We start from the raw sequence: 72,089 nt of genomic DNA, 5'->3' as shown, positions 1-72,089 counted from the left end.
GAAAGAGCAAGTGAAGATAAGGGTTTGAAGAGGAAAGCTAGCGAGAGCTAGAGGAAGGTAGAGGATTCAAGGATTAGAGCTAAAGTGAAACCTTAGCTTGAGTTTGTGAAGAATTAAGGTAAGGGGGTTATAATTCAATCCTAATCTTTAGTTGTAGCTTCTTCCCTAATCTTTTGCTTATGTGCTTAATTGAATAAGTGGTTGATTTTAGTTTGGTTGTAGAAATTCGTGCTTAATTGTGGTGATATGATTATGTACATGAATTGAATGATAATTGTGTTGTTGTTGAATTTGCATGTCAAAATGGGTATATATGAATATGATACGTCTTTGAGTGAAATTGATGAAGAATGAAGTTGTGGTTGTTTAATTGTGGATGATTTCATGATTAGATGTTGTTGTTGTCGTTGTGAGATGTCGTTGTTGATGATTGAAACCTTGGGTAATCATAATCTTTGAGTTTGCTATGAATTGTGTTGTTCTTGAAGATTTTCATGAAAATGGGTCAAATGGTGATTTTTGTTGAAAGGGTGTTTTGGTTCAAGTTTTATATGGATTTGAGTGTCTTTTCATGTTTAGAAATGTTTAAACAAATCTTGGGATCAAATTTGGGCATTGGGAAGTCAAAATTGGGATTTTGGGGTGAAAAACGGGTTTTTCCCGAAGCAGAACTGTCACAACTTGCCACATCAAGTTGGAGACGAGCGGGAGGTGTTCCCTGTGTGTTTACTCGCCATGATTCACTCGCTGGGGCGAGCTACACAGTGACAGCATCCATTGGTGTAAACATGAAAGTTTTCGATAATTTTGTTAGATTTCCAGTGGCTTTGCTTTGACTTGAAAATGATTTTTGGTTTTTGAGTTATGATGAAAATACTCCAATGAGGTCTTGGTGAAACTTTGAGAAATTTCCACATAACTATTTCTAAGTCAACCCAAACCTTATGGATTGTTTCCAAACTTCAAACTTGCGTACTATGAGTTCAATTAAGGTTTTTTAGAGTATTTAACCTATGATGTGATGGATCTAACTTGGTTTTGTTTTGAAAATGAATAGGTTTTGCAAAATGATACCTTGAGACGAACTTTGTGAATTTTATGATTCCGTTGTAATTTGCCGGTGAAACGCACATGTATACCCTACTGCACTTATATGTGGTCTAGATGTATACATAGTGGAGGCATTGGGTCTTATTTACTTGGTCTTGACTTCCTTGTTTCAAATATTTTAAAGTGGTAAAATGAGAGACGAACTTTGTCGAAAATAATCTTTAAGTCCAATTCCTTGGCAAATCTTTGGTGGATAGTTTGATATGATTATATGAAGATATGTGAATGGTTGTTAGGTGTTGAAAATGATGTTTATCATAAGGCGTTGTATTTTCCACTTTACATGGTTTATGGGAAAGTGTATGGAATTGTTGGACTAAGTTGTGTAGTTGTTGTGGATTAATGTTTATGTGGCAATTGATGTTGATGATTGTTGATAAAACGGTGACGACTCTTACTTTAATTGTGATTTTTTGAATGTGTGGACACGAATACTTGATAATTCAACTGTTGTTGAATTAGTCAATGTAATTGGAGGTGTACTTTTACATTGTCATTGGTGATTGTTTATGTTGTAAGTTGCATTATTAGGTCGTTGTTGTAAGTCCATGCATCATAAACATAATGAGTCATATGAGAAATGTAAAAGGAGGTGTACTTTTACATAGTTGGTTGTAAGAGGAGGTGTACTCTTACTTAAGATGTTCTGTTGGCATCTAATGGTTGTTGATATGGTACCATATGCATTTATGTGTTGAGTTGACATGTGAATGATGATTGTTGGTGATAAGTGTGTATGATGAGTACATGCTTGATATATTTTGAATGGTTGTATGGGTATATGGAAGTTAATTGCTCTTGTGAATGATTTGAGACTTGATCTAATTATTTCATGTCCTACTGTTTATATTGATTATGATTGATGTAAAGCTAACCTCCAGTGGTTTTGACTGCCTATCTGTCTGTATGGATGGGTAGACGCTGTGCAGGAGTAGTTCGCTTTGGTGAGTGCTTGGATAGCGGGAGCTAATCTCCATTATCGTTTTGGAGTCATAGGTTTAGGCTCTGATTAGGTTGTCGGTGTCTTTATGCTTTTGTTGGATTTACTTTATTATTGAGGTTTACCCACTTGTCGGGATTTGGAGGATTTATATGATGATGTATCTTGGTATCATGGCATGTATATTTTGGTGATGTATGATTTGTATCTATTGCGACTGTTGAGATTTTATATATGCATGTTGTTATTTTGGATTTTGTTGAGACGTAGCGTCTCTTTCTTGAATATATGCTTTATTCGCGTGTTTTATTGCTTTAATAGAAATAGGGCATTACAGAAACCACCAATGCTATTTATGAACATAGGAACAGAGCTAACAACACGACATTATCCAAATTAGAAATAGGAATGAAATCAATATCGCCTATGGTCAATCTATAGGTCTCTGGGTCTGAGAAATGATGCGTAGAGAAATTCACCATCGCTTGTTTGATCTTTGCAACATCCTCCATCCACCTCTCCACCCTAAGAGCCAAGATGGAATTCCTCATACCTTTATTCTTCACACATGCGTGGAAATAACTTGTATTGATGTCCCTCTCTCAACCATTTTTGTCTCGATCTTTGGAACATCTGCGAGTCTTGGATCTTCAAAAGAGTCCACAAATAGGCCAAACACTGATTCCTATTAGCTACCTCCACAACAACAAGATCCCTCCCCTCAACCAAGATATTCGGATCCTTAATTTTATCTATCAACTCTGTAACACCCCGTTCTCCCAACAACGTAATATTAATATAATAAATCAGAGTAATCCACAAAACGAAGTGTCACACTGCTTTTCATAAATTCATAAGATAGAAAGTATTCCATTTATTCAACGACATGAAAATCTCTTTTACAATTGCGGCGGAAAAATTCTTTTTAAACATAATTCAACTTCAACAAGTACTTCAAGAAGTTCTTGGCACAAAGGCCTCAACGAAATAATATTGTCATCAACAACGAAAACAACATAATCTTTTATAAAATTGATACAAAACGAATGAAATAACAACAAAAGCGTATCCCATCCCATTACGTATCAGAGCCTACGACACTTGAGCCAGATAATCCTACTAATCATCAGTACCTGCAAGTTACCCATACGATGAGCAACATTTTCAAGCAGAAGGGGTGAGAATCACAATCAAATAATAATAATATATATACAATTCATCAATTTATTGAAAACATCAACATCAACATGTCTGAAACAAACAACAATTCATTATCCACAATGACACCAGCAACTCAACCGACACTGACAACTTTGACAATGCAACGACTACAACAACTAATGCAATATGCATGTGGTACCATTTTACGCGCGTTGAATGACAAGCATTCCAGGGCATGAGCCCTCAACAATTTGGATGGTTAAAGCATCCCAGGACATAAGCCCTCAACAGGTGAATGATAAACATTCCAGGGCATAAGCCCTCAATAGGTCATAAGTATGCAAATGGACTCACTTTGTGTATAAGTTTTTGGACTAACTTGAGATTAGTTATGCTAAGTTTTCTTAAAGTTTTCTGAAGACCCACTTAGACTATTTTTATCATAACTTAAAATCTACCAATATTTTCCACACCAAACCAGGGCCATTATAAAGCTAACTTAATTATCTACAACTTTCATGTTTACACCGAAAGCTAATTCAACAAGGAAACGAGTGAAAAAGACACAAGAACGCAACAATCGAAGTTCTGACAGCACACAACGAAAGCACAACAAGCAGTCACCAATGAGGGGCTGCCTTGCTGCGCCCAAGCGCTGGCCAGCTGCGCCCAAGCGTGGGAAGGCAGCAGCCAGGGACCTGCGATGCAGCTCTGTGCAGTCCCATTTTTTTCCAGTTTCACCGTTTCGTCCGTAAAAACCTAACCGTTACCCCGAATCTTATTCCATTTTCGCCTACGCGTTCTATTCGCCAAATCCTATTATATTTTACTGAAAAAAAATCATATTTTCAAATCTCCAAAACAGCTTATCCCATAATCACTTATTTCTTAAAAACACTTAAAATCACTTTTTCTCAGAATCTCAATTTTCATCAACCCAACCCCAAAACTGGTTCTATGGGTAACATATCAGTCAAAACAACATAGAAAACATGCATTCTCAACATAATTCATTTCATTATAGCAACCTAACATAACTTTCTAACCCTAAATCAAGAACATCACCATTTTCAATTAAATTACAGAAATCATACAATATTATTAGAGAAAGATCATCCCACCCTTACCTTAATTGAAGATTCTACAGCAAAAATGGGTTCTCCCTCTTCTCCTAGCCTCTTCTAAGTTTTCTCCTCTTTCTCTCCAAAAGCCAAAGTTTCAATGTGAAAACAAAAATGTTTTTGTCTGACTTCTATTACTGACTTTTCTATTCTTCTTCCAAAAGTGTAACTCCCTCTTCTAATTTCCCTTAACTCCTCCTAATTCACTTAATTCTAATTAAAACCCACTTAACTCCAAATAATTCTTATTCTTCCTATTTTAATAAATAATAACAATTATCATATAAATGAATACACCACACCACAAATCACATAAATCAAATAAAATAAAATAAAATAAAATACTTAAAATCAACCAACAAATAAATAAATAACAACTAGAGCGTTACAACTCTCCGCAACTTAAAGAATTTCGTCCTCGAAATATTACCTCAAGTAAACAAATCAGGATAAGACTCCATCATCTTACTCTCCAGTTCACAAGTTAAACTTTCACCAGTTACTCCTCCCCAATCAACTTTCACTAGAGGTATCTCCTTGCCTCTCAACTTCTTCACCTTACGATCTTCTATTCTCAACAGTAAAGTCTCCACCGTAAGGTTGTCTCTAACTTCCACATCATCTCTTGGAATAACATGCGAAGGATCCGCTACATACTTCCGAAGTTGCGACACATGAAACACGTCATGCAAATTCGAAAGATGTGGTGGTAAACCAACTCTATAAGCCACCGTTCCAACTCTCTCATATATCTGATAAGGACCAATAAACTTTGGAGTCAACTTCTTAGACTTCAATGCACGACCTACACCTATCATAGGGGTAACTCTCAAGAACACATGGTCTCCTTCTTGAAACTCATGGTCATTTCTCCGCTTGTCATGGTAACTCTTTTCTCGACTTTGCGACGCTTTCATCTGTTCTCTTATCAATTTGACATTTTCCGCAGTTTGCTGAACTAACTCTGGTCCCTACACTACTCTTTCTCCCAACTCAAACCAACTCAAAGGGGTTCTGTACCTCCGACCATACAAAGCTTCGAACGGTGCCATACCAATACTCGAATGGTAACTGTTGTTGTACGTGAACTCTATCAAAGGTAGATGACTATCCCAAGCTCCACCTTGCTCAAGTACACACACCCTCAAAAAATCCTCTAACGATTGAATCATTCTCTCCAACTGACCATCTGTTTGCGGATGATAAGCCGAACTCATCCTCAGTTTAGAACCCAACGCCTCTTGTAAACTCTTCCAAAACCTTGAAGTGAACCTCGGATCTCTATCCGACACAATGCTCGATGGAACACCATGCAACTTCACAATATTATGAATATAAATCTCCGCCATCGGTGCTACTGGATAACTAATATTGATAGGAATAAAGTGTGCTGACTTCGTCAACCTATCAACAACAACCCAAATGGCATCATGCCCTCTCGGAGTATTCGGTAAACTCGTTACAAAGTCCACGGATATGCTATCCCACTTCCACTCTGGTACATCTAACGGTGTCAACAATCCCGCAGGCTTTTGATGTTTAACTTTAGATTTCTGACAAGTCAAACAAGCATAAACAAATTGTGCAACATCACGCTTCAATCCAGACCACCAAAACAATTTCTTTAAGTCATGATACATCTTTGTAGCTCCCGGATGAATACTTAAGCTACTTCTGTGACTTTCCTCCAAAATCAACTTTTTCAACTCATCATTATCAGGAATGCAAACTCGGCCTCGGAATCTCAACACACCTTGATCATCCACTTGGAAATCACTATCTGCAGTCTGATTACTAGCAACCATCAAGTCTACAAACTTAACATCAACTTTCTGCGCTTCCTTGATATGGTTCAAGAAATCATTATTGATTTTCAACATACCCAATTTGACACTCTGAGGTGCCAACTCACAAACTAGACTCAAGTCTCTAAACTGCTCAAGCAACTCAAACTCTTTTATCATCAAAGCAGACATATGCAATGTCTTCCTACTCAATGCATCGGCAACCACATTGGCTTTACCTGGGTGATACTTCAAACTGAAATCATAGTCCTTCAACAACTCAAGCCACCTTCTCTGCCTCATATTCAATTCTTTTTGATCAAATAAATATTTCAAACTTTTATGATCACTAAACACCTCAAATCTGGAACCGTACAAGTAATGTCTCCAAATTTTCAACACAAAAACTACAGCAGCCAACTCCAAATCAATCTTAGGATAATTTCGCTCATGGATTCTTAACTGCCTCGAAGCATAAGCCACCACTTTACCATCTTGCATGAGCACACCTCCTAAACCCAACTTGGACGCATCACAATAAACAATAGAAGGTTCATCTGGTTTCGGTAAAATAAAAATTGGAGCTGTCGTCAATCGTTGCTTCAACTCATTGAAACTATTCTCACATTGAGTATCCCACACAAAAGCTTTACCTTTACAGGTCAACTGAGTCAATGGAAGTGCCAACTTCGAAAATCCTTCAATAAATCTGCGGTAATAACCTGCCCAACCCAGGAAACTTCTAATCTTTGTAACTGACTTTGGAGTCTCCCATTGCGATACTGCATCAACCTTCGACGGGTCTACTGCAATACCACTACCAAAAATAATATGGCCAAGAAAACTTACTTCACTTAACCAAAATTCACATTTGGACAACTTGGCATACAACTTCTTTTCTTTCAGCACTTGTAGTACAATCTTTAAATGTTCTGCATGCTCCTCTTCGGTCTTAGAATAAATTAGGATATCATCAATAAATACAACAACAAATTTATCCAGAAAAGCATGAAAAATCCTGTTCATATATTCCATAAACACACCAGGCGCACTAGTAACACCGAAAGGCATCACCTTATATTCATAGTGTCCATATCGTGTTCTAAAGGCCGTCTTCTGCATATCTTCATCCTTCACCTTAATCTGATGGTAACCTGACCTCAAATCAATCTTACTAAACACACGAGCACCCACTAATTGATCCATCAAGTCATCAAATCTCGGAAGTGGATACCTATTCTTTATCATCACCTTATTCAACTGACTGTAATCTATACACAACCTCATGCTACCATCCTTCTTTTTAACCAACAACACTGGCGCTCCCCAAGATGAAACACTCAGTCTTACAAACTTTTTATCAAGTAAGTCTTCCAACTATTTCTTCAACTCTGCCAACTCAACGGCTGACATACGATAAGGAGCCATCGACACAGGCTTCGTACCGAGAACAAGGTCAATTGAAAATTCGACCTCTCTTTCTGGTGGCACATCCGGAATCTCATCAGGAAAAACTTCTGGAAATTCGTTTACCACTTGTAGCTTATTAATCACTGCTTGATTCTCCATAGATAAAGATGCCATCAACGAAAACATCAAAATTCCATCACGTTCTAACTGCTTCAGCTGCTTAATAGACAAAACTCCACTCCATTTTCTCCTGCGGCAGAAGAAAAATACACCGACTTACTAAAACAATTCATGTGAACATGGTTGTACTCCAACCAGTTCATATTAGGGATTGCACAACAACAACGAACAACAATTAGGACAACATAATGACAGTACAAAAACTGTCACCTGACACAACGCGACTCAACTACTTGGCCGGATGGACCGACCTGCTCTGATACCAATTGTAACACCCCGTTCTCCCAACAACGTAATATTAATATAATAAATCAGAGTAATCCACAAAATGAAGTGTCACACTGCTTTTCATAAATTCATAACATAGAAAGTATTCCATTTATTCAACGACATGAAAATCTCTTTTACAATTGCGGCGGAATAATATTGTCATCAATGTTATACCCTAATTTTGGACCTAAAAATACTAGCTCAATTCTTCTTCTCTTGCATTTTAAGTCATTTAAAATTGTCTCTGATCAATTGCATCGTTCTCTGCACTTTATTTAAATGTTATTTGCAAAATTCATGAAAAAGGGCATTTTAGTCATTTCCTATGATAAAATTTCTTTCAATCTCTGAAAAAAAGTTTGAGTCTTTTCAACTGGTTTGAATAAGTCCTTATTTCAATTCTATGTTAAAATCCGTTTCAAAAATTACATTTGAAGTCATTTTGAGTCAGCTTAGCCCCTAGGGTGCATTTTAGTCTTTTCATGTGTTAAAACCCTGTGTAATTTCTAAAATTTGTCTCTGAGTCTTTTAATTTTGCTTGCATAAACTCTTGCTTTAATTCCATGTCAAAAACCATTTCAAAATTGCATTTGAGTCGTTTTGAGTCGTTTTAGCCCCTAGGGGCATTTTGGTCATTTCACACGAAATTTCGGCAGAGAGAGGTTACTTTAAAGTACCTCATTTAAGTAATTGGTTCGTTTTAGTCCGTTTTGTCATTTTTAATCGTTTCACTTTACGTTATTTTCAAATTACATTTTTTACCAATTTTATTTTAATTGCATTTTTAAGTCCTTTTGTCATTTTGCATTTTAGTCCTTTTATTTTAGTTAATTGCAGTTTGGTCCTAAGTTTGTTACAAGTCCAGTACACATGTCAGTCTCTCATTTGCCCAAGCGCCACATGGCATCATTTCATTGGTCCAGGCATTACTGCATCAGCTATAAAGCTGACACATCACAGTCAAAGGGTCAACACACCATTCACTTCTTGCCAACTCACCAGAAACACAATCACAATTTCTCTCTCCACCAAAACAGAATCAAAACCGAAAATCCTCAAGAACAAGGATGAAGATTCATCTTCATCCTTGAACCCTAATCCACCAAATTTCCCAAAAATCCTCATAATCCGTCACTGATTCACCAAGAATCATCCATCATCAACATCAATAGATTAAATTCAAGCATTCGAACTCAAATTTCACGAAAACCGAATCGAATCCATCAATCCATAAGAGGATTTGAACCGAATCAGCTTTGTGGAAGAGAAAGGATCCAGAACAATGAATTCAGATCGAGTTCAACACATACAAACTCGAAATCATTCAAAACAAATTGGGACAGAATCAAATCCGAAAACACAGAAACAAGATCGAAGGTGCTCAAAAGCTTTCCATCGTGTTCTCATTATCTCCAATCTAAACTCAAGGTAACGATTTCATCTCATAAATTGTTCATCATTTCTTGCAAAAAAATTTTCGAAACCCTAAGTGTAGATCTAGGGCACACAACTTTGATTTCAAAAAAACTAGTTTCGGATTTGGAAAGAGGAGAAGGAAAGAAACGTTTCCATGTAAAAAAATTTCGAATCTGAGCAATTTTGGGACTCGCCGGAATCTGCACTTCTCGCCGGAGAAGATGAAGTTCCCGGCGAGCCTTCAAACTTTCCGGCACCTTCTTTCCAGTTTCCGACGTGTTCCTTTCTAGAGAGAGAAGGAGAGCGTTCTAGAGAGAGAGGGATGTGGAAAATGAAAAAGAACCGGTTCCAGGCCTTATATAGGCCTGTGAACCGGTTCAACCCGCTCCAGGATCCATTTCCTGCAGGTTAGGCCCAGTTTCCATACCTGTATGCTTGTCTGCTGTGCACACCCCCCCTTTCCTGCGTTTCTTGCTAAAAATTGCTAGTTACACCCCCTGCCTTGCCTAAAACTATTGCAAAAATTCCATAATTTTTTTTAGATGTTCTTGATATTTTTCTTGACCTTTTTGTGATATCTTCATGTGTTAAAACTTGAGGAAAATATGTGTAGTATTTCTTGTTATTTTGTTTACGTTTTTGTTAAAACTTGTGAATTTCTTGTATTTTTTTTTTTTTGAGTATACAAGTCCTTTAAAAATTCCTAAAAAATTCCTAGGTGCTTTTGATCATTTTCTTGATATTTTTGTGATGTTGTTTTGTGTTAAATCTTGATTAAAAAATATGTGGTATTTTCTAGTTAATTGTTTACTATGTTTGTTAAAATTTGTGAAATTTTATATGTTCTTGTGTCTAAAAATTCTTTAAAAATTCTAAAAATTTTCATACACATTTCTTGATAGTTTTGTGGTATTTTTGTGATGATTTTTGCATATTAAAATTTGGAAATAATAATGTGTTGATCTTCTTGCTATTTTGTGATGTTTTGTATTAAAAATTTGTGAAAACTCGCTTGATTCTAGTTTCAATTTCTTGATAAGTGTTTGTGACCTATTCCACATGATTTTGTTAAATTTTAGCCACTGTTTGTATGTGTTTCTTGCTGCATGTGAATATATGTAATTAGTTTCTTGTTTTACAAGTCATGTAAATGTGTGTATGTGAAAATAAAGTGCTAAGTGTACCTAAAAATATGTCATGATCCTTAACTTGAATATGCCCTATAATTCTCACACTCATAATACAATGAAGTCTTTGAAAAATTGCTTGTGATAGGAGAATTATAGGTCATGTACTTATTGAGAGGTTATGGTGAATTTTTACTACATTTTGGCACTTTATTCTTGTCATTTTTACTACTCTTTGTTTAGTATCTCCTTGCCTATCTTTCTATCATTTTATGCCTTATTTTCACTAACCACTCTACTTCATGTTTCATACATCATGAGCATTTCATCCTCCATCTCACATTCTCATCCTTTTATTTCTTGCAATTTAATTTCATGCGAAAATTAGAATGTAAAACTTAGGAATTTTTGTAATATTTTTCTTATGTTTTTTTAATTCCTTGCAAGACCATAGAATGTATCTAGGCCAATGATGTAAAAGGACAATGGACTCTAATGATGTACACCGACACAAGCACCGACACATGCACACACATCACATAGATGTTTAGATGTATGTTTAGGATTGTATGTTTAGATGAATGCCTAGGATTTACACTTAGGAAAAATCAATTTTTCCAAAAAACTTGAACAACATCACTCAAATTATTTTCACAATAAACCTTGGGATCCAAATTCCCATTGTATTTTCTCTTTTAGTTTCTTAATCAAATTTCAATGAAAATTAATCATACTTAGAGTTCTTTTGCAAAATAACTAATTCAAACCTCACTTTTTTCCTCAATCTCATGCCTTTAAGGGCTCTCAATCTCCATTCTTCAAAACTCCAATTTTCAAACTTAAAATCAACCAACAAAAACAAAAACATTTTTTGGAAGAGAACTACGGTGGATTTGATCCCTTAAACGGGTACGTAGGCAAGGAATCAAAATTCCTTCAATTCAAATAAAATAAAATTTCAAACATCTTCTTCTCCCTCCAATTCTTCACTTAGCAAGCTCTTAGGTTTAAATCAACACTTTCAAGATAGCATTTAAAAATAAAGCGTGCGCGTAGAAAGTAAAGACGGTTCCTATAGGATACTATAGTCGTTATGGGTGCCTAACACCTTCCCGTAGCGAAAACAACTCCCGGACCTCGATTCTCAATGGTTTTGCTTATTTTTTCCCTTCCCAAGAAAAAATGAGATATCAAAGGTTAAAAAGGTTCAAACGTAATCAATGTTTGACACCCGAAAACCAAGATAAAACAGCTGGCGACTTCACTGGGGAGATTCGAGAGTTACGCCTAGTCTTTATTTCCACGCTTGCGTTTTCGCTTTTACTTGCTTCTTTTTACTTTCTTATGTGAATAAATGCTTAAATTCTTGCAAACGTGTGGGGTGAGAATATCAAAAGTCCTACACCCGGGTTGAGTGAACTTAGGATTTAGGGGGGATATAATCGACAACTCATTCCGAGGGTTGCCTCGTGTATTGGATTATGCGATCAATCCCACATAGCTGAGGCATTTTGGGGGTGATGTTGTCGGCGCGTGTTGTCGCGTTTAGGCACTTTACTTCTAATTGTTCTATGACGCTATGAACCGTAGATAACCAAACCCATCCATGGCCATTTTCTAGGATGTAGTGCGGAGGCTAAACCGAGTGTTGTCTCGAATTTTAGTCGTCACGCGATACTACACTCAAGTTAGACCTTCTTATGTGTAATCATGGAGCGAGTGTTTGTCTTGTGGCGCCGTGATATACGTCGGAGAGGTTGTGACTTGGGAACCTTTTTAGAACCCGGTTACTATTATCCTAAAACCCTAGTTTCACCGGACACCGTGTCGACCCATGACTCCTCGACTTTGAACTTCAACCCACCATGTTTTCTCCGAACTTGAACATAAGCATGCATTCATGCATACATGCATAAACCTTTTCCATGCATTTATCGAAGGGCTTAGACAAATTGAATTTGTAAACATTGTAGGAATGGGGAAGACTAAGTCCTACAAGTTCAAGGAAGTGGATTTGGCTAGTTTGAGAGATTTGGCACTCAAGATCAAGGACCCGACTGGTTTCCGACACCGTTACGGGGCTTTACTTACTATTCTCCAGACTAATGTGGATGAGAAGCTTGTGCACACTCTGGTGCAATTCTATGATCAGGAGTATCGGTGCTTTACTTTTCCCGACTTTCAGTTGGTGCCTACTTTAGAGGCTTATCCTTGCTTGATGGGTCTATCTATTGCTAAGGGGGTACCCTTCGCGGGACTTGAGAATCCTCCTACTCCACTGGTTATTGCTAAAGATCTCTATCTCAAGACCACCAATGTCTCCAAGAACCTTGTCACTAAGGCTCACATCCGAGGGTTCACTTCGAAGTATCTGCTTGAGAAAGCCAACCTCAAAACCACTTGTCAAGACACTCTTGAGGCTATTCTTGCACTCCTCATCTATGGGCTTATTCTCTTTCCAAATCTTGATGACTTCGTGGACATGAATGCTATTATGATCTTCCACTCCAAGAATCCGGTTCCTACTTTGCTGGCTGACACATACCATGCTATTGACGATCGATCCGGCAAGGGTCGTGGATACATTCTTTGTTGTGTGCCTCTCCTCTATAGGTGGTTTATTTCTCACCTTCCGAAGTCTTTCCATGATAACCCAGAGGATTGGTCTATTTCACAGTGGATTATGGCTCTCACTCCTAATGAAGTGGTTTGGCTCACTCCAGCTTCTAGAGTCAAGGAAATCATCTTCGGTGGTGGAAAGTTTCTTAATGTACCTCTTCTTGGTACCCGGGGTGGAATCAACTATAACCCGGAGCTCGCCTTGCGACAATTTGGTTTCCCGATGAAAGAAAAACCCATCAATCTTGCTACATCTCCTTACTTCTTCCACTACTCCAATGCCCCCACAGGAATAAGAGAAGATTTCGTAGAAGCTTGGTTTAAACTTCGGAAGAAAGAGGTGAAGCATATGGGTGTAAGGTCCAGCGTTGCTCATGAGGCCTATACACAATGGGTGATAAACCAAGCTGAGAAGATTGGTATGCCTTACCCTTCTATGAGATATGTGTCTGCATCTATTCCTACCATGCCTTTGCCTCTACTTCCACCTACTCAGGAGATGTATCAGGAGCATCTAAGCTATGGAGAGTCGGGAGAAGCATCAGTGGAGGACTAGATACAATGAGGCTGAGAACTTGATTATGACTTTGGATGGAAAGGATGAGCAGAAGACTCATGAGGTTTTGACATTGAAGAAAGAGTTGGCTAAAGCTAGGAGAGAAATTGAAGAAAAGGATAAGTTGCTTATGAGGGATTCCAAGAGGGCTAGGGGTGCCCGTAACTTCTATGCCCGATACTGCAGCTATGAGTCTGAGTCTGAGGATGATGCTTCCACTTCTTATGCTTGAGGATTTCTGTTTCCTGTTGTTATTTCCAGTTGTTATTGCTGTTTTACATTTCGAAGTCTATCCCTTGGCTTAGTATTTCAAAGGGAATCATCTTGTAAGACTTTATGATGTTTGATTGTTTTGTTTTTGATGTTTCAATTGTTTAGTAATGTTTACAAATTTCTAATTTGTCTAAAACCCTTCGATAACACAAAAAGAGTCTTTTTGCATATGCATTAACACATCTCATGCATCATATGCATTCATTGGTCACAAAAGACTTCTCTCGTGCTCATTGCCTCCTGGTTTTTCCGCCGCAGTCTGAAAAGTGGCTCGTGCTCGTAAGGTTTACCAACCAGATAGAGTTCATCAAACAAGATTTTACAAGAGAAGAATCATGGCTAACTTTGAAGAAGAAAATGCTCATCTCCGTGCCGAATTGGCTGCTATGAAAGAAGACTTGGCTAAGGCTCATGACGCTATGTCCACTATGATGGCTGCACAAGAACAACCAGCCACATCTGTCCCAGCTTCTACTGAAGTGATTTCATCTATTCCACTATCTACTGTGATGTCTGATGCTCGGTTTGTTATGCCTAATGGACGTCCTTATGGACTCTCAGCTTTCTATGCTCCTAATACTGCGGCTGGTATCTCTGGTATTGGCAATCAGGGGCAGATTCCTATGACAACTTTTGCTGGTACAAGTACCTCTATGCCCCAAGTGACTACCGTTGGTACCGACCCTGTTGTACACACTGTGCAACAGGTAATTGATGTTGACACTCCGCGTGGACAAGACCCTATAATGGAAGCTATGAGAAGACAGTTAAGAGAGTTGGCTGGAGAACTCCGTGAGGTCAAGGCTAGCCGTAGGAACGGTGTTTCTGCTAAGGCTCGTGATCTATGCCTGGTGTCCCGATTTGATGTTCCTAAAAAATTCAAAGTGCCAGATTTTGACAAATACAATGGAACTTCTTGTCCACATAGCCATGTCATTCGGTACGTCCGAAAAATGGCCAACTATGCAGACAATGATGCTCTGATGATCCACTGCTTCCAGGATAGCTTGATGGAAGATGTGGCAGACTGGTACACGGGTTTAAGCAAAGATAACATCCATACTTTTGAAGAACTTGCTGCTGCTTTTGAAAGTCATTATGAGTTCAATACCCGCTTGAAGCCAAATAGGGACTCTCTTAAATCTTTGTCTCAGAAGTCAGATGAAACCTTCCGTGAATATGCTCAGAGATGGAGAGGGGCAGCTGCCCGTGTTTCTCCTCGGCTTGATGAAGAAGAGCTGACGCAGACATTCTTGAAAACTCTGAAGAAGGAATATAAGGAAAGAATGATAGTCTCTGCTCCAAACAACTTCTCCGACATGGTTACTATGGGAACTCGTCTAGAGGAGGCTGTCAGAGAGGGTATCATTGTTCTGGAGAAGGGTGAATCTTCAGCTAATGCACCAAAGAAGTACGGTAATGGCCACCATAAGAGGAAAGAATCCGAGGTAGGGATGGTATCCGGTAACCAATCTTCAGCTACTGTCGCTCCTATTAATGCTGCTCAGTTGCCTCTGCCCTACCAATACATGCAGTACTCTCAACATCCTTTCTTCCCACCATTCTACCAGCAATATCCTCTGCCACCAGGTCAACCACCAGTGCCCGTTAATGCCATTGCTCTACAAGTACAACAACAACCTCCTACTCAACAGCAACAGCAGCAACAACAGGGTCCTCGGCCCAAGACTTATTTTCCACCAATACCAATGCGGCATGCTGATCTGCTCCCTACTGTACTTGCTAAGGGACATTGTGTCACCAGACCAGGCAAGCCTCCGCCTACACCATTGCCTCCCAGGTTCCGACAGGATCTCACATGTGAATTCCATCAGGGCGCTCAAGGCCACGATGTTGAGGGTTGCTATGCCCTGAAGTATATTGTAAAAGACCTGATGGACAGAGGACGGTTGCCTTTTGAAAATAGTGTTCCTCATGTTCTTGACAATCCACTTCCAAATCATGCCGCAGTTAACATGATCGAGGCTTTTGAAAGAGTTCCTGTTCCTAGAGAGGCTCCCATGTTGAATGTCTGTAATGTTGTTACTCCTTTGGTACCGCTACATGTAATACTCTGCCAGGTTTCTTTGTTCAATCACAATCATGCTTCTTGTTCGGAATGTCTTCAAAATCCTATGGGTTGTTGTGTGGTGCAAGATGATATACAGAGCTTAATGGATAACAAGCACTTGATTGCCAGTGATGCATGTGTGATTGTGCCAGTGTTTCATGATTCTTCAGTTGAAATTACATCTCAGACAAAGAATGTTGATCCTTTAGTGATCAGGTTACTTGGTCCGGTATCTTATGCCTCTACAAAAGCAATCCCTTACAAGTACGATGCAACCATGATTGAGAATGGAGTGGAAGTGCCTCTGGTATCCCCAGCTACGGTTGATAATGTTGCCGGAGAAATTACAGCTCTGAGAAGCGGAAAAGTCCGTCCACCCTTGTTCCAGAAGAAGGTGGTCACACCTGTTGCTACAATAACTCCGCCAGTTGCTCCTCCTGTTGACACGAGCACCGGCCCATCAGGCCAGTCTATTGAAGAGTCTAATTTGGACGAAATTCTGAGGCTTATCAAAAAGAGCGATTATAAAATTGTTGACCAGCTGCCGCAAACTCCGTCAAAGATATCCATCTTGTCTCTGCTCTTGAGCTCAGAAGCTCACAGGAAAGTATTAATGAAGGTACTGGAACAGGCTTATATTGATCATGAGGTCTCCGTAGATCAGTTTGATGGAATAGTGGGTAACATTACTGCTTGCAACAACTTGGGGTTTGATGACGATGAACTCCCCGAAGCAGGGAAACACCACAACTTGGCTCTGCATATCTCAGTGCACTGCAAGTCTGACATGATATCCAATGTGTTGGTGGACACTGGATCGTCCTTAAACGTAATGCCTGAGTCTACACTGAGACAGTTGAGTCATCATGGAATTTCTCTACGAGGAAGTAGCTATTTGGTTAAGGCTTTCGACGGATCTCGCAAGGATGTTCTTGGGGGAGTAGACTTGCCAATTACCATTGGTCCTGAGACATTCCAGATCACTTTTCAGGTCATGGACATTAACGCTTCTTATAGTTGTCTCCTCGGAAGACCGTGGATTCACGATGCTGGGGCAGTAACTTCTACTCTACACCAGAAGCTCAAGTTTGTGAAGAATGGTAAGCTTGTCACGGTGCATGGTGAAGAAGCGTATCTGGTTAGCCAAGTGTCATCTTTCTCTTGTGTTGAGGCAGGGTCCGCTGAAGGGACGTCATTTCAAGGCTTGACTGTTGAGGGTGCAGAACCCCGAAGGGCTAGTGCTAGTATGGCTTCATTGAAAGATGCCCAGAAAGATGTTCAAGAAGGGCAAGCTGCTGGATGGGGCAAAGTGATTCAGATTTTGGAAAACAAGCGTAAAGAGGGCCTTGGATTCTCCCCGACCTCAGGCATTTCAACCGGAACTTTCTACAGTGCTGGGTTTATCAATGCTATTGCTGAAGATGCTGCTGAGAGTAGTTATGTGCCTACATTTGTTATACCAGGAGGCACTGTGAGAAATTGGGAGGCCATTGATGTTCCTTTAGTCATGCATGCTTCCATGTAATGTGTCTTGTTGCTCATGTTTTTTGTTTTCAAAATAACAATCCTTTCGCTCTGCCCAAGGCGAAAGTGATATCATTGTAAGGGCATGTTTGTTTCGGCATTGCCGTTATCAATAAAAAGTTGTCGTCTTTCTCACGACTCTTTATTTTTTTACTTTTTAGTGCCTTTTTCTTGGAAATAATGGTAATGCCAGAAAAAACCAAAACATCTGTATTTTCTTATTAATTTCAAAAATCTGCATGAAAAACATTTTTCTAAAATCATCCCAATCATATTATGCAGATTGAACCACAATAAACCCGTTGAACACAGTGACCCTATGGTTCCTCCAAATTTTGAATTCCCTGTATATGAAGCTGAAGATGAGGAAGATGATGAAGAGATACCGTATGAGATCACTCGACTGCTTGAGCAAGAAAGAAGAGCCATTCAGCCTCACCTGGAAGAGATTGAGCTTATCAACCTGGGTACTGAAGAAAACAAGCGAGAGATCAAGATCGGTGCTGCACTCGAGCCAGAGGTGAAAAAGAAGATTACTCAGCTTCTCCATGATTATCCAGATGTCTTTGCATGGTCCTATGAAGATATGCCGGGTCTAGACCCCAAGATTGTGGAACATCAGATACCGACAAGGCCTGAATGTCCTCCTGTCAAGCAGAAATTGAGAAGGTCTTGTCCAGACATGGCTCTTAAGATCAAGGCTGAAGTGCAAAAGCAAATTGATGCGGGTTTCCTCATGACAGCTGAATATCCAGAGTGGATTGCCAACATTGTACCGGTACCAAAGAAAGATGGGAAAGTTCGAATGTGTGTTGATTACAGAGATTTGAATAAAGCCAGTCCAAAAGATAACTTCCCATTACCTCATATTGACGTGCTCGTTGACAGTACTGCTCAATCCAAAATGTTCTCTTTCATGGATGGTTTCTCTGGTTACAACCAGATACGGATGTCACCTGAAGATAGAGAAAAGACGTCCTTCATCACTCCATGGGGAACGTTCTGTTATAAAGTGATGCCGTTTGGCTTGATAAATGCCGGTGCTACCTATCAAAGAGGTATGACTACTCTGTTTCATGATATGATTCACAAAGAAATCGAAGTATATGTTGATGATATGATTGTGAAATCAAGTGATGAAGAGCAGCATGTTGTGTATTTGAAAAAGATGTTTGAAAGATTAAGAAAGTACAAGCTGCGGTTGAATCCTAACAAGTGAACATTTGGTGTAAGGTCTGGAAAGTTGCTAGGCTTCATTGTCGGCCAAAGAGGCATTGAAGTGGATCCTGACAAAGTCCGAGCCATCAGAGAGATGCTGGCCCCTCAAACTGAAAAGCAAGTCAGAGGTTTCCTCGGACGTCTGAATTATATTTCAAGATTTATATCTCACATGACTACTACCTGTGGACCAATTTTCAAATCACTCAGAAAAAGTCAGCCTGTTGTATGGAATGATGAATGTCAAGAAGCTTTTGATAGCATTAAAGAATACCTGTTGGAACCACCTATCCTTGTCCCGCCAGTGGAAGGAAGGCCTTTGATTATGTATCTGTCAGTGTTAGATGATTCTGTGGGTTGTGTTCTCGGTCAACAAGACGAGACTGGAAAGAAAGAACATGTTATCTACTATCTGAGCAAGAAGTTCACCGACTCGGTATACAATGCTTGAAAAGACTTGTTGTGCTTTAGCTTGGGCTGCCAAACGCCTGCGTCATTATATGGTGAATCATACAACTTGGTTGATATCCCGAATGGATCCAATCAAGTATATCTTTGAGAAGCCTGCTGTTACTGGAAAGATTGCACGTTGGCAAATGTTGTTGTCTGAATATGATATTGTGTACAAAGCTCAGAAAGCAATCAAAGGAAGCATCCTTGCTGACCATCTTGCTTGTCAACCTCTTGATGATTACCAGCCAATTAAGTTTGATTTCCCTGATGAAGAGATTATGTATCTGAAAGCAAAAGACTGTGAAGAGCCACTGATCAATGAAGGGCCAGATCCCAATAGCAAGTGGGGATTAGTCTTTGATGGTGTTGTCAATGCTTACGACAAAGGGATTGGGGCCATCATTGTAACTCCGCAGGGGCACCACATTCCTTTCACTGCTCGAATTACATTTGAATGCACAAACAACATAGCTGAATATGTAGCATGCATCTTGGGCATCGAAGAAGCCATTGACCTGAGAATTAAGCACCTTGACATCTATGGAGATTTCGCACTTGTTATTAATCAGATAAAGGGTGAATGGGAGACTCATCATGAGAAACTGATCCCTTACCGTGACTATGCAAGACGTCTGTTGATGTACTTTACCAAGGTTGAGCTGCACCACATCCCTCGGGATGAAAACCAGATGGCTGACGCTCTTGCTACTTTGTCTTCTATGTTTCGTGTGAATCACTGGAATGATGTGCCCGTAATCAAAGTACAACGTCTTGATAGACCCGCTCATGTGTTTACTATTGAAAATATGCCAGATCAAGCTGATGAAAGTGTGAATGATAGAAAACCTTGGTATTACAACATCAAACAGTTCTTGCAGAGTCATGAATATCCACTTGGTGCTTCCAACAGGGATAAAAAGACTTTGAGACGATGGGCTAGCAAATTCCTTCTGGACGGAGAAATCCTATACAAGAGGAACTATGACATGGTCTTGTTGAGATGTGTTGATAAGCAAGAAACTGAGAAATTGATGCATGATGTACATGACGGTACTTTTGGGACCCATGCTTCGGGCCACACCATGTCAAGAAAACTGTTAAGAGCAGGCTACTACTGGATAACCATGGAGCGTGACTGCCACAAACATGCTAAGAGATGCCACAAATGTCAAATTTATGCTGATAAGATTCATGTGCCTCCACACGCTCTCAATGTTATATCTTCCCCATGGCCTTTCTCTATGTGGGGCATTGACATGATCGGAAGAATTGAACCAAAAGCTTCCAATGGACATCGTTTCATTCTAGTGGCAATTGACTATTTCACCAAGTGGGTTGAAGCTGCTTCCTATGCAAATGTAACCAAGCAAGTGGTAGTAAAGTTTATCAAGAATAACATCATCTGTCGATATGGTGTTCCCAACAAGATCATCACTGACAATGGTTCCAATCTGAACAATAGCATGATGCAAGCTTTATGTGAAGAATTCAAAATCGAACATCACAACTCTTCTCCTTATAGACCTCAGATGAATGGTGCAGTTGAGGCCGCTAACAAGAACATCAAGAAGATTGTTCAGAAGATGGTCACTACTTACAAAGACTGGCATGAGATGCTACCTTTTGCCTTGCATGGTTATCGCATTACGGTGCGCAGTTCAACCGGGGCAACTCCTTTTTCTTTGGTATATGGTATGGAAGCAGTTCTCCCTCTGGAAGTGGAGATTCCATCTCTCCGAGTAATCATGGAAGCAAAATTAACTGAGGCTGAATGGTGCCAAAGCCGGTACGATCAGTTGAACTTAATTGAAGAGAAGCGTATGGATGCTATGGCTCATGGACAGTTGTATCAAGTGCGAATGGAGAATGCGTTTGACAAGAAAGTCCGACCTCGTGAATTCAAGGAAGGCGAACTTGTATTGAAAAGAAGGATAAGCCAGCAACCCGACCCAAGGGGCAAGTGGACACCTAACTATGAAGGTCCTTATGTTGTCAAGAAGGCTTTCTCTGGTGGTGCTTTGATTCTTACACACATGGATGGTGTTGAACTTCCGAATCCTGTTAATGCCGATATAGTCAAGAAATACTTTGTCTAAAAAGAAAAGAACAGCGTGGTAGGTCGAAAACCCGAAAGGGCGGCCTAGGCAAAAATGCGCTTCCTGGTGGATCGAAAACCCGAAAGGGCGATCCAGGTAAAAGTTAGGGACAAAAAAAATGAATATGAAAGAGCTCGCTGAGATTGTACGCAACTCAGGGAAGAATGAGCGCCTCGATGAGCCGAAAATCCAAAAGGGCGGTTCATGCAAAAATGAGGTTGACAATAAAAGACAAGTAACTGTATCTGGCAAATCACCGTCACCCCTTGGGGGCATCTGCAACCGTCAATGGTCGTCTTCATCAGAAGCTTCTGTACGTGTGAATTCAAAATTTCTATGAAATGTAGCAGTCATCGTGTTCAATGTACCACCAACCAATAAAATTACCATTTTCCAAGCTTTGTAAATCTGTGGGGTTATGCCTTTGGCTGACTGTCACTCTTCTACATCAATTTGAGCCTGTGCTTTTATTTGAGATTCTATTTTTCTTTCTACTTTCAATGCTATATACGAAAAAATTTCTTTCTATTTGATAATGTCAATGTCTGAAACAAACATTTTTGAAAATTGAAAAAAAAAATTCTGTCTATTTTGAAAGCAAACCTGAGCAATAGGGTACATTTCAATGAAACATGCATGAATAAATGAGTGTCAATGTCTATTTCAATACATGTTTCGAGCAGGTCACTCCCCAGGATGATCTGTGGTCAATGGCAAGAATGAAAAAACAGAATGAAAAAATGAAAAATGCAAATGAAAAGCTCGCTAAGTCGAAAACCCGAAAGGGCAGCTTAGGCAAAAATGAGCACCCCGCTGATTGACAACCTATGAAGGCAATTCAGGCAAAAATGGGGCAATGAAAAGAATTTAATTCCCCGGTGAATCGAAAACTCGAAAGGGAGGTTCAGGCAAAAATGGGATTGAAAAATGAAAAGGAAAGAATGAAAGAATGAAAAGTATTGACCACAGATGCGAACATCCAATGTTTACCCAGCACTGACACGCCTAACAACGGCGACCTGTATCCAAGAATCTTCCAAGGGTCCCTCCTCTACGAGTTTTATTGCCCTCAGCCATGGTCTTGATACGTCTTTCAACGACGGTCTCTCCAAAGAGGATTCCCATGTGAATATGTTGTAGCACGAGCCACTACGTGCCCAATCTTCCGATGTTTTATCTGTCTCTGTGAAACTTCTCTGTCAAACTACGAACCAATCATGCATTTCAAGCATTCATACATGCATAATCATGCATCTTTATGTGCTCATACATTTAATAATCTTGTTATACCATACATACATGTTGCATATCCAATCTCAATTCCAATTTCAATTCAATTCAATTTCAACTGTCAAGTTCAATTCAATCTCAACCGTCAATCCAATCTCAATGTCAATTTAACTCAGTCTCAATTTCCAATTCAATTCAATTCAATCTCAATTTCCAATTTAATTCAATCCAATTCAATTTCAATCTCCAATTCAATCCAGTGTCAATTTCCAATTCAATTCAATTTCAATTTTCAATTCAACCCAATTTCAACTTTCCAATTCAATGTCTATGTCTCTGTGAAATTTTCAATTCAATTCAATTTCAACTCTCAATTCAATGTCTATGTCTATGTCTCTGATTAATTTCAATTTCCAATCACTCTTTCAATCTCAAACTTCCAATTCAATGTCTTTGTCAATGTTAATCCACTCTCAATTTGCTTTTGGGCCAACAAAAATGGTCATGTCTATTTTCAAGTCAAGTCAATATCAACTTACTCTCCATTTGTATCTTTCCAAATCAAATTTCCAATTCGTATCTTGTTATCAGTCAAGTGGCTAGTTCGATCCAAAGAACAGCTTGTACCTGCTTATATGCCTACATTTCTGGTCAAACAGCAAGTTCGATCCAAAGAACAGTTTGTACCCTGCTTATGTTTTGTTATCGGTCAAACGACAAGTTCGATCCAAAGAACAGTTTGCACCTACCTACATGTTGTGATAATTGATCAAGCCGCAAGTTCGATCCAAAGAACAGCTTGTATCATCCTTTTGTCTATGCCTCCAGGTCAAATGGTAAGTTCGATTTAAAGAACCGTTTGTACCTGCCTATCTGTTTACATTCTCAATCAAGCAACAAGTTCGATCCGAAGAACAGCTTGTATCTTCCTATATGTTTGTATCTTCAATCAAGCGACAAGTTCGATCCAAAGAACAGCTTGTATCTTTCTTTATGTCTATGTTTCCGGTCAAGTGCCAAGTTCGATCCAAAGAACAGCTTGTACCTGTCTTGCACTTCTATTCCCGGTCAAGTAGCAAGTTCGATCCAAAGAACAACTTGTACCCATCTCTTGTTTGTATTCCATGGTCAAGTGGCGAGTTTGATCCAAAGAGTAGCTTGTACCTATGTTTTGTCCCCTGCTTTGTCTACCCTGTCAATGTCTACCTAAATCCCCAGTGGTATGACATGCTCTGTTAGACTCCAGTTCGTTTGTCTTGCATTCATAATCAAAATGTTGCATGGCATTCATGTTTTGAAAATCTAAGAGCGTATTTCTATGTCCAAAAACAGTGCAAATGTTAATATTTAAGTATCTTCGTCCCGTCAAATCAAAGACTCCGTCTCTTGACTCTCCGGACAAAGAAACTTAAATAGGGGCAGCTGTTATACCCTAATTTTGGACCTAAAAATACTAGCTCAATTCTTCTTCTCTTGCATTTTAAGTCCTTTAAAATTGTCTCTGATCAATTGCATCGTTCTCTACACTTTATTTCAATGTTATTTGCAAAATTCATGAAAAAGGGCATTTTAGTCATTTCCTATGATAAAATTTCTTTCAATCTCTGAAAAATTGTTTGAGTCTTTTCAACTGGTTTGAATAAGTCCTTATTTCAATTCTATGTTAAAATCCGTTTCAAAAATTGCATTTGAAGTCATTTTGAGTCAGCTTAGCCCCTAGGGGGCATTTTAGTCTTTTCATGTGTTAAAACCCTGTGTAATTTCTAAAATTTGTCTCTGAGTCTTTTAATTTTGCTTGCATAAACTCTTGCTTTAATTCCATGTCAAAAACCATTTCAAAATTGCATTTGAGTCGTTTTGAGTCGTTTTAGCCCCTAGGGGTATTTTGGTCATTTCACACGAAATTTCGGCAGAGAGAGGTTACTTTAAAGTACCTCATTTAAGTAATTGGTTCGTTTTAGTCCGTTTTGTCATTTTTAATCGTTTCACTTTACGTTATTTTCAAATTACATTTTTTACCAATTTTATTTTAATTGCATTTTTAAGTCCTTTTGTGATTTTGCATTTTAGTCCTTTTATTTTAGTTAATTGCAGTTTGGTCCCAAGTTTGTTACAAGTCCAGTACACATGTCAGTCTCTCATTTGTCCAAGCGCCACATGGCATCATTTCATTGGTCCAGGCATTACTGCATCAGCTATAAAGCTGACACATCACAGTCAAAGGGTCAACACACCATTCACTTCTTGCCAACTCACCAGAAACACAATCACAATTTCTCTCTCCACCAAAACAGAATCAAAACCGAAAATCCTCAAGAACAAGGATGAAGATTCATCTTCATCCTTGAACCCTAATCCACCAAATTTCCCAAAAATCCTCATAATCCGTCACTGATTCACCAAGAATCATCCATCATCAACATCAATAGATTAAATTCAAGCATTCGAACTCAAGTTTCACGAAAACCGAATCGAATCCATCAATCCATAAGAGGATTTGAACCGAATCAGCTTCGTGGAAGAGAAAGGATCCAGAACAACGAATTCAGATCGAGTTCAACACATACAAACTCGAAATCATTCAAAACAAATTGGGACAGAATCAAATCCGAAAACACAGAAACAAGATCGAAGGTGCTCAAAAGCTTTCCATCGTGTTCTCATTATCTCCAATCTAAACTCAAGGTAACGATTTCATCTCATAAATTGTTCATCATTTCTTGCAAAAAAAATTTCGAAACCCTAAGTGTAGATCTAGGGCACACAACTTTGATTTCAAAAAAACTAGTTTCGGATTTGGAAAGAGGAGAAGGAAAGAAACGTTTCCATGTAAAAAAATTTCGAATCTGAGCAATTTTGGGACTCGCCGGAATCTGCACTTCTCGCCGGAGAAGATGAAGTTCCCGGCGAGCCTTCAAACTTTCCGGCACCTTCTTTCCAGTTTCCGACGTGTTCCTTTCTAGAGAGAGAAGGAGAGCGTTCTAGAGAGAGAGGGATGTGGAAAATGAAAAAGAACCGGTTCCAGGCCTTATATAGGCCTGTGAACCGGTTCAACCCGCTCCAGGATCCATTTCCTGCAGGTTAGGCCCAGTTTCCATACCTGTATGCTTGTCTGCTATGCACACCCCCCTTTCCTGCGTTTCTTGCTAAAAATTGCTAGTTACACCCCCTGCCTTGCCTAAAACTATTGCAAAAATTCCATAATTTTTTTTAGATGTTCTTGATATTTTTCTTGACCTTTTTGTGATATCTTCATGTGTTAAAACTTGAGGAAAATATGTGTAGTATTTCTTGTTATTTTGTTTACGTTTTTGTTAAAATTTGTGAATTTCTTTTATTTTATTTTTTTGAGTCTACAAGTCCTTTAAAAATTCCTAAAAAATTCCTAGGTGCTTTTTATCATTTTCTTGATATTTTTGTGATGTTGTTATGTGTTAAATCTTGATTAAAAAATATGTGGTATTTTCTAGTTAATTGTTTACTATGTTTGTTAAAATTTGTGAAATTTTATATGTTCTTGTGTCTAATAATTCTTTAAAAATTCTAAAAATTTTCATACACATTTCTTGATAGTTTTGTGGTATTTTTGTGATGAGTTTTGCATATTAAAAATTGGAAATAATAATGTGTTGATCTTCTTGCTATTTTGTGATGTTTTGTATTAAAAATTTGTGAAAACTCACTTGATTCTAGTTTCAATTTCTTGATAAGTGTTTGTGACCTATACCACATGATTTTGTTAAATTTTAGCCACTGTTTGTATGTGTTTCTTGCTGCATGTGAATATGTGTAATTAGTTTCTTGTTTTACAAGTCATGTAAATGTGTGTATGTGAAAATAAAGTGCTAAGTGTACCTAAAAATATGTCATGATCCTTAACTTGAATATGCCCTATAATTCTCACACTCATAATACAATGAAGTCTTTGAAAAATTGCTTGTGATAGGAGAATTATAGGTCATGTACTTATTGAGAGGTTATGGTGAATTTTTACTACATTTTGGCACTTTATTCTTGTCATTTTTACTACTCTTTGTTTAGTATCTCCTTGCCTATCTTTCTATCATTTTATGCCTTATTTTCACTAACCACTCTACTTCATGTTTCATACATCATGAGCATTTCATCCTCCATCTCACATTCTCATCCTTTTATTTCTTGCAATTTAATTTCATGCAAAAATTAGAATGTAAAACTTAGGAATTTTTGTAATATTTTTCTTATGTTTTTTTAATTCCTTGCAAGACCATAGAATGTATCTAGGCCAATGATGTAAAAGGACAATGGACTCTAATGATGTACACCGACACAAGCATCGACACATACACACACATCACATAGATGTTTAGATGTATGTTTAGGATTGTATGTTTAGATGAATGCCTAGGATTTACACTTAGGAAAAATCAATTTTTCCAAAAAACTTGAACAACATCACTCAAATTATTTTCACAATAAACCTTGGGATCCAAAATCCCATTGTATTTTCTCTTTTATTTTCTTAATCAAATTTCAATGAAAATTAATCATACTTAGAGTTCTTTTGCAAAATAACTAATTCAAACCTCACTTTTTTCCTCAATCTCATGCCTTTAAGGCCTCTCAATCTCCATTCTTCAAAACTCCAATTTTCAAACTTAAAATCAACCAACAAAAACAAAAACATTTTTTGGAAGAGAACTACGATGGATTTGATCCCTTAAACAGGTACGTAGGCAAGGAATCAAAATTCCTTCAATTCAAATAAAATAAAATTTTAAACATCTTCTTCTCCCTCCAATTCTTCACTTAGCAAGCTCTTAGGTTTAAATCAACACTTTCAAGATAGCATTTAAAAATAAAGCGCACGCGTAGAAAGTAAAGACGGTTCCTATAGGATACTATAGTCGTTATGGGTGCCTAACACCTTCCCGTAGCGAAAACAACTCCCGGACCTCGATTCTCAAGGGTTTTGCTTATTTTTTCCCTTCCCAAGAAAAAATGAGATATCAAAGGTTAAAAAGGTTCAAACGTAATCAATGTTTGACACCCGAAAACCAAGATAAAACAATCAACAACTAAAACAAAATAATCTTTTATAAAATTGATACAAAACGAATGAAATAACAACAAAAGCGTATCCCATCCCGTTACGTATCAGAGCCTACGACTCTTGAGCCAGACAATCCTACTAATCATCATTACCTACAAGTTACCCATACGAAGAGCAACATTTTCAAGCAGAAGGGGTGAGAATCACAATCAAATAATAATATATATATATATATATATATATATATATATATATATATAATTCATCAATTTAATGAAAACATCAACATCAAAATGTATGAAACAAACAACAACATTTCATTATCCACAATGACACCAGCAACTCAACAGACACCGACAACTTCGACAATGCAACGACTACAACAACTAATGCAATATGCATGTGGTATCATTTTACGCGCGTTGAATGACAAGCATTCCAGGGCATGAACCCTCAACAGTTTGGATGGTTAAAGCATCCCAGGGCAAATGGACTCAACAGGTTATGAGTATGCAAATGGACTCACTTTGTGTATAACAACATACAACCTAACAACCACTACGACAACATCAATTGTGCCTAATCATTTACGACACACTCCGCAACTTAGTCAACAACAAATCAACAACACCAAACAATGGAAATCAACAACATAGCATATATATAAATCAATTACATTCATCTCAAAGTCCAAAACATCCTCCAAAAGCAATCAAGTTTGATCGATAGGACATAAGCCAAATACTCATAAAGCACCTCAACTAAATCCTTAATACTTAAGTTTGAAGTTGGGAAACCAACCATAAGTTTTTGGACTAACTTGGGATTAGTTATGCTAAGTTTTCTTAAAGTTTTCTGAAGACCCACTTGGACTATTTTTATCATAACTCAAAATCTACCAATCTTTTCCACGCCAAACCAGGGCCATTATAAAGCTAACTTAATTATCTATAACTTTCATGTTTACACCGAAAGCTAATTCAACACGGAAACGGGTGAAAAAGACACAAGAAGGCAACAATCGAAGTTCTGACAGCACGCAACGAAAGCACAACAAGCAGTCACCCTTGAGGGGCTGCCTTGCTGCGCCCAGGCGCTGGCCAGCTGCGCCCAAGCGTGGGAAGGCAGCAGCCAGGGACCTGCGATGCAGCTCTGTGCAGTCCCATTTTTTTTTTCCGGTTTCACCGTTTCGTCCGTAAAAACCTAACCGTTACCCCGAATCCGATTATGTTTTCGCCTACGCGTTCTATTCGACAAATCCTATTATATTTTACTGAAAAAAAATCATATTTTCAAATCTCCAAAACAGCTTATCCCAGAATCACTTATTTCTCAAAAACACTTAAAATCACTTTTTCTCAGAATCTCAATTTTCATCAACCCAACCCCAAAACTGGTTCTATGGGTAACATATCAGTCAAAACAACATAGAAAACATGCATTCTCAACATAATTCATTTCATTATAGCAACATAACATAACTTTCTAACCCTAAATAAAGAACATCACCATTTTCAATTAAATTTCAGAAATTATACAATATTATTAGAGAAAGATCATCCCACCCTTACCTTAATTCAAGATTCTACAGCAAAAATGGGTTCTCCCTCTTCTCCTAGCCTCTTCTAAGTTTTCTCCTCTTTCTCTCCAAAAGCCAAAGTTTCAACGTGAAAACAAAAATGTTTTTGTCTGACTTCTATTACTGACTTTTCTATTCTTCTTCCAAAAGTGTAACTCCCTCTTCTAATTTCCCTTAACTCCTCTTAATTCACTTAATTCTAATTAAAACCCACTTAACTCCAAATAATTCTTATTCTTCCTATTTTAATAAATAATAACATTTATCATATAAATGAATACACCACACCACAAATCACATAAATAAAATAAAATAAAATAAAATAAAATACTTAAAATCAACCAACAAATAAATAAATAACAACTAGGGCGTTACAAACTCCCCTAGTCTAAAGTCCATATTTACAAAAGTCTTCTTAATCCACCCCATTAGGACAACCTTAAGGCTGTAACTTTTCCTTTAAACTATAGGCCATCCAACCCGCTTGAGTGGGGGCCGACTAATGATGAAGCGCCATGTAGCAAAACCATTGAAATCAACAAAATTAATATATTAAATGATTTTATATTCTGAGACCACTAAAAATTAAACTTACTATGGATTTGAAAAGACCTCATATTCATTTCTCATATACTTCCATATATTAAGTTTCCAGCTAATAACAATAAACTATAGCAGTGTTTAGCTGTTAGACACATTGAGATATGCATATCGGAACTCAAACCCTAGATTCTTCGCTTATTTATCTAATCAGAAATTTTCTTACCGTCACATTATTTGACAATAAAAAAAATCAAAAAAGGATATAATTAGATTTAAACCTTGATTGAAACTTAACCACAAAAAGTGAACATTCCAAGGTATTACAATCATTAAAGCATCTCTGCCATAAAGCTAAAAACAAAAGACAAACAAAAGTTACTTAAGAGCATCCACAATAGTAGTTCCCTAACAATGACTCATTAAATGAACCCCACGTGACACATCACTTATTTATAATTTTTTTAATAAAAGTACATATTAAGGACTCAATGACTCCAATGACAATACACTAATAATGACTCCAATGAAAAGTATTTAAATATGTCCCAATATCTTTACATATTAAACAAAAATAGTTTATCTATTACTCATTTATATAAGCAGGTCCAAGTAGTACACATTTTATTACTCCTTTATGCAAGTTGGACCAAGTTTTACGCATTTTATTACTTTTTTAAACGTGGGACCCGTTAGTTACCTAAGAAAGAGTCATTATATAGTTGCTCGTTCCTTAACAGGAACTCATTTTTCCTTCCTCCAATAGAGGATACTTAACGGGGAGTGGTCCTTGTTAAGTAAGGACCCCCCATTGGAGATGCTCTAATACTCAATAGGAACAGGCTGAAGACCATCATCAATTGAAGCTTTCACAGCATCAATAACCACTTGAGTTTTCCTACTAATAATTGCCCATTTATTGTCAGCTTTACAATTCCCATACTTAATCCCACCAACCAGATGAGCAAATTCCTTAACCATAAGTGCTTCTTGTGGAATATCATTTTTAACTATAACCTCACTTGGTTTTGGATTCCAACCAGTAGAAAGTTCAACAAAATAAGAATTTGAACTTGTTCTAAACAAAGCCTCATTCTCTTCATTAGGTATAACATAATCATGAACACGCAATGACCCTTTTGCCCCTATTGCTGTTATATCCATATTCATATCTGATAAAAAGGAACAAAAGAAAGTTGCTACTTTGTTATCTTCCCATATCAAAGAAGCTTCACAAGACAAAATTACACCTGCTTCATTGTATTTTGGTTTGTGTAAGGCTTTTGCTGTTTTGGGTAATTCGTAATTTGCAGCCCATAAAATTGCTCTAATGCAATACCAACCAGTGTCACCTAGTGTTCCTAGTGCATCAAGATCTGGCTTCACACGAATGTCCTTTGCTAGGAAATCTGGACTCACCGGGTAAGAAAATGTAGCATGTACCTGTAATTAAATATAATTAACGACACAAACCTGTTAGAACTTTTCTAATTGAGCAAAATTAGTTATAATTTGACAATCTTGACGTAGACCACATATTTTTTTTTTTGTTAAACCAATGATATTCTCCAAGCACAATTGCGAAAACAAATCCCCTCGATCCCTTGAGGTAGCTAGACCAACAATCAAACTATGAGCCAAATAGTCAATGGATCAAAGTATCTAACATTTGTGTCATGCTACGTTCCTGGCTTAAACAACATCATTAACAATCGGTAACCAAAAACGCGTATATATATATTTCTATCATGGAGTTTAATTTAACAAATATTTTGATTTTTTTAATATTAAAAAAGTAGTTTATATTTTCTTGGAAAACCATATAATTTTGTGTTTTATTGTCAAGAAACAATCTGGAGTTTACTCATATACTGTAAAGAAAAAAAAATATAATTGATATTCGTAAATTTATCATATTAAATTATTATCTTTACAAGATAGTACAAAAATCATGATAACATAATTATATCTATGTATGGTTAAAATAAAAAGTTCCGTTTTTATTTTATTTTTGAGGAATGAAGTCAAAAGTTCCTTGAAAAGTTAGTATAATATAGTACGACACAAATTAACAATACTTCGTCTCTGTCTCTGATATTTGATCTCATTTTTACTCAATTATTGTGTGGTATAATATTTGCATATATAAACTAAAAATCAATCTACCCTCCCCTCAAAAATACAATAAAATTTACATATTTATTGTGTGATTAAATATGTTTTTAGTCCCTATAAAATTGCGACCTTTTAAGTTTAGTCCTTACTTAATTTTAATAGCATTTTTAATCCCTACAAAAAAAAATTTACTTATAATTTTAGTCCCTACTAAAATAAATTTTGTTTAATTATCCTTAAACTATTAAATTTTTTTAGCGATTCTTTTTATACAAGTTTAGAACACTATGAAAGGTTCATTTAATAAAATCTATAATTTTTTAACATGAAATAAATTAAATATGAATTTTTTAAAACGACAAAAGTTTAAGATATAAGTAACAAAAATATGGACGTAGAAATCAAATTTTTGCGATATTTTTTTTGGAGGACCTTTTAATAACGTTCTTAACACGCCTGTAAAAAATTGTTGAAAAACTTAAGAGTTTAAGCATAAATTAAACAAATTTGGATTGAGTAAGGAATAATATTGAGTGCAGAAATTTTTTGTAGGGATTAAAAATGCTATTAAAATTAAGTAAGGACTAAACTTGCAAGGTCGCAATTTTGTAGGGACCAAAAACATAATTAACCCTTCATTTAATAAAATAAATTTTAGATAATTAGTCTAAGTTTTTTGTTTCTCCAAGGATAAACCATAAAAGAATAATATTCGTAGTTTTTTATATATTAAAAATAATTTAATAAAATAAATTTTAGATAATTAGTCTAAATTTTTTGTTTCTCCAAGGATAAATCATAAAAGAATAATATTCATAGTTTTTTATATCTTAAAAATAATTTAATAAAATAAATTTTAGATAATTAGTCTAATTTTTTGTTTCTCCAAGGATAAATCATAAAAGAATAATATTCATAGTTTTTTATATCTTAAAAATAAAAAGATTGAAAGACGTAAGATTAGAAACGAAAATAATACACTTAATTTCTCTTTATCCCAATCATTGTTGTAAATTTTAAGGTAATTTTTGAATGCCTCTTGTAAAAAAAATTATTTCTACTTTTGTATAAAAAACGTACTATATACAAGAATTTTAGATCCTCTAAAAAAACATAAGAAGAATTTTAGACAAAAATTATCTTCATAAAATAAAGGCTAAAATATGGTTTTAGTCCCTGCAAATATGCCTCATTTTAGTTTTAGTCCATGTAATTTTTTGTTTTGTTTTTAGTCCCTGCAAAATTTTTTGTTTTTTAAAATAGTCCCTGACCCCATTTTTGTGATGATTTGCATACGTGACACATGATGACTGAACCCATTTTGTAGTTTTTGGTTCCTGCAAACTATTTTGTTTTTTAAAAAGGTCCCTGCAAGGGCCTATTTTAAAAAAACAAAAAATTTTGCAGGGACTAAAAACAATTTTTTTTTACAGGGACTAAAACCAAAATGAGGCATATTTGCAGGGACTAAAACCATATTTTAGTCTAAAATAAATAATTTTAACAATTTTTTCTTCTCTTTAATAAAATCAATCATCATAGTGCCTAATTTTAACAAAAAATGAAACATCAGAAAGGATGGATGAATCATACCGATTGAAGGGAACCAAAGAGATTAGGATCAGATATAAACTGAAACATTTTTTCAGTTCTAGGATGATGCATCCACATAGTAGAATCCATATACTGCAATCCATTAGATTCACAAGCTTCCAAAATCTTGTCAAGTTCACCAACATTTAAAGCAACTGGTTTCTCAAGCAACAAGTGTTTCTTCTTTTGAGCAGCAAAAACTGCCCAGTGAAGGTGTAAGCTGGTCGGAAGTGGCATGTAGACGGCATCGACGTCCGGATCATCTAAAACGGCGTCGTATGAACCATATATTTTTGCATGGGAAGGGAAATTGTTGGAAGCTGCAAATTTTGTTGCTTTTTCTAATGAACGGCTTCCAATTGCGTAGAGAGTTGAGTTTGGTGAGAGGGTTATGGCTCTTGAAACTTTTCTAGCTATCTCTGCACAACCAAGGATTCCAAATCTTATTGGTTTTGTTTCTTCATGAGCCATATTCTTTCTGGAAGAGAGATTGGAAAAGTAAACTTCAGTGTGGTTATACTAAGGATTGGGTGGCTATTAGAGGCAACAAAGAAATACTCTTTTTGTTTTGAGAAGAAGAAAGGTAAAGTATATAACAACTAAATTTGGAGTACACCTCAATTTTTCTAACATTTATTTAACCCTTTAGTTTATCACTACAAAAAAACATGTTTATTGTGGCGGTCAAATTTTGCTTATTCTGGCGGTTTTAACCGCCACTATCTACCAAACTGGCGGTTCATAAAACTGCCGGAATTTTTGCTGCCACAAAGCTTATAGCGGCAGTTTAATCCAAACCGCCATGTAAAACGCCATAATACACATTGAATAAAGCGGCGGCTAGTGTTTTGCATAAAATGGCGGTTTCAACCGCCATAATATACAACATTTCAGGAAAAAAAATTGGACATACTGGCAGTTAGAACCGCCATAATGGTCATCTTATTAAATAAAAAAAAATGAAAATTGCTTTGAAATAATAATTCCTAGTACTGATATAAATTATTTTTGATACATAGATTGTAACATTACAGTGTAACATAAATATTTTGACAAATTATACTACCTTGTATTTGTTTATTTTACAACTAAAAAAATTGATAACACACAAACAAGAGCACAGATTATGCACTGGCTGCAAAAACAGAACATACAAAGAAGCCCTTATATCAGAGCTGCAACACTGTCAACCAGCATAGACTAAAACAACCAGACCTTGCTGTAGCATACAACACCAAATAGACCTTCATCAAGCATATATAAATCCATCACCATAGCTGCAATAGAACCAAAATCCTGCATAATTAGAACAAGTTAGGCCCCACCAACATGCTATAGCAAAGACAGAAAAGAAAAAAAAAACTAAGTAACAACAATATCGAATTTTATAACATGTTCAATATTTTAATTCTAATCACAAACATGCTTAAAACATTGTCTTTCTAAAAACATGTAACCCCTGTTGTACTTGAATTTTTGTTGCTTGTCTTTGTAAACAAAGAATAGTGCAAGAAAGCTTCACAATTGAAAATATCAGAAAAACGCAAGTCTCAAGTCATCATCTTACTCAAGGGTAAAAAATTGAGGTTATTCCCCAAGATTTTGTAAATCGTCAACAAAAGAGTGAAATCATAGACTTGTTTTAACAAAACACTTTAAAATGGAGAGATTAACATTGGATGATATACCTTTAAGAATAAGGAACATAAACTCAAATCACTTGCATTTTATATCTCTAGGACCTTCACTCACAAGAATCCATATTTGTACAACCACAAAATATGCAACTTTAAGAGTATGCCTGCAAATTTTCACATATACAGGTGTTAGCCTTCAAGCATAATCTGAGATGAAATTAATCAGACAAGGAAACTTTGCCATTAACACAAGTTTTATATAAATCAAACAAGGCCACCATTTATCATTAACCCAAGATTTATGTAAATCAAACAAGACACCCATTCTCCATCAATTAAAACAAACTACTAACCTTGTACCTTTGATGTAATTTGGATTCCTGCACTTCACTTATTCACTAGAGGTAGTTTTGTTCCCATACCTATAGTTAATTATAATCAGATTGCAGATCCAAAAACTGACAGAAAGCAACTCCAAGAAGAGGTAAATAAACCAATACCTTTATGATCTCAACCAAATGATGGACCACACTTTTTACTAGAAACAATGGCTGAAATAATAAAACATAGTCACCTAATAGTTAAGTTCAACACAAGAAAAACAGGTGAAAATGTTGATGGAAAAATAGAGGCCAAAACATTATCCAAATCAAAACACATTCATTTACTTCAAAACTCTAAACCTTTGTAGTTCTATATTGATTCATTCACAGTCGTTATTAAAAGGAACGATAATGAGGAAAAATTCCTTTTCAGATGCACCCTATATGTATAGACATCAAATGGAAAAGACCCATTTGTCAACAAAGGCTACAAAAGAAAAAGAAAAAAAAAAAGAACAGGGCAACCAAACACACCAACAACTTGAATAAATTATAAAAAGTTGAAGGGAAATAAATTTCAGAAGAATATTTAGACATGTTAGTTTAGGCATTTAGACAACAAAAGAGATCACACATTTAACAATTGCAAAAACTAAATGATGAGAAGGATTCAAAATTACAAACAGCGAATTCAGCCCAAAACCACACCAAAGCTAGGATTTATCAACTCAAAAAACGGTTCTCTAATCAACAAGCCACTTAGGGTTATCCAAAACAGCAGAAACCAAAAACATAGAACCACAAAATGAAAAGTGAAAGGCTTTGAAACAAAGAGAGGCAAAATAAACACAAAAGGAAATAGATAAGATCTGGATAATACCAGATCTACGAGGAAGAAAGTCTCTTCAACAACAGTTTCCAACACAGAATATTTCCCAGAACTCTGATACATATTCAACAAAAAATGAGATTAGATTTATAAAAAAACATTATCGATTTGAATGAAAGAAGAGAAGAGGGAGGTAGTTACCTGTCCTCCTCCGACGGCGACGGAGGAAAGAGATTCCCAGAGAGATAAACCCTCGCCGTCGTCAAATCCTAAAAAGCAACCCTCGCCACCGTAAGATCCAAATACTGAGATCAGATCTATGATTGGGATTTATGTGAGAAACATGTAAAGGGTTTGTGAAAGGGTTGACGGTGGTGAGGCTGAATCTGAGAAAGAGAAAGAGAAAGGGTTTGAGAGAGATAAGGGTAATAAAAATATAGGATTAAAGAAAAGGGTAATATAAAAGTAAAGGAATAAAGGAAAAAGAGGGAAGCTGAAATCTTAGTGCGCCAATCTAAAAAATAGTGCGCCAATCTAAAATCAAACAATTGTACATACCGGCGGTTTAAACCGACGTATTGTACAATATAAAGTGTTAATGAAAATATTGTTGATAGTGGCGTGTTAAACCGCCGTAATATTCAGTTTATACCGGCGTTCAAAAAAACCGCCAGAATGTACCGTGAATAGTGGCGGTTTTAAAAACCGCCGTATTAAAACCGCCGGAATTCTCACGTTTTTTTGTAGTGTATGTAGAGTAACCTTGTAATTATTTTGGGTTGGAGGGTCAATTGTACCTTTTCCATTCTATCTAATAATACTTTTTTTTGACAAAATCTAATAACCCTTTATTTAATAATACTTATTTAGTTGCTAAAAACACTTTATCTTTTGTGTATTTCTCTTTTCTTATGACATCGTCATCTTATCATATCACTCTTTTATCTCTTTCTCTCAACTTGCATACACATTTTAGAATGTCTACTAAACATTTTTCTAAAATATAAAGATGGAATTTTTTTTATTTTGGGTAAAATATGGAACTAATTAAACAAGAAACGCTTATGTGTATGTTTTGTTTCAATTTTAAAGGGAACAAAGTTGATTGGAGATGTAAAATTGATTCTAACATATTTGTTTTTTTATACAACAAAATTAATTACGCATAACCTAGACAAGAAGTGCCAGAAACAACTTTCTACTTCAGACTTCTTAACCTATAGAAGTTTGCACATGATAGAAAAAACTTATTATCTTCAGACTTCTTAACTTATAGAAGTTTGCACATGATAGGAAAAACTTATTATGAAACTATATAAAGTTTGTGCGTTGTAGAAAAACCTTATTATTAAACTATATAATATTCAAACAAGCAATTGATCTCAATTAGTTAATTAGATCCACAAAGAAATGAATTGTTGAAGAACCTCAGTTCAATTATTGTGTGGAACAACTATTTACTACACTTTATTAACCTCTCATCCGAACTTCCGATTAACATAACTTTTTTCTCCTATGAATCTAAAGGTTAACACCAAAAAACTATGTACCATTCCTATCTTACCTAAAGACACAAATATTTTTTTTCAGAGAAGAAATAAAATATGCAAATATAAATATATGATAGTTATTTTAAGGATAAATATACCAGAATTATTATAATTATCGTAAGATGCAAATATAAAGATAATTATTTTAAGGAAAAATATACAAGAGTTATTATAATTATCGTAAGATGCAAATATAAACAGATTTTGTGAATTAGGTTTTGCTTTCACCATTTCATATGCTCTTCAGTAGGGGTGTTTAAAACCGAACCAATCCAAAAGAAAAACCGTAAATCGAATCAATCCAAACCGAAACCGTAAATTATTGCATTTGGTTCAGATGTATTCGAATCATTTTTTTACTCAACCGCATAGTTTGGTTTGGTTTGCGGTTTTGATTTTACCAACCAAACTAAACCAAACTAAACCGCAATATAAGAAAAACACTAATTAAATATATATTATCTAGACTAATGCTTATATAAATTCAATGGAGACTTTAATAAAATGACATTTTTTTCTCTTGTTAAGTTTCTTCTGTGCTTTTTCTATCAAAAATGTATTTATGTGCTACTTGGACTCTTAAAGAATGATTAAAATTTTAATCTTTTTTATTTCTTACAAAATAGGATTACTTTTTGTCCATGTTTTAATTTGGTCTACGTGGTTGGGAACATTGTTGGATGGAAATTTAAAACATTGCTGAAACTATGTTGTGTTTTACCTTTTTAATTTGATTTTAACGTTGAAAACAAAAAAGAATTATTGTCTAAAAAACCGCACTAACCGATCCAATTCAAACCGCATTGGTTTGGTTCAGATTTGTTTTTAAAACTCAACCGAATCAAACCAATTCGCATATTCATTTATATTGCGGTTTGGATAACTTCTAACCTTAAAACCAAACCAAACCGCACCGCGAACACCCGTGTTTGAAAACAGATATACTTGCTTGCAACAAATTTTCCTCTTCCTTCCTTTAAAAAAATTAAAATTAAAATTTCCTCCCAACTGATCCATTTTTTTGCTGAAAACACGAAACATGCAAATTTTTCTGCCGTACAAGTATCTATGCGCCAAACAGAGTTTTACTTATTCTCTCTCACACGTATATATCCTTCCACAATATATAAGAGGCCACACCCTACTATTCTTCTCATATAATAACATCACTACTTAAAAGTTTGTTACTCGTATAACATTTTGTGATAAATGTTTCACCCTTTAGTCAAATTTATAGTAAAACTATGAAAACCCTATTCATGCAATCAAACAATCCATTGAAAATTATGAAGGGAAAATCATAGAAGGTATTATTGTGTCTCTCTTATTCTTTTTTCTTTTTTATTGTGTTGCATACAGAAGGTGTTGATAATTTGACTTTGTTTTGTAAGGTTTGTTACCCAATATAACATTTTGTGATGAAATTGGTAACCTAAATACCCAATTCTTCACCCTTTAGCCAAATCCATAATCTTATCAAGAGGTGAAAAAAATGTCCACTGTTTGATCTCAGGTTTTTGTGTTTTTGTTTTTTCTTTAAAATTTTTGTGGGGCCATATAATATGTGGAGTGTTTTAATTGGAAGAATTGATGAAATTTTTATTGATTGGACGTTCGTTTACTTAAGTGTTGTGGTCTTGATTGTGCACGTGGGGCTGGCGTATTTTGGGGGAGGTAGTTTGAATTTTTTCCAAATATCTTATGATGTGTCTTTTCACTTTAATTGAGATTTTGTTTTTCCCCCTCATTTTCAAATTCCGATTGTTTTCCTTCATCTTCAGATTCTATAAATTCCTCCTTATTTCTTTTGCTATCTCTATCCATTACATCATTCTCTCACCTAAGAAATAAATTACAAAAAATTTCTCTTCCTTTTCTCTGTTGCAATGGTGAAGGGTGCTTTGGTTGATAACGACTTTGATTTGCTGTCCGATGTTGTGCCTGGAAGGGAGTCTTGGAGGTTCTTGGTTCGTGTTGTTCGTTTATGGGAGGTGCCTGCCTTTCTACATCCAGAACAGATAAACTCTGTTGAGATGGTTCTGGTTGATGAGAAGGTATGTATTGTAGTATTGTTCCAAGTTTCAAATTCTGCCTTTTTCCTCAATGTTTTCAGTATCTGTTTTGATATGTTCTATCTTTGCGAATTTGTGAAGGGTTTCAAGATTCATGCCACTGTGAGAAAACAGTTGTTGTATCTTTTCCAAAAGAAGTTGGTTGAAGGTCATGTGTACAAGCTTTCTTTCTTTTCGGTTGCTCCCACAAGTGGCTCATACAGGACAACTTACAATACTCATAAGTTGTTTTTCCAATTGAAGACCAAAGTTAATGCTGCTGATGGGCCCTTGATTCCAATGTATGGATTAAACTTCAGTAACATTGTTGAAGTTAACCAACAAACTGTGGACAACGACTTCTTGATTGGTTTGTTTTAGTTTTATGTCTTATTTTTGATTGATGATAATTTTGTTTTTTGTTTATTTTATCCTTTTGTATATTTTTTTTTGTTTATTGTTTGATCTTTGTTTTATAGATGTCATTGGTTTGATGACTGGAATGTCCTGCGAGAGGGAGTATATCAAGGATGGAAAAATCACAAAAATGATATTGCTTCAGCTTACAGATCACAGGTTAATTTTTGTTTTTTATTATGCATGTCGTCTGTTTTATTATATTTGTTGTATGCATTACACTTTGGTCTAATCTTGTGGGTTGAATCTGTCTCAAGTGGGAAATGTGAGGTTGCTCTTTTTGGAGAATATGTGGATCATTTGAAGCAGCTAATGGCCAAGGCTGGTGAAGGCTTGCCTGTGGTTGTTGTTCAATTTGCTAAAGTGAAGATTTTCAGAGGTGTTATTTTTGTTTCATTTGTCTTATTATTGATTATGATAGTGATAATATAATAATGTAATTTCTTGGATATTTTTAGACACAGCATCCCTCCAGAATGTTATGAACACTACTCGGATTATGATCAATCCAGAGATTCCAGAGGTTATAGATTTTAAGAAAGGGTTAGTTTTGTTGTCTGAATGCAAATTAATTTGATCTTTTTTTGTTTTGGTTCTTTATTGCCTCTTAGTGTTCGTGTTGTTGATTCAGTTTGGCTGTTAGCTCAATTGGGAATAGTTCTTCTGTGCCCCTGATTGGTCCAAAGCGCAGGGCATCTTTGGAAGAAGATTTCCTTCATCTCCATTCCAAGAAATCCATAGCAGAGCTTAAGGAAGTTGGAGAGAGTGATACATTTATTGTTTATGCAACCATTGATGGTTTGGTTGAGGGACAGGAATGGTGGTACCCGGCCTGTAGGTGTCATCGCAGCGTGACTCCTGATTCGGCTGCATTTTATTGCAAAGCATGTGTAAAGCATGTTTTTCATATTATTCCTAGGTTAGATTTATCAATATGTTTATTTGTGAAATAGTTCGATCTTTACTTGGATTTGTTTTTTGGTTACTCCCATTGTCATTTGTTTCTTGGTAGGTACAAGGTTAAGCTTCAGGTGTCCGATGAAACTGATGAATCCATATTTATTTTGTTTGACACGGATATGAATCTCCTTCTTGGCAAGCAATGTGCCAATTTGGTTGCTTCATCTAAGGTTTTTTCAGTATTTAATGATTATTTTTTGATGCAGTTTGTGTATTTTATTTGGATTCGGGTTGTATTCTCATGCTGTCAAATTTATTTTGATGCTTTGTAGTCTGAAAATGCTGGATTTTATCCCGCTGAGATGGATAAGTTAAAGGGAAAGAAAATACTGTTTAAGGTTCAGGTTGTGATTGGAGAAAATGCTATGTTTGATGGTACCTTCAGGGTTACCAGGGTTTGTGTGGATGAGGCTATTATTGAGTTGTTTCTTGATGGTGGTGAGGTCTACAGTCCTACTAAGGTAACTTAATGTGGAAATTCAGAATTGTATATTGCAACTTATTTCTATTCTTTTAAGGTTAGGGTAATTGTTTTCATGGACTGAATTTTTTCCTTTAGGGCTCCTCTGTGTCTCTCGATGATGATGCTGTTGAGGATAAGAACGTTGCTGGGTCCGTTGAGGGTTCCCAGCCTGAAGAATCTTTGGCTAATGTTGTTCTGACCCCTGATTTAAACGATGTTTTGAATCCAGACTTTGCTTCTTCCAGTGTTACTGCAAAGAGGAGTCTCATGAAAGACTTTGAAGATGTTGGTGTGAGGAGGTCAAAGAAACCAGCCAAGACTGCTAGGGTCCCAAAAGTTATTAAGGATTGATACCGATGTTTGTTTCCCTATGTTAGCTTCTGCCGTGTGTTTTTCATTCCCTAAAAGTCCCTCTGGCTCTGGCTTCTGTGGTTGCGCACCTGGTGTGACAATCCTTTTGTTTTCTAATAATTGTATTTGTGTCGAGTGAATGTAATTCAGTTTGAAGTGTTGTTAGTTTTTGTTCGGCATCTAAGGTTGTATAATTATACCTCTGTTGTTTGGAAATATAAAATCACCTAAGTGTGATAATGGTTTATATCTTCTCCTGGCTTTGTTTATGTTTTGTGTTCAAAGGAAAAAGGGCGTGTTTTGTTGATTTTTACGCATTAATTTTGTGTGGGGGTGAGGGGAGCTGGTGATTTATTTTACTTCCTTCAAACATTTTCGAATAATAATGTCTTTTGTATCGGAGATTTTACTTAATAACGTAAATTTCGTGATACATTGAATTTCAATGAGTCACGTTTTGTTGGGCTCTCAAACCGTTGGCGTGGAACTTGGACATGTCGCCTCTCGATAAATTAAAATTGAACTATTCTTAATGATTTTTTTGGAATATGAGATGGTAGTCTGGATATAGTGTTACCTTTGATTCAATAGGCTGTTGGAATTTCATAGAATGCCAGGACTGCCAAAGCCACCGCTATTTTTTTATACTTTACTTGGTAAAGTTATCTTCCATATACCTTTTTACTCAAAGTTAAATGTTCTTTGAATCACATTTTTTTTTTCTATTATAGGTTATGAATGCAATAGCCGAGTGGTCGATTGTATGATGCGTCTTTTAATCCATTTGATAATGATGAGTTTTTTCCCTAAGTTTTCATCAAATTTATTGTGTTGACCGCTCATCCGAAAGAGTTTACTTAATAACGTTAACTTCCTTACACTTTGAGACTGAAATGTGTCACACTTTTTATGTATCATGTTTAGGCCATGTTTGCTATTATACAATGTGTGTTCAGGGTTATTAGGTTGTTAGTGTAAAATTTCTCAAATTGTCTTTTGGGAAATTAAGAATTAATAAAAAAAAATTAATTTTTACTGTTGAATTACATTAGCAAAGGGGATTGAAATTTCTCTTCCAAGAACAGTTGGAAAATGGCCGATTATTTTTTTGTGTGTTTGGTTGGTACCCCTCAGTATGTATGGTTACTTATGCATAGTTTTAAAATGGCCCCTTAGGAGTTATTATTGATATTCTCAATTTAGTAAATTATTTCTCTGACCATTACTTATGCACAATTTTTATATGTATGTGTAATTTGTCTACAGCCTTAAAGATTAAACAAATATTAGGAACCTCAATTCTTTCTAATTTAGATGCTTATGAAGAGATGATCAATAGTGGTTATTATTAACAGGATTATTAGAGCAACTCCAGCGGCATTATTTTGCAATGGTCCGAGAGCTTGGAGTTCCAAAATGTGTTTTATGTCCTGAGTTGAAGCCAGAATTAAATTTTTGACTCAACAAATATCAAATTATGGTTTATCGAAAAAAAAATTATGTTACCATTGTTTTATAAATCCGAATTGTTATCTTCTTTTTTCCACAACATATACCACAAGTTTTTTTATTCATATTGATATTAATTTAAAATACTGATATTAGTATTTTAAATTGCAATAAAAATAAATATGAATGTAATATTAATATTTATGGCAAAGTTGCAGGACCCAATATGAGTTTTTGTTTTTGTCTATTTTTTTTACGTTGTAGGACCCAATATTAGTTTTTGTTTAATTTTTTTTTTTTACAGTAGGATCCAATATTAATTTTTCAAAATTTACCATTAGAGTTAAAAATAAGTGAGTTGCTTCAAAGTAATGTGTCACAATAGAACCCACAAAGTAACCAAAACAGCTCACCATTGAAGGTGCTCTTAGTCTTCATGAAAGTTCACCACCAAACAAAATAATTCAGGGTTGCATTTACAGTATTGTCCTTAAAAAAATATTGACCAACCATTACGTATTCTATGTGCAAATTTTCCCTCCATAACGTGAATTCAAAATGTCTTTGACTTTTTTTGCTTTGTCTATAAAAAATATGTATATCTATTTATAGTGCTGCTATCTGCTGGTGTATCATATATTTTACGGTCATGGCTTACGTTAATGCCCCAAGCATGGAGTCCTTAATGTTATCCAAGCTAAAGGATTTGGTTGGAGGCCGTGAGGTTAGACTGCTATCCACTTTGTCTTCCTCTGGTGTGGATTGCGAGTATGCTGTCCTTGCATGGTGTTCATCTGTTTTGGAAGGAGTTGACATGTGGTTTTCTGATGGAGACAGTAAGGATGATCATAGGTATGGATGTTCTGGTACCGTTCATTTATTCTTACCTGATATATATCCTTATTGTGGACCTAGAAATGTTGAATGCATGTTGATGGATGAGACGTTGGTGCATTTCGTTTATAGGTTTAGGCTGAAGATCAAGGTACAGGACATGGACAATGAGGCTGTGTTTATGATGGTTGATGATGTTGTCCGTGACTTCGCTAGACAGACATCTGATATGTTGATTGCCATGGTGGGCTCTGTAATATAATCTGAAATGCTTGGATAATTCATGAAATTTGTTTGTTATTGTTTTGCTTTAAGTTTTTGTTAAATTTGTAATGTAGAACGAAAGCTCTTCACTTTTCCCCCAAGAGGTTGAGGTTCTTTATGAGGATCCTATCATTTTCAAAGTTGCCAGGAAGGTCTCAAGTGATGATGATGGTGATGAAATTTTCAATGTTACTGGTTTTTGCAATGATCTTCTTATGGTTGATATGTTTATTGAGGAATTTCTTCCCAAACATGTGAGAGATTGTATTTATCCCCTGTTTTATACTTGGTTCACCTCAACGTTTTGGTTTGTTTGCATTATTATTGTTTTTGTCTTTCTTAATGGTTTGTAGGCTATTATTTGTTTACGAGTTTTCTTTCTTTCCAATTAGATGTTTTCAAGTATGCCCGAGTTTGCTGGAGAAGACAAGAAGCCACTAGATGGAAGTGAATGCTCCTTTTTGAGTGAGCAGAAATTCATGGAGGATGAGATGAGAAATATGCTCAAAGATCAAATTGTTGGGTATGCTCTTCTTAAAGGGAAGAGAAAGATTTCTGAGGTGCTTGGTCATTATGGTGGGGAGAACTGTCATCTTGGGTTTAAGGTTGCCAAGGCATTAAAGAAAACATGAATCGGGTTATCCTTTTTGGTGGATGCTGGTTCTGTCGTTAATAAGGCATTAGTCATTTTTGTTGATCCACTGCCTTTATGATGTATTTAAGTGTTCTTACTCTTGAATTGGCTGTATTTCATCTATGTCAAGTATTGTTGTCCTTTAATCCTTATATAAATATGTGTTTTTATTGAGTATCTTGACCAATTTTGATGATTATGTATCGTGCGATTTTTATTTATTGTTAGATTTAAACAAGATATGTGTACTGAACTCATTATTTGAATGGATTAAGGATCCAAGTCAAGAAATATGAGGTGTGAGGTTCACCTAATTTTTTAATAATGTTAGATAAAAATTATGACATGTAGCGTGTGTGGATTTATCTGAGAGATTTGATGATGTCGAAACATGTGAATCTTTATTTCTTCACCAGGCTTTGTAATTTTTTGTATGGTCTCATGTCTCTATCGAGATACATCCATATCATACCATCCTAATTCCATGTATGTTGGTTCGAATTGTTTTAGTTTGGTGTTGCTGCAACCAAATACTCTGTTTTGTAAGTAATTTGGTTTGATTTGGTTTGATTTGGTTTGGTTTGATGTTTGTGGTTTGTGATGAGGTCTTCAGTCGTATTTTACTTTGGTGTTCCAACAAATTTTTTGTTCAATTTGGTGTTGGATTTCAAAGGTCATTGATTGAATTTTTGGCCTTACTGGTGTCAGTGTTTTCCTCTTTATATGGACTTTCAATTTACAATTGTATTAAAGAAAATCATTTCTTACTGTATGAACCAGTGTTGGCATTTTTTAAATGAGGTTTTTGTATTGATTGATCACTTCTCATTTAATGCTTCCTTCCTAACCAGTGTCACATTCTCCTATGTCCTTATTTTGGTTGATTTTGTTGTGTGTGGCCTTGGCTAAATCTGGTTTCATCATTCTTTTTACTGTTTATTGTTGAATTTGGATTGTGATACCATCATGACATCATGTCACCCACTCCAAAAGAGAACAGTTTGTTTGTTGAGGTTGATAATTGGTATTTACAAAAATAATTTCAACCTATTTTTATCCATATTTGGATATTTTTGTGTTATGTTCTTTACGTACATTGGACACAAGTTTATTCACATACCATGCTTCACTGATTATTATATATACAACCAAAGGTTCAATATAAAAGTTGCACTCAATTCAGTTGAGATATTTGCTCTATACAGTACATGTTCAGCGAAACCATCCCCTAATACCTCTGTTGTTTCTTGCGTGACACTTCTTGAGAGAAAACTATAGTCTCTTGAGTGTTTTTCAAAACTTTCACTCTGTTTTATTTAAGCATGGATAAGGAGATAAGTTGTTTGTTGTCGTTGAATGCTCTTAGGACTGATTGGACTATAAGGGTGAGGGTTCTTAGGTTATGGCGTGTCATGAGTGAGCGTGTGCCTGGATTAGTTACCTCCATTGAGATGATTCTCATTGACAAGGATGTAAGTTGTTCTTTACTTGCATTGTTTTTTATTTTGTAGTTAAATTCTTTAATGTTTTACGGTTGGAGTCTCTCCATTTTCATGGTTGAATTTTTATTAAAATATAATGTTCTTACATTTTTGTTGCAGGGGATCAAGATACAAGCAACTCTACCATCACAGTTTATGTATCGTTTTGCTCATCTTTTGGCTGAAAGGAATAGTTATATTATGACTTCTTTTGTTGTTGTTGAAAATTCAAGTGATTTGATGGTTACTCATCACAAGTATAGATTAATATTTCAGCTGAGGTCTGATATTTTTTTTAAGGATAGTCCTCTTATTGAACTCAATGGCTTATGTTTCTATCCTTCTACGAAGATTTTATCTTCCAAGGCTGATCACAAGTATCTGGTTGGTGAGTTTTGCTCCATTTATTCTTCATGCGTTTGTGTTCTCCCCATATATCCTTATATTTCCGTTATATGCCTTTGTTTATGCTTTTGTTTTCTTTCACTTAGATGTCATGGGTCTTTTGACCTCCATTAGACGTGAATATGTTCATGAGCAGGATGGCTCCATCCAGACTATTTTTCATTTAGGACTGATGGATCGCAAGTGAGCCTCTTTCTCTGGTTTATTCTATTATGTGCGATCTCTCTAGCATATTTTTTTTTTAGTTTCTGGCCTGTGGTCTTAAGTGGTATTTATTTGTTACTTTAAAGTGGAAGGTTTTCCTGTGCACTGTATGGCGATTACGTTACAAACTTTCAGGAGATGTTGAGCACAACTGGTGAGGGTCTCCCTATCATTGTGGTGCAGTTTGCCAAGATTATCATGCACGCAGGTTTTGTTTTTTTGATATTTTTTGGTGTTTAGTTATGGTGTAGTTCTATGATTGGTCGGTTATTTTGTATCTGATGCGCCGGTAACTTTTTTTATAGGAGGGGTTTTGGTTGAAACTGTGGAGGATATTTCTAGGTTGTTGGTAAATCCTGAGATAGCTGAGGCCGTGCATTTCCGAATTGAGTGGGTGGCTTGGAGGCTTTATTTTGTTTTGCCCTTAATTTTAAGATTTATGAAACCTTAATTTTTGTAGTTTTTTTTTTGTGTTTACTAGGATGTTGGCAGGCAAAAGATGTCCTCTTCCTAGACATGAGATGATTCCAGGACCATGTGAGAAAATATATTCTGATTCTATTAACATGTACCCTAAGAAAAGTTTGAAAGAGTTGAAAGAATGTGGTGAGCAAGGGCTGTTTGCAATTATTGCTAGGGTTGTCGGGATAACACAGGTCGATCAATGGTGGTACCCCGTATGTGATTGCAGGAAGGTTGTGTCCGTCGTTTTTGGAACTTATTATTGCCTTGACTGTCAAAGGACTGCTTTTCGTATTGGTTCTAAGTAAGAAATTTGGAAAAAAATTATGAATGTAACTTTTAAGATTTTGTTTGTGTGCGTTTGTTTTAAGAATTTGAATGAAATCTTTCAGGTGTAAGCTGAAGATTTCTGTGAGAGATGGGACTGGTGATGCTGTGTTTGAGTTTTATGACCATATGCTTATGGGTCTTAACAACTACTTCTTTAAATCCATGGTAGTTTTTGGTACCACATGGTTTAATTTTTTACCTATTTTTTTTCGGAATTGGTGCATATAAACTTAATTTCATTGACAGGGTCTCCGCTACGCGTGTTATCCGATTGATTTTCAATGTTTAGTTGGAAAGGATATTGTTTTTATAGCTGAAAAAAAATATCAGTCAATGCCATTGATGAGCAAGTCTTTTTTGGTGTTTAATTTGTCCGATGATCCGGAGGTTGCTACGTCATTTCTTGAGAATGGAAGGAATTATACTCCAACTAAGGTTATCATTTCTTTCATGATCTCCTTTTTTTGAATTTTTCTCTTGGTCAGGCACTTGGTTTGTCTCCATTGCTATATTGGAAGTTTAATGTGTCATGCTGTTTGTTTATGCAGGCCATCTTTGCTCCCCAGTTTGCCTCGGTTACCCCCTTGGATGGCTGCAACGGTTATCTTCCCACTGCGTTCTCTCATGTTGCCTGCCCTTTTGGTGCTGATGTTGATGTGCCATCCACCAGTGGAAACAAGACAGAGTTGTTGTCTCTCTTTGATGAATTTCCTTCAAAGCGCTAAAATCGTTCGACGTTGCTTCGTCACCGTGTTCTGTTTAGCCTATATATGGTGTCTCCGTGTGTGTGTTATTAATCTTAATGGTGTGTAATATTTATAATTGTGTGATGTGTTCTATTTTCAATTAATGGACAGTGCTTCGAACAGTTTGTGTTATGTCCAGTTAGTTTCAGTTAGTATGAACTCTGGTTTGTAATATTGATAGCTTCAAAGTATATGAAGTCTGGTTTGTAATTTTATTATTTTGGTTGAAGATCTTATGTTTTACTAACTATGTGCTACATCCTGACATTCATGCATTTATTTATACATTTGCTAATTCCTTTAGTCGTGCATTTGTTCTAGAGCAAAGATGAAAGATTATATCCATACTTGAAAACATTACATAGATTGTTAGAATCACTCGGGAATAAAAAACATAAATATGTAGTGTCTTTGAGAAATTCATAAGTCCTGGACTGTGAGCGTTTAATGATCCAATCCCTTCATCTCATTGCTTTAACTTTCACGAACATTTCATTTGGGGGATTGTTGATTGTGATGTCTAGAATATGCCCTTTTTTCAATTTCTTCGATCTAACGAAATTGGACCAACCTTCGCCTACGTTTATCTGATGTGCATCTGTTGGATCTGCGTATAACTTGCACTTGAATGATCGACAAGTCTCTACGTCAACAACTGTTATTGCTTTTTGGTCTATAAAGAGACAATTTGTCCCGATATAGCGGGGTATAGCCTACAAAAACGAAATATAGTGAGAGTGCTGGCTATGTCTTGTGTGATTTTATTTGGATTTATATCTATATTTGGATTCGATACTCACTAGGTCACATGTGGAGAATGCTCTTGGTTTGTTGACAAGTAGTTCCCATCCATTTGCTTCTACTTCGTTGAATGCCTTGACTTCATCATCTGATAGTTGTAGGTGTTCGTCGATGTTGTCATCCAGATCGCTTAAATTTTCTTCGTACGTCGCAGTTTCATCGAGTTGATCTGCATATTCTTCGTCAAGGTACCTAAAAAAACCAAATTAACCTTATAATTGCATTTGTATGGACGAATAAATTATATGATTAGTCCTTGACTGATAGGATTGGTTTAGTGTTTGCTGAAAATGTAGTATTTGTATTATGTTCTAATCTTCTCCATCATAATAACTGAATCTCTTAGCTTACCTTTCAGAAGAGGTGGATGAGGAAGACATTTTTCTATTCAATGAGTTTTTCAATTTTTTTCCTAGGAATTCTACCGTGTGCTTCTCTTTCTTTGCTTCGGAATATATAGAAAAATCTGACCATCTTTATTTGTATGTGTGTCGAATCTTTTTAGATTAATTTTTTTTATTTGACTATTTGTTGTTAATTACCTGATTGTCCTTACTGGCCTACTTGCCAATGTACCTGTCATTGTCCAATTGTTTGTTACTATTTTATTATTTATATTTTATTATTTCTTTTACATTATCTTCTTCAACTATACTATTTGATTTGATGTGGAGAGTTTGTAATATTTTCTATTTTTATACGTCCTTAGTTGTTTGATTTGCTATTGTTGGTTTTCATTCCTTTTTATTTCTTTCAAAGCTGTTGTCTTGCTTCCTCTCTTATTTCATGGAACCTGATACATTCCTGGGTCGTATGCTCTGTGCAAAACAGAGGCGTCTCCAACGCATGGAAAAGTTAAGAATAAAAAGAAATCAAAGGGCACCTTATGTTAGGCGTGGATGTAAGTAGCTAATTATGAAGTTTGTTCTATTTTGCTGTACATTAATTGTAATTAATTGTAATGTTACTTTGTTTGTTAATTACCATGTTTATTTTATTTTAAGTGTACAGGTGCCAATCGACTAGACCACACTCTGAATATATGAATGGAAGTACCTCCCAAGTTATGAATACAAGTAGGTTCCTATTTCTCTTTATTATAGTTTGTTTCGTTATAGAGACTTTTGTTTGGGGTTGTTATCAACTTGGTGAAATTATGGTTTATAGCAAAGGTATAGATGTTTAGAAGTAGTTATATATCTCTTAGTTTTGGTATAAATCTGCCACCTATTTTCTTTATGAAAGGTTATAATGTCTGTTATGGTACTAAAATAAACCATGTCATTTGTATCCTCTGAGTCCTAGGTACCCTTGCTCATGTCATATGAGTCCTTTGGCATAAATTTAGTGTTGATGTTAAGCTATGTTGCCTCATATGTTGTATCTCTTTTCAGTCTGATGTATCTGAACCATGATAGGAGAAAGTAATTTTGTATTAAATCAAAAGGTCATTTGCCATACTACCACATGTATAGATATTTTGGGGATTCTACTAAGATATGTTAGCGCTTTCAATAGTTTAGGTGGATGTCTTATTGGCTCATTGACTATTTATTCAAATATTATGGAGATATCTGCATTACATGTTAGAGGTAGTTATATATTTGTTATTTTTCCTATAAATTTTCCAGTTATTTTCCTTATGAAGGGCTGTAACAACTGTTGTGGCTTTGAAAAAAATTATGTCATTTGTATCAGCTGAGTCCTAAATACCCTTGCTCATGTCCTCTGCGTCCCTTGAATAGATTTAGATGTCCAGCCATGTTGGTGAATATGTGTTATCTTTTTCCAATCTGGTGTATCTAATGGTTTTGTTTTGCAATATTTAGTGTATGCCTCTCTGTGGTATTATGTGTGTTGTATTGTGGAGGAATTGGCCTGAATTTGTTTAATTTTTCTTAGGTATCACTGATGCCTGTATGTTATCGCCATCAGCTCTGGAATCCTTAGTATCACCTTTTACAAATTTCGATTTGTTTCATTCCTGTGAGGGCCAAGGTATAATTTTAGTGATTATTTTTTGAACATAAATTGATATGTTTTCTCTGTATGGTTTATTGAGTTTATTGTGCATGATTATATTTCAGAGTACTCTGATATAGGCGATATGTCCACGATTTGTCAAGATTGTGGTGCACTAATTTGGTACGCTGAAAGGGCTGAAAAAAATTTGAATAAGCTAATCCCTAAGGTTTCTATGTGCTGTATGAAAGGGAATATCACGATACCTCTCATGACTGAACCGCCGCTCCTCATCCGTAATTTGTTCAATGGAGTTGATGCACGGAGCGGTCATTTTTTATCAAACATTCGAGTTTACAACAACATGTTTGCTTTCACTTCTCTTGGAGGTAAGGTAGAGTCAAAACAATGTGGTGGTCGTGGCCCTCCTCAGTTTGTAATTTCTGGGCAGAATTATCATAGGATTGGAAGTTTGATTCCTGGTGAGGGAGAAAGACCTAAGTTTGCGCAATTATATATATACGATACTGAAAACGAAGTGGCAAACCGTGTATCTCATTTCACGTGAGTATTTTCCTCTTTTCTGGCTAGGCGTAATTTTTTTTTCTTTATTGCTATAGTTTTTTTTATCTGATATCGTTTTTTATTTGTTTTAGTTCCTTTTTACCAGAAGATCAATTGAACCATTCTTTGATTGATGATCTGTTGGAAACAATGGATAAGCATAACACCTTGGCGAAGAGTTTTAGGATGGTCCGCGACTTTATTCAACAGAACCAAAATGTTCCTGTTAGGCTTCGTTTGTTTAGAAATAGGGTGTGTGATTCTCGAATGTACAATGTGCCCGATATCAGCGAGGTTGCAGCCTTGATTGTTGGTGATTTTGATAGTTCAGAGGATGGAAGAGATATTGTTATTCATGAAAGGGATGGTCATTTGCGGAGGATACATGAAACTCATACAAAGTATATTCCACTCCAATATCCTTTGTTGTTCCCGTTTGGCGAGGATCAATATGAAGAGCATATAGAACTTAACAGAGCCTCTTCTTCATCATCCACAAGGAAACGTGTTCGTGTATCTCTTCGCGAATTTATTGCTTTTAGATTAATGGAGAGAACTGTTGAAGATTCAATTATATTTCGAAGCAAGAAACTTTTCCAGCAGTTCATTGTTGATGTTTATTCTATGATTGAGTCCCAAAGGTTGTCTTATATAAGGCATAATCAAACTCACATCCGTTCTGGGTTTTTATTGGGGATTGAGGAAGCTGTAAGTCGGGGAGATGTCGATGCTTCTTCGATTGGTGCAAGGATCGTTTTGCCATCTTCTTTCACCGGTGGTAAGAGGTATATGTTTAATAATTGTCAGGATGCCATGGCCATTTGCAAAAAGTTTGGTTATCCGGATCTTTTCCTTACTTTCACATGCAACCCGAAGTGGGTTGAAATTCAACGACATCTATCAACGACTGGAAACCATGCACCTTTCAGGCCTGATATAAGTTGTAGAGTTTTTCAAATGAAGTTGGAGGAGATGATGGCCGATTTTCGTAGAGGGAAATTTTTTGGGAGAGTTATAGCAAGTAAGTACTATATTGTTTAGGTTTATGCAGCATGTTTCTATCCTCATTTTCTGTCTATGAATTAAAACTTTGTTTGTTCTTTGTGCAGGTCTATACTCTATTGAATTTCAAAAGCGTGGTTTACCTCATGCTCACATTCTTCTATGGTTAGATCATAGGGACAAGTTAGCCTCTCCTGAATCAATTGACTCTGTTATATGTGCTGAGTTACCAGACAAGCGTGTATTTCCCAAGCTTTATTCAACCGTTTCTGCTTTCATGGTACATGGTCCTTGCGGATTTGCTCGACTTAGTTCTCCTTGCATGAAAGATCGCAAGTGTTCGAAGTTTTTCCCAAAAAAATTTGTTGCTAGAACGTCGTTTGATAATAATGGATATCCAGTTTATCGACGTAGGGATTCTGGATTTACGGTCTTGAAAGGTGATGTGGAGTTGGATAATAGAAGTGTGGTTCCTTATAACCCTAAATTGTTGATGAAGTATAATGCTCATATCAATATTGAGTATTGTAACAAGTCCAATTGCATCAAGTATTTGTTCAAATATATTACAAAAGGGGTTGATAGGGTCACTGCTTCATTGGATGTTGGCAATGATGAATGTATTGATGAGATACAACAATACTATGATTGTAGGTATTTATCACATTCTGAGTCCATATGGAGGATATTTGCTTTTAATATTCACAATAGGTGTCCTCCAGTTCAACGTTTATCTTTCCATCTGCGAGATTAACAAAGAGTTGTTTTTAAAGATTCTTCAAACTTAGATGGTGTATTGAATTACCATAAGCAGAAGAATACAATGTTTCTTGCTTGGATGGAGGCCAACAAGGTTTATTCTGAGGGACGAACTTTGACATATAACCAATTTCCCGGTAAATTCACCTTCGATTCGGACGGTGGCGCATGGTATCCTAGGAAACGAGGTGAATCTGCTGGAAGGTTGACGTTTGTACCCCCCAGTACCCAAGAGATATACTATATGAGGCTTTTGTTGAATTTACAAGTTGGTTGCACTAGCTTTGAAGATATTAGGACTGTTGATGGTTTAGTTCACCTCACTTATCGAGAAGCTTGCGCAGCGTTGGGTCTGTTGTCGGATGATCGAGAATTCATCGATAGTATTAATGAGGTGGCCGTTCTTGAGTCAGGTTTTTTTCTTCGCAGGGTGTTTGCTAATTTTTTAGTATCAAACGCAATGAGTAATCCATTACGTGTTTGGGAACAAACCTGGGAAACGCTGTCCGATGGAATTCTTTATCATCGTCGTCGTTCTTTGAATATTCCTGGTGCGTATGTTCTATATTATTCCACCTGTGTTAGCTGTTTACAATTTTTATTTATATTTATATAGTGTTTTTATTTGTTTAAATTTTATATGGTTCTTTTAAACAGATTTAACCATTGCTCCTGATGAGCTGAAGCAAGCATGTTTGATGGAAATTGATAAACAGCTCAGGCTTAATGGGAAAACTTTGGATGATTACGAATGCATGCCTAAGATTTTGTGTCCAGCTGTTGATCTTTTTGGTAATGTTTTGATAGCCAACGAGTTATCTTACGACCCCAATGAAATGCTCAAAAAGCACGATGAATACTTTCATAGTTTGAATCCTGAGCAGCTGAATGCCTACCATACTGTTGTAGAGGCTGTTGAGGGTGACTTGGGTCGCATGTTCTTTGTTGATGGTTATGGTGGAACCGGTAAAACCTATCTTTGGAATGCTCTGTCGTTTAAGTTTCGTTCAGAAGGTAAAGTTGTTCTTAATGTTGCATCAAGTGGGATAGCATCGTTGCTACTTCCCGGTGGTAGGACTGCACACTCACAGTTTGGAATTCCTTTGACTTTATGTGAGGATTCGTGTTGTAAGATTGATAAAAAGAGCAAGAAGGCTGAGTTGTTGATTTTGACGAGTCTGATAATATGGGATGAGGCACCCATGATTAATAGATGGGCTTTTGAGGCTTTTGATAGAACAATGCGGGATATAATGAAGAATGTCGTTGAAGATTGCTCCAACCGTCCTTTTGGTGGAAAAACTATTGTATTTGGGGGAGATTTTCGCCAAATTTTGCCTGTTATTGTTAAGGGTAGTCGAGCTGATATTGTTCATGCAACTATAAATTCCTCGCCTTTGTGGAGGGGTTGTAAGGTGTTGAGACTCACCAGAAACATGAGATTGCAATTTACTTCCGATGTTGGTGAGAATGAGTCTCTAAAAGAGTTTGCTAAATGGATTCTTGATCTTGGAGATGGAAAGCTTGGTGATATTGTTGATGGTGATTGCGTTGTTGAAATTCCTGACGATATTCTCATCAAGACCTCCGATTCAGGAAATCATATCGCTGACATTGTTGATTCCACATACCCTGATTTGCTGAACGTGATGGAAGACATCCATTTTTTTCAAGATCGAGCTATTTTGGCCCCTACTTTGGAGGTTGTTGAAAAGGTTAATGATTATGTTATGTCGTTGATTCCCGGGGATGGTCGTGAGTACTTCAGCTGTGATAGCGTTTGCAAGGTTGATGAGGATGTCGGTATTGATCAACGTTGGATTACAACAGAATTTTTGAACGATATTAAGTGCTCTGGAATGCCTAATCATAGACTGCATCTTAAGAAGGGTGTTCCTGTTATGTTGCTTAGAAACATTGACGTTTCATCAGGGCTGTGTAATGGTACTCGGCTAATTGTTGGTGAGCTTGGGAAAAACATAGTTGGCGCCCAAATTGCCACTGGACCTCATGCTGGTGAAAGGGTTTACATTCATCGAATGAATCTGGTTCCGTCGGATGCAAACGTGTCTATTGTTTTCAATCGTCGTCAATTTCCTCTTTGTTTGTGTTTTGCTATGACAATAAACAAAAGTCAAGGACAAACTTTATCACACGTTGGCCTCTATCTTCCAAGACCGGTGTTTTCCCATGGACAATTGTATGTTGCTGTTTCGCGAGTTACGTCGAGGAATGGCCTAAAGATATTGGTTTCCGATGAGGTTGGTCAGGCGTGCAAAACCACTGTGAATGTTGTTTACCAGGAGGTGTTTGAAAAAATTTGAAGCTTTCAAGCGTGCTGCTGTTGTTTTATAATATGTAATCTTCTTTCTGTGCTGTATGAATAAATGTTATTAGAACTACATTAATATGTGAAGCCTAAGGGGCAGTCTGTATTAGAAGAATATTGTAATAAGCCTGAGCATTAAACAATAGCTTCTCATATGAACTGGAATTGTTTTCTATTACTCAATGTTTTAATTTTTTTTTGACAGCTTCTCAATGTTTTCATCTAACTTCTCTATAAACTTATTACAACTGAGAAGCTCACATGAACACGTAACTATGTCTAAATCGTTAGATTTTTAAAAGCTTATTTTATAATTATTTGTCATGTTTTTCAAGGTCATGGTTGGAGAAAAATTGCACTAATAATGCTTAGTTCTGTTGTTGGTCAGGATTGATATTTTTGTCCATAATTTCATGGTGTTGTGGACTATAAATCATAGTAGTGCACGAGGGGGCTGATTGAGAGCAAGTGTCGTGAGACAGATAGCAAACAATTTAAAAGAAATCCAACAATCCAATGGCGATGTGCCCTTAAACAATGACCTGTTTGGTGAATTTTTCTTATAATTTGTTACCAAAACTATATCAAGTAATCGGAAAATTATCCTTCAACGTTGTCGTATAATTGTTTCGGCAATACGCTTCTATATTTATTTTCAAGCCACTTTAAACAATGAGCTGTTTGGTGAATTTTTCTTATAATTTGTTACCAAAACTATATCAAGTAATAGGTAAATTATCCTTTAGTGTCGTCGTATAATTGTTTTGGCATTAGGCTTCTGTATTTATTTTCAAGCCACTTTAAACAATGAGCTGTTTGGTGAATTTTTCTTATAATTTGTTACCAAAACTATATTAAGTAATAGGAAGATTATCCTTCAACGTCGTCGTATAATTGTTTTGGCATTGGGCTTCTATATTTATTTTCAAGCCATTTTAAATTGATTTATTTGTCTCCTTGATTGCTTTATACGTGACTGGATGTTTTGAAAACGACTACACACTTGTGGAAATTACAATGTTTTCCTTCATGTCATTGTACCATTATCATGTTCATGATTTACTTACTTTGGTCTATGTAATGATGAAAAACATGGAAGTTTTTTTGGTAATGCTCAATCTTCCCATTTGTATCATACTGTTCAAACTGTCCCTATTGACTATTAACTTTTGGAATTATTTTTTTCATATTTTTTTATTTCTTAGTATTTATATTTATCATATACTCAGTCATGTGAGTTTTACTTGCTTTGCTCTATGTAATGATGAAAAACATGGAAGTTTTTTTGGTAATGCCTTCAATCTTCCCATTTGTATCATACTGTTCAAACTGTCCCTATTGACTATTAACTTTTGGAATTATTTTTTTCATATTTTTTTATTTCTTAGTATTTATATTTATCATATACTCAGTCATGTGAGTGTTTTTCCTCTTACTATCACAAGTTATTGTACTACATGATTAATGATTAATGATTGATTAGTCTGATTCTCATGGTTATATTTTTATTTCATGGGTATTATAAATTTTTATTTAGTTTTCTGTTAGAGGAAATAATTTTTATATGGTTGACCTCTCATAGGTCATTGAAAGTATATACTCCCTCCGTCCCAATTTATTTGACCCCTTGACTCATTTCACACAGATTAAGAAAAATGTATAAATAAAGAGGAAAGTGGAATATATTGTATTGGGAATGATAAAAGCAGTATTATTTAGTGTTATATTGTATTGGGAATGATGAAAGTTGTATTGAAAATTGAAATGTGTCAGTTATTTTGGGACACTTTTTTTTAAAAAATGGGTCAGTTATTCCGGGACGGAGGGAGTAATTTTTATGGGGTGTGACACCTAACATTATTTAAAATAATGTTTATCTAAACCAGTGAATTTTTTGACCTCTTTGCATTCCTATTTTATTATTAGATTCAGACATCGAAATATCGACACAGGATTGGATTTGTTTTTTGTGTAAATTTCAACTCTTTATGGTTTCTTTGTCCCATCATCTTTGTCGACTTTTCCTCTGGGTATTTATAACTAACTGTTGTGGGTTCTGTTGCCTTTTTATGTTTTAATGCATTCTATTTGCTATTCACTCCAACATTCATCCTTCTTTTGAGTTGTTGACCCCTTGCTGTGTGATGGATCACATCAAATTCCAACTATTTTGATTGAAAACGAGTTATATATTATTTTAATAGAAAAATATCTATCTTGCTCTAATAGTTATAAACTGTATATGAATTATTATATGGACTTTTTTTTTATATGTATGTGTGTTTATACATTTATTTATATGCATTTATTTATTATTTATTAATAATTTTATTTATTTATTTATTTAGTCATACATTTATTTATTTGTATTTATTTATACATTTAAACAAATGGCATAATGATATTTAGCGAAAAATATTATGGGAAATTAACAATTAATATTATTTTTTTCCAAACGGATGTTTGTTTGCTTCCATGTATTATTGTTGTCACACTATATAACTTTGAGTTGGTGTGTAACCTATCTGTGCCTCAATCCTTCCTAACCTGATTTGTGTATTACTATTGGTTAATTGGATAATGTCTTCTCCTTTGGGAAAACAAAAAATTCAAACAACTCATGATTTAAAGGAAGGAAGTTCCTTTGAGTTTCCTATCATGTTTACTGATTCTCCGGATTTACCTGACAATGGTCAAGAACTTTCTGTTGATTTGGAGGATTCAATCCCTGCTGAGGTCATCCCAAAATGCAAAAATAATCTAAAAATAATTAGTGAAGACACTTATTCATGGGAAGTTGATGTTGATGATCCTTCCAGTGCATTTCTAGATGTTTTGGTAAGTTAATGAATTGTAAAAAGATTATGAGGCGTTGTTCATAATTTTTTTTTTGATATATTTTTTTATTGAGGTTGCATGTGTATATTTTTTTTTTAAATGCTTCACAATTTTGTTTTATAGACCTTTCCAGGAATTATTGCTGCACAATTGTCCAAACGCAAGAGAGATTTTATTATTTTGATGGATCTTGACACCATGGAAGAGTATGGATGTGATATTACTTCTCCAATGGCTGTTGAAGGAGATATGTATATTAGTTCTGGCTGGGATCAACTTCTATTAGATACCCCTTTTGAAGTGTACAATAAGATTGTGTTCACTCTTGACTTTGTGTTTGATAGGTTGTTTGTGGAGTTTATTAACTCTACAAAATGATGGTAGTGGCTGAAATTTGTCTCCATCCTTGAGACGTAGTAGATTGTTTTAAATGATCTACGATCTATCTATAAGAATTAAAGGACGTGTAATAAATTTGTGTAATTGTATTTTGATTAATCTGTTTATCGATACAGTATGTGGGATTTGTTGTTTTGGTTAATTGTAAACCTATATTGTAACGTAATGTAACGTAATGTGTGACTAATGTTTTATATTTTATTTGGTCATTTTCTTCTTAATTATATATCTTATATTTTGTGGTAGTAATGGAAAACTAAATGTTTATATAAAACCACACGTATACTGTTGAGGAACATATAGAGAATATTACCATGTTGTCACGTCCTGTCTAATTCATAGTTACATTTTTTTGACTTCACTTGCATGCAATTACTATCCACGTGTGCCTCACATCAACGTTTAATTTTTTGCAAAAAAACTAAATATTTCAAAATTATTCATTTTTTTCTCTATAAATAAGTTGCATTCCTTGTGAGTCTGAAGACATCAGCCTGCCCACTTCAGTAAACCATACGAATGGAGAATTACTTCAGTTTTCTTCAAGAACAGTCCTATGGAGGTTTTACCACTCTCTATCTTGGTAGCAAGGTAAACTTGATTGATAAATTTATAAATGTATCGTTACTCTTTTATTTTATTTTTTATCCTCATTCTTCCTGACCTTTCTATGTAGCCATTTGCTGAGGTGGATCCCAAGTTTGTTGAAGAGAACCATGACTGCCTCGGGGAGGAATGGAAGATAATGAATTATTCTGATAAGAGCCACATAGTTACCTTTAACAAGGACTTGGTTCATCCTCTTCTTACCAATGGATGGAAAGAGATGCGGGATGTTTTTGGTTTCAACTCAAATGAGGAGGTTGTTCTCTTTTACTATGGTAATAATCTTTTTGGTATATATCATAGTAAAAAACTTGAAGAACCAGGTCAAATTCCAACTTATCACAGTCGAGCCCTAAGAGTTGGACACACCATGCACTTCTATCTTCAACTTAATTCTATAACTGTCAACTGTCCACATTTGGTACGTGTGATAATTACTTTTATTTGTTATTATTCTAAATCCATGCAATGACATGTGTTGATAGTTTTGTATATATTTTCTAGAACATACAAAGGGAGTTTGAGGATTATGTTAGGGCTTGCAATTTCAGTGATTTGACCGTTTGTTGTGATAATGGTTTCAAAGAAACCTTTGCTGTGTACTACGTCAACCAACCAAGGATGCAAACAGCAATTGGGATGGGTTGGAATGAATTTTGTCTGCAGAATGGTTTCAGTGCTCGTGATATCTTATGCTTCAAGTTTGAGATAGTTAATCCGAGGAGAAAGGTTCATGTCTTTAAGGTTCGGATGTGAGCAATGATCTATCCTACTGATGCTACGTCCAGCCATATGTGCCATGCTGTCTCATTTATGAAGAACTGCTTTGGTTTAGTCCTGCAAGATTCTGTTTAAGAAGCTTAACTTGTGTTTTTAATTTTTCTATGTCATTTTATCCTTAATTATGCTTAATGTTGATTTTAATTTGTATAAGTACTATTTGATTATAACTATATATATGTTTGTAGTTTGTTGTAATTGTGTTGCATTTGTAAATGTGGGGTAATATTTGTGTTTTTCCTTTTTTTGGGTGCTGATATTTGTGTTTGTCCTTTTTTGTCATAAAACTAGCATAAAAACAAACCAGATGTGATAGATATCCCTGGAGAAAGAGGTCGTTGAAGATCCATTCCAAATTTTTTTAATACTTTTTTGGACATTTTTTTCATTCTCAAACAGTCATAACAGTTGGAGCACGTGTTATGTGTTTCGGGGCCCGATTAGAGTATTTCAAATGTTGCCCAACATTGTTGAATAGTGGCTAACGGTAAAAAACGCAACAGTAACGGTAACGGTAACAATAACGGTAACAGTACGGACGAATTTCAAAATTAATTCTATAAATACATAACTTTGATTTGTGATTTTCACACCATTCATACAAGTTTTTTTGCAAAATTTCCAAATGGCAAAATTTTTTCTTTTCTGCATCACTCTTCTTATCATTGTTTGGTTCTTTTTTGTTATCAACATTGAGGAATTAGAGATGGTTTATATAATTTTGATTGGGTTTGTTGTTTTGCAATTGTTATTAGTTGCTTGGGCCATTGCATGTTGTCTTGGTAGAGACAGAGATTAGATGTGTCTAACGAATAATTAATATTATTGTATTTTTATTTTCGTCATAAAAAATTACTCATCTCTCTCAAATAACTCTGGTTTGTTTGGATATCGATCTTCCTTATCTCCGTTGTTGGTACGTGCTTTGTTTCATTATCTTTACCGTATAATTTTTTGGTGATATTTCGCTACCGGGTGAAGAATAGCATTGAGTTTTTAACGTAACAAAGGAAATTGTAAATGGGAAGAAATGTCAAGTATTGGTGAGATTCTTTTTACCGTCTAATTTTAACCCATGTACTTTTAAATTCTTAAATTTTTCTTAATGCTTCTTACTTTATTGTTGTAGCAAACTTTCGACGGTGTTGTGGAGGTTGTCTTTCGTGAAGATCGGATAAATTTTAGCTTGGAATTGTTCGGAACCCACTAATGTAAGATATCTTGGTGGCACATGAGGAGAAGTCTATCAGCAGTAGAAGTACTGCCTTATTGTAGGATTGTGTTTTGATTTATGTAATCTTTGACTATTTTGTTATTTTCATCGTTCCGTTTATAAAATGTACTATTTGTACTCATCAATACCAACGTCGCAAACTAAGGGAGGGTGTGGTAACTGTTGTCTGTCAATTTCTCATATGTATCGTCATCAACATAAGTAACAGAGCAACTATTTGTTAATTTCTCATCAAATTCATCTTTTTCAACTAATTTTTTTTGCTCCTCAAAGACCAAATCCACCCGTGCGTCCGCACGGGATGCATACTAGTTACCAATCAAACAAGCAAAAAAATATTCATGCAATCAAACAATCCATAAAAAACCATGAAAGGAAAATCTTAGTGAAATCAAAGGGTAGATTTTCATTCCTCTACGTTGATTACCCTCGTTCTCTCTCTCTCTCTCTCTCTCTCTCTCTCTCTCTCTTCATAACCCTAATTCCGTGAGTCTCTCTTATTCTTTTGCCATTTTCACTTGCAAGGTAATATTGTGTTGCATACAAATAATTTGACTCAATGAAATTTGACTGTGTTTTGTAATCGTTTGCTTATTTAGGAAATAGGTGACTATATATCCAATTGTTAGAGGAACCAGCGGGGATGATTTCATGCAAGCCATGGTTGTTATCGTTGAATCTGTGATCCAACAGCTGAATTTCCTCAGGTATGTTTAATACATCTGAATCCAACTATGATTCTATTTTTTACCTGTAAATAAAAAAGAGTTAATTAAATAAATGGTCTCTTTAAATATTCAAAATTTTGTTTTTAGTCCCTATAAAACAAAATCACATTTTTTAGTCCTTATAAAATTTTCCATCAGCATTTTTAGTCCCTATAAAATATTTTTCTATTAGCATTTTTAGTCTCTATGAAAACTTTCCATCAACATTTTTGGTCCCTAAAATGCTTAAGGAAAATGTCACAGGGACTAAAAAGTGTGATTTTATTTTATAGGGATTAAAAACAAAACTGTGAATATTTATAGGGACTAAAAACTTAATTAACCCTATTTTATTTAACATAAATATCTCAACAACATTTTGATCTTATACACTCAATATTTTCTTTAAATTTTTATTGAATTTCTAATATTTTATGTAGCAGAAATATCTCAACAAACTACACATAATACTTTCAACAAAGTTTATATATACGATCTTATTTTATGATTAAAAGACTCCAATTTGTTTATTTGTTTTTAGGAAAAGAAGCTTCAATTAGTTATTACTAATCTTTTAGCACTATATCATTCAATTAGTTTTTATGTTTGAGGAAAAAAATGTTCGATTAGTTTTTTTTTTTTTTGATAAAAAAAAGGTTTGATTAGTTATTATGTTATCTTTTATTGGCATATTCTAATGCAAATGTTAACTATGAATAAATAAATTTTTGTTAGTCACATATTTACATATTTTGAGTATAAGCAGAAACTCCAAACCTTCTTTTCATCTAACATTTTTCCTTCTTCAGATTTGCCAAACACCAATTTTATTATTTCTCATTCATACATATACTTTGATATATATATATATATATATATATATATATATATATATATATATATATATATATATATATATATATTTCAACCACTTTCTTCGCTTTCAATTGATTTTTTTTTTCTCTCTTACCACTTAGACTAATTCATTATTGATTTTGTTACACTTTTTATTCTTGCATTGGACATTCATCTCATCATTTATATTTATTTTTAAGATATTATTATAATTATAAATTTAAATAAATTCAATATAATATACTTACAAGTGTATTCGTGCACACAAACTTATAAAACTTATTTAATATCTAACCCGAGCAACGCCGGGTCTCTAAACTATTAGGAATAAAAATAAACAAAGGCAACCAAATTTTGTTTTATGAAAGGCCAAGGAAAATTATATTAGAATGAAAATAGGCACAAAGGTACCTATAACTAGGGGATGTATAAACGGGGTTAGGAATGGACGGTTTAACAAAAAACTTTGCAATGCAACTATATTTTAAGCAAGATACACTAATTTTTTTTTTTTAATGTTTTTGCGACTGAGATTAAGCTACGTTAGCCTCGTTGGACACCACAAGCATTGGTCTACACTATTTTAAATCTTTCTACAAATATCTTCTGATGCTTACGATGATGACACCACAAGCATTGGTCTACGGTTTTGTCGTTCAGGACAAGATTGTTGTCGCCGACTGCAGTGTCACCAAATTACCCAATGAAATCTTCGACGTCATGGCAACTATAAGGTAATGACGTCGTGGAATTTACGGGGTAATTTGGCGACGGTACATTCGACGTCAACAATTTTGTCGGGAACAATGAAGCTGTAGATTAATGATTCTGGTGTCATTATTGTAATAGAGAATTCAAAGTCGGTTAGACAGCTATTCCAAGAGAGGGGAAAAAAGTGGCGAAGAAAAGTATTGAAGAGCTATTTTTGAAGACAGCGACTTGCCCCTCTATGAACACATGCAAGTCCAACTTTAAATTCATAACTAAAAATATTGGAATATGCATGACATGTGGCAATTAGCTTAGATTTAAAAAGCTCAAAATCGGTGTTTTACACAATGAAATCTTTTTGACCAAATCACAATGAAATCTTAAAAGAATAATTTAAAAACTAGAACATTGGCATACAAATCTTAAGGGAAATCTTAATTTTTGACAAATCTTTAGCTGCTGATAAAGGTTGGGACAACATGATTTTTTTCATGGAAAGGTCACAATCACTTGATGCTTTGCTATCTTTTTCATTCAACGCATACATTGATTTTAAGTTGCATTCCGTCGATTTCTTTTACATCCTTCTTCATATATATGGTCTTTCTTTACTCTACAAACCAAACACATTCCAATAGAAAAGAGACACCACAAAGAGACACCAATGGAGAGTAAAAGTAAAAACCACACACCACACATTTTAGTGTTACCATATCCATTACAAGGCCATATAAACCCTATGCTTCAATTCTCAAAACGATTAGTCCAAAAAGGAGTAAAAATCACACTAGTGAACACCATTTCCATTTGGAACAAACTCAACAACAACATCGATCTCAATTCAATTGAAACTGAAAGCATTTCAGACGGTTATGACAATGGAGGAATGTCATCAGCAGAAAACATGGAATCTTACAAAGACACTTTCTGGAAAGTTGGACCAAAAACATTTTCTCAGCTTCTTCATAAACTTCAAAGTTCAAACAACCCTGTTGATTGTGTTGTCTATGATGCTTTCTTACATTGGACTTTTGATGTCTCCAAGAGTTTTGGAATCCCTGTTGCTGTTTTCTTAACTCAAGCTTGTTCGGTTAATACTATAAATTTTCATGCTTTTATGAAATGGATCGAGTTGCCGATTTCCAAGAGTGAAATTGTGTTACCTGGATTACCAAAGCTTCAACCTGCTGATTTGCCTTCTTTCTTGTATCAATATGGAACTCATCCTGGTTACTTTGATATTCTTACAAATCAATTTTCGAAGATTGATCAGGCTGATTGGGTTCTTGTCAACACGTTTTTTGAACTTGAGCCAGAGGTAAGTAATTTACTTATATTCTATGACACTAGCATTTACAATTTGATATAACTAATAATTTCAGAAAATGAATGGATCAAATGTAATCACATGTGTCAGTGTCTTGCGACTGCCGGACATCAGTTTTGTCAGACACCAGATGCACCTTCGATCAAAAGTCTATGATACTAAAACATATATTATATCTACAAATTTATTAGGGTTTTGATTTTATCAATTGCATAATGTTGTTGCATGCTGCTAGTTATAGTTATGAAGAAGATTCCCTCAAAAAAAAAAATAGTTATGAAGATGATCCTTAATATTATAGAGAATTGCGGACAAATGTTGCAATCACCGCAAAATCAAAAACCACACTAAAGTGATAGATAAAATTGCGTTTTTTATTTAAAACCTTGGTTATATGTAATTTTGATATTTGATAATTTAAATCTAATATGAAAATTTTATTTAGGTTGTGGATTGGTTGGCGAAGAAATGGCATTTAAAGACAATAGGACCATGTATTCCATCTATGTTCTTAGACAAAAGACTCAAAGATGACAATGACTATGGGATAAGCACTTTTGGTCCAAATTCAGAAGCTTGCATCAAATGGCTAGATAACAAACCAAAAGACTCAGTTGCGTATGTTTCTTTTGGGAGCTTGGCTGGTCTTAGTGAAGACCAAACAAAGGAAATGGCTTATGGATTAAGAGACTGTGGAATGTATTTCATATGGGTTGTTAGAGATTCCGAAAAGAGTAAACTTCCAAAAGAATTTTTGGAGTCATCATTAGAGAAACGTCTAATTGTCAATTGGTGTCCACAACTACAAGTGTTAACACATGAAGCTGTTGGTTGTTTTGTAACACATTGTGGTTGGAACTCGACATTGGAAGCTTTGAGTGTTGGAGTTTCAGTGATTGCAATGTCATTTTGGACAGATCAAATCACAAATGCAAAGTTTATTGTTGATGTATGGAAAATGATGTCAAAGCTCATGCTGATGATGAAGGGGTAGTTAGAAGGGAAACAATTAAGGATTGCTTAAAGGAAATAATCGAGATTGAAAAGGGAAATGAAATGAAGAAGAATGCTATGAAATGGAAGAATTTGGCTAGGAACTCTGTTGATGAGGGTGGAAGTTCTGATAAGAATATTGTTGATTTTGTGAATGAATTGACATTATGCTAAGTTACATAACTTGCACCACACCTAAATGGATGTTGGAAAATAGGAGAAGATTATAGTGAGAACTTTGTGAGAAATTTAGAAGGAGAATATTTGAGAGAGGAACAATTTCTATTACTTGAAAGGATACTTTGATTCTTGTTTGCTTGCTTGATTTACAAATGACAAGCTCTCCTCTTTTTATAGGCTCCAAGGGAGAGTTCTAGACACATCTTAGGATAACTTTCTACACACTTCAAGAGAGTGTTCTACACACTTCTCTCATGAGAGTTCTACACTCTTCTCTCAACTACACTTAATGATATTTCTACCAATCTAGTTCTACATGACTCTAGAACTTTCTATGGGCTACATCACTTATTAGCTAATTGGGCCTAACACTTGATTAGTCCAATGGACCAAATCAAGTTTATTATCCAACATCCCCCCTTAAACTTGATTTGTCATCCCTAGTAAACCTCTCAACTTGATAAAGTCTTCATGCTTGAGTGGCTTGGTGAAGATGTCAGCTACTTGATCTTGAGACTTCACATATTCAACTTGTATATCCTTTCTTTCGATGCACTCCCTTATGTAATGGTAGCGAGTATCAATATGCTTGCTACGATCATGGAATACTGGATTCTTTGCAAGAGCGATGGATGACTTGTTGTCCACAAAAATCGTGGTCGGCTCCTTCTGTGACATTCCCAATTCCTTCAATAGATTCCTAAGCCAAACTGCATGACAAACACATGATGTAGCTGCTACATATTCTGCCTCACATGTCGAAAGTGCGACAATTGGCTGCTTCTTCGACATCCAAGTGAAAGATGTGTTTCCCATGAAGAACACAAATCCGGTAGTACTTTTCCGGTCATCGCCATCTCCAGCCCAATCACTGTCACTATAACCAACTAACTTATAGTCCTTATCTGATGAGAACCATAAGCCAAGGTCGGTTGTGCCTTTGATATAGCGAAGAATTCTTTTTGCAACCTTGAGATGGGCAATAGTTGGATTCTCCATGTGTCGACTGATGATCCCTGTAGCATAGAGGATGTCAGGTCTTGTGCATGTCAGATACCTCAAACTCCCAACTAAACTCTTGAAGTTGGTAGCATCCACCTTTTCTGCTCCATCAAACTTTGATAGCTTCAATCCACACTCCACTGGTGTGCTAATTGGTTTACAACCGTCCATCTTGAACTTTTTTAGCATCTCTTTTGTATATCTTTGTTGGGAAATGAAGATTCCATCCTCTTTCTGCCTTACCTCTATGCCAAGATAGTATGACATGAGCCCAATATCAGACATCTCGAATTCCTTGATCATAGCTTTCTTGAATTCTTCAAACATATTTGGATTGTTTCCCGTGAGGATCAAGTCATCCACATATATGCAAACAATCAAGATATCTCCATTCTTGATCTTGACGTACATGGCATGCTCGTGTGGGCACTTTGTAAAGTTGTTTGCTTTGAAATAGTTATCAATTCGACTGTACCATGCTCTTGGGGCTTGTTTCAAACCATACATTTCTTTATTTAGTTTGAGAACTTTATCTTCTTGTCCTTTCACCTTGTAACCCAAAGGTTGTTCGATGTACACTTCCTCCTCTAAAACTCCATTTAAAAAGGTAGATTTCACGTCCATCTGGTGAATTTTCCATTTCTGTTGAGCTGCTAGGGAGACTATGAGTCTTATTGTCTCCAGACGAGCGACTGGGGCAAACACTTCATCATAATCTATCCCCGCCTTTTGACTATAGCCTTTTGCGACTAGTCTTGCCTTATATCTTTCAATTTCTCCCTTTGAATTCTTCTTTGCTTTGTACACCCATTTGACACCGATGGATTTATGCCCTTTGGGTAGGGATACGAGTTCCCATGTGTTGTTCTTCTTTATGGATCTGATTTCTTCATCCATTGCATCTCTCCATTTCTTATCTTGTGTAGCTTCTTCGAAGTTCATGGGTTCACAATCTGCAAAGAGACAAAATAGTGTGATGTTATCTGTCTCTCCTGTTTCCTCATAGAGATCTTCAAGCCTTCGTTGTGATAGTGGCTCCGTGTTATCATAAAGATCTTGAAGACTTCGTGTGCGTGCCGTAATTCTTTCACTACGTGTATCTTCAGCAGTGGGTGATGTTGGTGAACGGGGCACTTGTTGAACTTCTTGAGACGTATCTTCTTCGAATTCTGGAAAGAAATTGTATTACTTTTTGTGTGCTCCAAAGTCCCATTCTCCTTCTTCATCAAAGACCACATCTCGGCTAATTACAATTTTGTTGCTGTCTGGATTGTATAACTTGTAGCCCTTTGAGCTTTGATCGTAACCAACAAAGATGAACTTCTCACTCTTATCATCAAGCTTTGCTCTTTTCTCATCTGGAATGTGAACATGGGCTACACTCCCGAAGACCCTCAAGTGTGAGATACCTGGCTTCCTTCCACTCCATGCTTCTTGTGGTGTCTTTCCCCACACACTCCTAGTTGGAGATCGATTAGATAGATAGACTGCACACGCCACAGCTTCAGCCCAAAACTCTTTTGGTAGTTTCTTACTTTTGAGCATGCTTCGAGCCATGCCAAGTATTGTCCGATTCTTCCTTTCCGCCACACCATTTTGTTGGGGGGATCTTGGAACTGTCAATGGACGTCTGATTCCATTCTCTTCACAAAACTCTTGAAACTCTTTAGAAGTGAATTCTCCTCCTCGGTCAGTCCGCATAGCTTTTATATGCCGACCACTTTCTTTCTCCACAAGAGCTTTAAACTTCTTGAAGGTTACGATGACTTCTGATTTCTGCTTCAAGAAATAGACCCATGTTTTTCTTGAAAAATCATCAATGAAAAGGAGGAAATAATTGTTTTTACCTAGTGATCATGGCTTGATTGGTCCACATACGTCAGCATGTATAAGCTCGAGCGGCTTCTTGGCTCTTGAGTTTGACTCCTTTGGAAAACTCATCCGGAATTGCTTCCCAAGTAAACATCCTTCACACAATTGGTCTGGATGGTTGATAGATGGAAGACCTCTCACCATATTTTTTTTTTGCCATCAAGCTTAAGCTTCCAAAATTTAAGTGCCCAAATCGAAGATGCCAAAGCCATGAAGCATCATTGTAGCAAGCTTTGAGACACTTTGCAACATCATTTTGGATATTTAGGAAGAACATCCTATTTCTTGACATATGTACCTTGGTGATGAGATTATTTTTTTCATCTTTGATGGAGAGACTTGAATCTTTCATTCGAATATCATAACCCTTTTCTAACAGTTGCCCCAGACTCAAAATATTGCTCTTCATATTAGGGACATAGTAGACGTTTGAAATAAATTGATGTCTTCCATCTTTCAAGCGAATTAAGATATTACCTTTGCCTTTCACTGGAATCTTAGAATCATCGCCAAATGAGATATTTCCATGCACCGATTCATCAAGCTCGACGAACATGCTCCGTTTTCCACATATATGATTGCTTGCACCAGTGTCAAGGCACCATGAATTTTCATGGATGCCTTCATTACTTCCACGTGCTAGCAGCACTGTTTCAAATTTCTCGTCTTTTTCTTCCATGTAGTTGGTCTTCTCCTCTACTGGATTCTTGGAGAACCTACACTCTGAAGTGTAGTGCCCAAACTTGTGACAATTGTAGCATTGAGTTTGAGATTTGTCATACCTTGATTTTGGGTATCCTCTCCCACGTCCTCTAGTTGATGTCTCTCCTTTCTCGTAACTGCTTCCAGAAAAAATTGAACCACGCGCATCGTAGCCACGTCCAAATTGTCCTCGACCGCGACCTCGTCCTCGACCTCTACCTTGACTTTGTTGGCTCCTCTCATTTCTTTGACCTTCATCTTTCTCTTTTAGTTGCATCTTGAAGAGTTTCTCAGTGATCTCTTTCTTCTTCTTGTGTTTCTCTTCATAAGCTTGCAAAGATCCTTGAAGTTGCTCTATTGTCATAGTCTCTAAATCTTTGGTTTCTTCAATTGTCACAACAATATGCTCGAATTTGGGGTCTAATGATCGGAGTATCTTCTCCATAATTCTCACATCTTCTAACTTTTCACCGTTTCTTTTTAATTGATTTGAGATAGAGATAACTCTAGAAAAATATTCTGAAATAGACTCTGACTCTTTCATATGCAAGGATTCAAACTCGCCTCTTAAAGTTTGGAGACGTACCTTCTTTACCTTGTCTTCTCCTTGGCAAGAGGTTTTAAGCTTCTCCCATGCCTCCTTAGCGGATGTTGCATTTGAGATTTTCTCGAACTCATCTTCATCCAATGCTTGGTAGATGAGGAAGAGAGCTTTTTTGTCTCTCTTTCTTGAATCCTTCAAAGTGTCTCTTTGTGCTTTAGTTAAGGAATCCTCATCTTGTGATTCCGTATAGCCTTTTTCAACAACCTCCCAAACATCGTGTGCTCCAAGAAGAGCCATCATTTTGATGCACCAATTATCATAGGTACTCCCTTTGAGAAGTGGAACTTGGAAGGATGCCGCTCCATTGACCGTCATAACTATGGAATAATTTATTCTCAGAACCTAAGCTCTGATGCCACTTTGTTGGAAAATAGGAGAAGATTATAGTGAGAACTTTGTGAGAAATTTAGAAGGGGAATATTTGAGAGAGGAACAATTTCTATTACTTGAAAGGATACTTTGATTCTTGTTTGCTTGCTTGATTTACAAATGACAAGCTCTCCTCTTTTTATAGGCTCCAAGGGAGAGTTCTAGACACATCCTAGGATAACTTTCTACACACTTCAAGAGAGTGTTCTACACACTTCTCTCATGAGAGTTCTACACTCTTCTCTCAACTACACTTAATGATATTTCTACCAATCTAGTTCTACATGACTCTAGAACTTTCTATGGGCTACATCACTTATTAGCTAATTGGGCCTAACACTTGATTAGTCCAATGGACCAAATCAAGTTTATTATCCAACAATGGATTCGTTGTGGCTGAGATATTCCAACATTCATGCAGTCAATGCATTGGTAACCGTAAGATTGACTTTCTTTAGTTTATTAAGTATGTCAATTTTCATTTTGTTTTCTAATATCCAAATTATTGAGCTTAAAATTTGCATTATCAAATCTTGATCGGTCATTGATGTACTGACTATGTGAACTCAGGGTATTCCAACCGCAGAGAATCTTGATGTATTATAGAATAAAGTGGGGTTTCATCTCTAAAATTATGGTCTACATAGTATGCTTAAGAGGTAAAAAAAGAAAAGCAAGTGTGTCA

General features: G+C 35.7%; 4 protein-coding genes, 1 long non-coding RNA gene and 2 pseudogenes across 6 annotated transcripts; 5 read left to right on the top strand and 2 right to left on the bottom strand.

Annotated features, from left to right (window-relative positions):
* Positions 1 to 29,976: 29,976 nt before the first annotated feature.
* LOC146914502 (putative oxidoreductase At4g09670) lies at positions 29,977 to 34,025 on the bottom strand. Its single transcript, XM_085717357.1, has 2 exons — positions 33,419 to 34,025; positions 29,977 to 31,153 (listed from the first exon to the last, which is right to left on the bottom strand). The coding sequence occupies exons 1-2, from the start codon at positions 33,887 to 33,889 to the stop codon at positions 30,533 to 30,535; spliced, it is 1,092 nt and encodes a 363-aa protein (XP_085573483.1). The 5' UTR covers positions 33,890 to 34,025; the 3' UTR covers positions 29,977 to 30,532.
* Positions 34,026 to 34,384: 359 nt separating this feature from the next.
* LOC146914501 (uncharacterized) lies at positions 34,385 to 36,785 on the bottom strand. Its single transcript, XR_015016768.1, has 6 exons — positions 36,409 to 36,785; positions 36,259 to 36,321; positions 35,556 to 35,606; positions 35,409 to 35,477; positions 35,107 to 35,219; positions 34,385 to 34,714 (listed from the first exon to the last, which is right to left on the bottom strand). It is a non-coding gene; the product is annotated as an uncharacterized LOC146914501 (long non-coding RNA).
* Positions 36,786 to 39,478: 2,693 nt separating this feature from the next.
* On the top strand, positions 39,479 to 42,248 carry LOC146914500 (replication protein A 70 kDa DNA-binding subunit E-like). The gene is made up of 9 exons (XM_085722149.1): positions 39,479 to 39,811; positions 39,911 to 40,178; positions 40,288 to 40,384; positions 40,483 to 40,604; positions 40,684 to 40,768; positions 40,857 to 41,144; positions 41,238 to 41,355; positions 41,458 to 41,646; positions 41,745 to 42,248. The coding sequence occupies exons 1-9, from the start codon at positions 39,644 to 39,646 to the stop codon at positions 41,997 to 41,999; spliced, it is 1,590 nt and encodes a 529-aa protein (XP_085578275.1). The 5' UTR covers positions 39,479 to 39,643; the 3' UTR covers positions 42,000 to 42,248.
* Positions 42,249 to 46,502: 4,254 nt separating this feature from the next.
* LOC146914499 (replication protein A 70 kDa DNA-binding subunit B-like) lies at positions 46,503 to 48,787 on the top strand. The gene is made up of 9 exons (XM_085717760.1): positions 46,503 to 46,652; positions 46,782 to 47,049; positions 47,153 to 47,249; positions 47,357 to 47,478; positions 47,576 to 47,660; positions 47,752 to 48,036; positions 48,125 to 48,227; positions 48,309 to 48,497; positions 48,611 to 48,787. The coding sequence occupies exons 1-9, from the start codon at positions 46,503 to 46,505 to the stop codon at positions 48,785 to 48,787; spliced, it is 1,476 nt and encodes a 491-aa protein (XP_085573886.1).
* A 2,792-nt stretch (positions 48,788 to 51,579) lies between these two features.
* LOC146914498 (uncharacterized) lies at positions 51,580 to 56,220 on the top strand (annotated as a pseudogene).
* A 3,761-nt stretch (positions 56,221 to 59,981) lies between these two features.
* Positions 59,982 to 60,824, top strand: LOC146914497 (uncharacterized). The gene is made up of 3 exons (XM_085717758.1): positions 59,982 to 60,053; positions 60,139 to 60,489; positions 60,573 to 60,824. Exons 1-3 carry the CDS (start codon positions 59,982 to 59,984, stop codon positions 60,822 to 60,824), a joined length of 675 nt encoding a protein of 224 aa, XP_085573884.1.
* A 3,491-nt stretch (positions 60,825 to 64,315) lies between these two features.
* LOC146914496 (mogroside I-E synthase-like) lies at positions 64,316 to 66,990 on the top strand (annotated as a pseudogene). The gene is made up of 2 exons (XR_015014233.1): positions 64,316 to 65,673; positions 66,128 to 66,990. The product of XR_015014233.1 is annotated as a mogroside I-E synthase-like (transcript).
* Positions 66,991 to 72,089: the final 5,099 nt, after the last annotated feature.

Source organism: Medicago sativa, chromosome 6 (genome assembly GCF_051527215.1).
Source record: "Medicago sativa cultivar Bolivia chromosome 6, Bolivia_mono, whole genome shotgun sequence".
Taxonomy (NCBI): Eukaryota; Viridiplantae; Streptophyta; class Magnoliopsida; order Fabales; family Fabaceae; genus Medicago; species Medicago sativa.
The sequence above is the reverse complement of the archived record's forward strand: the minus strand, read 5'-3'. Positions and strand labels throughout refer to the sequence as shown.

Coding starts and splice junctions, on each gene's coding strand:
- LOC146914502 (XM_085717357.1), bottom strand. CDS start 33,889: ATGGCTCATGAAGAAACAAAACCAATAAGATTTGGAATCCTTGGTTGT. Junction 31,154..33,418: donor TCTTTGGTTCCCTTCAATCG/GTATGATTCATC, acceptor ATTTAATTACAG/GTACATGCTACATTTTCTTA.
- LOC146914500 (XM_085722149.1), top strand. CDS start 39,644: ATGGTGAAGGGTGCTTTGGTTGATAACGACTTTGATTTGCTGTCCGAT. Junction 39,812..39,910: donor TGGTTCTGGTTGATGAGAAG/GTATGTATTGTA, acceptor GAATTTGTGAAG/GGTTTCAAGATTCATGCCAC. Junction 41,145..41,237: donor GTTTTTCATATTATTCCTAG/GTTAGATTTATC, acceptor GTTTCTTGGTAG/GTACAAGGTTAAGCTTCAGG.
- LOC146914499 (XM_085717760.1), top strand. CDS start 46,503: ATGGATAAGGAGATAAGTTGTTTGTTGTCGTTGAATGCTCTTAGGACT. Junction 46,653..46,781: donor TGATTCTCATTGACAAGGAT/GTAAGTTGTTCT, acceptor TTTTTGTTGCAG/GGGATCAAGATACAAGCAAC. Junction 48,037..48,124: donor GCTTTTCGTATTGGTTCTAA/GTAAGAAATTTG, acceptor GAAATCTTTCAG/GTGTAAGCTGAAGATTTCTG.
- LOC146914497 (XM_085717758.1), top strand. CDS start 59,982: ATGGAGAATTACTTCAGTTTTCTTCAAGAACAGTCCTATGGAGGTTTT. Junction 60,054..60,138: donor CTCTCTATCTTGGTAGCAAG/GTAAACTTGATT, acceptor CTTTCTATGTAG/CCATTTGCTGAGGTGGATCC. Junction 60,490..60,572: donor CTGTCAACTGTCCACATTTG/GTACGTGTGATA, acceptor TATATTTTCTAG/AACATACAAAGGGAGTTTGA.